Raw genomic sequence first — 66,262 nt, 5'->3', positions numbered from 1 at the left:
GATGGTATTTTCTCAGTGGGAGTCCCAGGGAACTGAGTTCTCCCCTACCACCCCCAAAGCCAGCTGCCTGCTCCCGCCTCTGCTATTAGTAACCCGGAGACACGCACCTGCGTGGGGGCTCTCCTCCAGACCCTGTTCCCTTCCTGCACCTCCCACTCCTGCTCTGAAATGGCGCTGAGCGGGTTATTTATCGGAGCCAGTGCTGCTCCAGAAGGTCAGGACGGTGGTGTAAATAACCTCTTCTCGCCATTTCCCCGTCCCTCTAGAGCCTGCTCCCCCCACCCCTCCTCCACCTTTATTCTCACAAATGAAAGTGGCTGGGCTGGCGCAGAGCCTGGCCCTGCATTTTAATGGGGCAGTGAGCTCACAAGATGGATTTAGCTGGGGGTTTTATGGTTGCCTCGGCGACAGGAGAATGCTTTGGTTTTCTTTCCCCCTTCCTCTGCAGGATTTTAAGGAGGGGGAAGTGTGGGGAGCCCTCCTCTACACTGCTGTTTGAAGGGTCTCCTTCTCAGTCACCTCTACTGCTCATGAGATGGGCCTGCAATTTCAGAATTCAGCAAGAGAGAACATATTTAGGACCTCAGATAGGAAAGAAAGAGAGAAAGAAGGTAATGAGTGGGAAGAGTCTCCAGCATCAGACATGAAACCTGGAGTAGTCCAGTCTTGCCTGCTCTTCTGTGAGAACCTGGCAATTAAGCTGAGCAACTGTGGAGCACTTGTGGTCAGGATCCCCCTCAGCAGATAGAAAAAAGGAAAAATGCTTGGGTATACCATCCCTGCCATCCTGCATTGAAAATTGGGATATAGGGGGCTAGATGAGCGCTAGGTATGTGTCTTTGCCTGTCTGCAATGGGGAAAAGTGGTGTCAAACATTACCATCCTGATCTTCCTACTCATTACTCAGCATTGACCCTGGGCAGGAGGCATGTCAGTGTGAGAATTGAGAGGTGCTGATCATTGACGGTGTGGAGAATGGAGTTTTATCCAGTTATTAAATTTGAAATTCTCAGATCTTGTTTCCCCAGCCTGGCCTAGTTTGAATATTTCCTCCCTTCTGTTTCCCACTAGGAATGGAACTCTGGTGCCCTGAATTATCCAGTCCTCTGACCAAAAATTTTCTTTCAAGACTATGAGCTGCCCAGCTGGTGTGGCTCAGTGGATTGAGCATCCTCCCATGGACTGAGAGGTCCTGGTTCGATTCCTGGCCAGGGCACATGCCGGGGTTGCAGGCTCCATCCCCAATAGGGGGTGTGTAGGAAGTGGCCAATCCATGTTTCTATCTCTCCCTCTCCCTTCTCTCTCTGAAAAAAAAAAAAAAATTCAAGACTATGAGCAAACCATCCCCAGCACTGACTAAGCAGAGACTGGGGAGCAGGGTCTGATTATCTCCCTCCTTTGGTCTTTTTCTGATTGCAGGCCTCTCTCTGTTTATGAATCCTTCCCTCTTCCCCAGGGGACCCTGGGAAGCCCCTCCTGCCCTAGCTCCCTTCCTTCTCTTTGGCTGGGAAAGTGACTGCAGCCTGAACAGTGCCAGACACCTGCCTGCCAGATGTGGCAATTCCCCATTCTTCTCTTCCCCCTCCCCAAATGTCTATCCTTTCCCCCACCCCACTGAGCTCAGGCAGAGAGAGCCCCCCCACAGAGTGATTTAGTACTCCTGGCCCCTCTTCCTCAAGTGCCCCCTCCAGTTCCTCTCCCAACCCCTGGTGCCGATGCCCCTCCCCCCTTTTTTCCACCACGTCCTGCAGAGGCCTTTCTGGTACTGCCTCCTCCCACTCCCACCCTGGGGAACCCACTTGTGTAAGCCCCAGCTCCTGGGCTGGAGAATGAATGGGTGGGGCAGAGGTGATTGGCCTCTGTTTCACCCATGGAATAGTACATCAGCAGGGCTGAGGACAGTGGCAGCCAGAGCTGATGTCATTCTCACTGGTGGGGAGGGGAGGTGATCAGGGAGGAGGAGGTGAGTGGGGAGGGAACCAGCACTCCAAGACTGCAGAAGAGAAAGAGGTCTGAGAACTCTTCCCAGGTAGGCAAGGGAGCTCAGAATTGTGTCTGCCTTGTGGACATCATATCTATTTCTCTGGCTGGTTTCCAGATCTTGTCTCTGGGTCTGTGTCTCAATATGACTCAGTAGATGCCTCTCAGCTCCTCCCCTTCAGAATGACCTAAAACACATACTTAAAGGGAACTCTTAGTCCTTACCCTTCTCTCTTTAGTATCTTTTCTTTATCAATCTCTCTTCCCTCCCATTTCAACCCTCCTCCCTTAGTTGAGCTCTGTTGGTCACCTGGCCTCCCCCACCCACTTTCTTTTCTTTCTTTTTTTTTTTTTTTTATCCTCACCCGAGGATATTTTTCCATTTTTTGTACAGATAGAGTGGGAGGGAGAGAGAGAGAGAAACATCGATGTGAAGGGACACATCGAGTGGCTGCCACCCACACGACCAACCAGGGCCGGGGACAAACTGCAACCGAGGTACGCGCCCTTAGCGGGAACCGAACCCGGGTCTCTCTGTACCGCAGGCCAACGCTGTAACCGCTGAGCCAAACTGGCCAGGGCCCACCCACTTTCATCTCATATCATAACACTATGATCCCAGACTGCCCACCAAGGCAGGGACTCATGCAGAGCCTCTTTTCTCTTTCCCATCCCTCCTTGAAATCTGAATGTCTCCCTGGGCCAGACAGAGGTCTTTGGGGTGGCAGTGAGGTAGGGGAATGGCTGGGCCTAAGAGGGCAGAGGGAGGACTGATGGAAAGTTCAATGAAGTAGAAGGGAAGAGTGGGACAGGAAGATCATCGAAAGACAAGCACAGTGAAAAAGAGTGACAGAGACAAAGGCAGAGGCTAAGAGTGAGCAGAAAGCCAGCATAACAAGCTGAGAGAGTGAGAGAAACAAACCCACACAAGGAGAGCAGCAATACTGGGTGCAGAATAAAAGAGTAGAGAAATAAAGACAGGACACAGCTAGAGAAGGCAGCTGGGGAGGGGCTGGGCAAGGGGCAGTGTGGTTCTCCTGGGCTCCCTCCTTCTGATGTTCCATAAATCTGTGTGTTTCTGCCTGTCTATGTGCATGTGCACACTGCATGTGTGCAGGGGTTGGTGATGGGCACGGATGATTCCCACAATATCCTTATTCCCCAGTTTCTTTCAGGAGGCTCCTTCCTTGAGGCACCCCACACCAAACCCTCATTTCCCAGTACTCCTGATGCACCAGGGGCCATTTCCAATGTATTTCCACATCTCAGGAATCCTGGCTTTCTCACTTGGAATGCAGACCTGCTGGAATGTGCAGTCAGGATCTGTAGAATCAAGAGGCCCTCTATCCCCTCACTGTCTACCCCCCATGCCTGCTCACCAGCTGCTCCTGTCCATCTTCTCCTCCTACTCTCCTTGTATCTCTCCCTCCTCCTCAATGACCCCTCCCCCAGCCTCTTACCCCTAGCTGGCTGGGGCCCAGGTTGGAGGGGAGACAAAGACAGGATTTATAACCAGGACTGAGAAGCAGTCAGAGACTAGAGCAAGGGCAATGGCTGACCCCCTCCTGGGATGGGAGGGAGTGCTTGGCCAGATGCTGGGAGGCTGGAAGCCTGGGTTCCAATGGCTCTTGCTAACAACCCCCACCTTTTCCCATCTCAACCTTGCTCTCCTCCTTGTCCCTGGAAACTTAGGAAATGGAGAGAGGATGGCCTCCAGCTGATTTTAGGCTCTGAATGAAAACCTGGGAGGAGACTGATGTCTTAGGGTTATTCTCATATGGACACTGAGGAGGATTTGGAAACCAGGTAGCAATCAGGCACCAACTGTTTCCAGGACTAGAAAAGAGTTCAGGTTTAGCACTGCAACAGATGAGATGGAGAGGAACTTCCTCTAAAATAGAGGAACTTCTCTCAAAATCAGGCCCTGATTGCCATTAGAGAGAGAGACAAAGGTGATTATTGGTCCAGAAAGATGGGAGATAGCGTCTCACCTGGAAGTAAAGGAAGAAATGGAATTCTCCAGAGGTTACTGGCTCCAGCCCTTCTGAGGAGGCCTTCCTGTGATCCCCCAACTCTTCCTGAGAGGTATGAGGAGCAGCTGGACCCTGCCTTTACAGTAAATAGACTATTAGCTTGAAATTGTCTCTACTCAGCAGGCAGGGTATGTGCTCATTGAGGGAACTATATGATCCAGGAGTTTCCGAGAAACCAGACCATATATCTTTAGTGGACAGCTCCTGTAGCTTCCCTAGCTGTCCTTGGAGGTCCACCAGACCTTCCACCATCTCAGTGTATCAGAGGCCTCCACAAACCCAACTCTGAAGCTCTTGTACCCTTTTCAGCTCCTGGTACCCAATATCCTGCTTCTTGTCTTCACCCTACTGTCCTGGGAGAAAGCTGCTAGAGTTACCTCCAAGTGAAAAGAGGGTGGAGGGAAGAGAAAGAGGCAACTGAGAGCTTCCAGCCTACCATCTCACCACAATGCCACTAACCCATTCCCATCCAGGTCTAGTAAGGGAGACCTGTTTGTGATTTCTTTTTAAATGCTTCTACACGCTGAAACCATTCCTTCAGTTCCTGATGGAAAGCCAATTCTGGAAATTTTCAGTGGGAAGGGGTTATGAATTGGAGGGGAAAGATTGAGAGAGTACAAAAGAACTGGGAGGAGGGGTGGCATAGGGTAAGAAAAAATAGGAAAAGGGAAAAGAGAGCATCTCATTTTTTTCCTCACTCCCCCTTGCCCTCCCCCCAATTGAGAAGGCAGATTTACAGCCTGGGTTTGGGGAGGGGGTGGTGAGCATAAGGAAGACAGATCTGCAGTTCTGCCCTCTGAGTGTCTGGGTACTTAGCTTTAACTCCCCCATTAGCATCAATCCCCATCTTGCTGCCCATCTGTCTTCTGACATCAGCTCCTTCTCCTTTCTGTAGCCCAGGCTTTCTGACCCTAAGTGGCTCTTAAAGGGCCAGTCTAGACCCTTCTCTCCCTCCCTTCTCCCACTCCAAGCAGCACAGTCTGGTGTGTGTGCGCGCGCGCTCGCGTGCACGTGCGCGCTCACACACCCACCCACACGTCCTGTGATCATCCTTGCTTGTGTGTGCTGAGGAGTGGGAGAACACTTCCCTAGCTCTCTCTGTTCTCTTTAGACTCCCCTTATATCACGGACCCCATTTTTGTTCACTACCTACCTAAGCCCAGAGCAAGCCTGGGCTGGGGGGTCACAGACACACAGCTCTTGGACCTGAGTGCTGGAGAAGGCATGTGAATCCCTGGACAGATCCTCTTTCCTCCCTCATTTCCTGGAGGCCCAGGGCAACAGCTTTTTAATTCTCAGCCAGCAGTGGGAGTGGACCGGATGGGGACTGAGACTCCTATAAGATGCCCTGAGCCGCACATTCCTAGCCACCTTTCCCAGGGACCCAGACTATGGTGTGGGGGTGGTGGAAGATTTCAAATCTTCCTCTCCCAGTGAGGGAAGTGATTTGCCAAAGAAACCTCCCTCTGAGTTTCCTGGCAATTTTCCTTTTCCTCAGCAACTGAGCTTAGTGCAGCAGAGGGGAAACTGGTTTCTCCCTGTTTCTCTCTTTATTCTGCAGAAATGCTGTAACTGCACTCCAGGGGCTATGTGAACGCCAGGATGCTCGGAAAGTTCCTCTCCCATCTGCCTTCAATCCTGTCTGCTGCAAAGATCTGTAGTCCTCTGAGGGGCTCTCCAGGAGAGTCAATCCCCCTGCTTGATATGTGAAACTCATTCTGTGCCTCCCTCAGTGCTCCCTTCTCTGGCTCAGGATGAGAGGAAAACTGTGTGTGTGTGGGGGGGAGGGGCTACACTAAAAATAGGAGCCCCTAGTTGCACCCCTCCCTTATTTATCACCTTCCAAACCTCACTCTCAAAAAAGAATAAATATTTCTAATTCTTGAAGGCCAGCCCTGAACTCATAAATTTGACTGGGGAGAGGGAGGAGTGAGGTGTAGGGAATGGGGAGCCTACTGTGGCCTTAAGGAAGTAGAACGTCTCTTGCAGAAGGCACCTGACTTGTCCTTTTGCCAGTGCCTATGGGTTTTCATTGAGAGGAGTAAGAGTTGTTTTTCTCAATAGTTCCTCTGGGGGCTAGACCTTCTAACTACCCCCCCCCCCGCCCCCCGCAAATAACAAACCACCTTAGTTCTGTCTTCTTCATCCTTCTCCCTCCCTCTTTTCTTTGCTATTACCTTCCGGTTTTCCTTTCCTGTTCCTCTCTCACCTCTCTATTGAGCCTTTCGGTAAGTTTTTGCTCCTCTAAGCCTCGCCCTTTTCAGAGCCATTGTCTGAAGAGCAAATTTCCCATCTTATTCAATCTGGATAGCGATGTTTGAAAAGAAGTCTCTCTCAGTCCCCGGATCTTCCCGCTTCTGCCCGTTTGCCTCCTTCAATGCGCCCTTTCTTTTCAATCTCCTTCTTTCTTCTCCTCAGATCATCTCCTTTTTCACTCCCTCAGTCTTTTCTCCTCAGCCTTCCTTTTGGGGGTGTTGTTACCCCTTTGGCCTCTTCAGTTTCCCCTTAGCTCTTCAGTTCAGTATCCTCTCTCCGTCCTTCAATCGTCTCCTCTCCCTACTCTACCCCCACTCCCACCTTTCAGATTCCTCTGCCTATATGTACCCCCTTAGGCCCCATCCTGTGCTTCAGTTCCCACCACCACACCCCATTTTTCCTTCCCGCTGGGTGAAAGAGAAGGGAGGAAGGGGCTTGAGGAACAGGTAGAAAGGGAGTAGTGCGGTTCTTTGAGGGGAGGGAGAGAAAGAGGAGAAAAAGCAGGAGTGAGGGAGACGGAAGCGGCGGCGAGGGGAGGGAGGGGCATCCTCACTCCCCAGCTGCTCCCCCCTTCCCCGCAGTCACTGAGCCATAAATCAGGGCCGAGGCAGTTTGGCCAATGGTAGAGTGACTCGTAAATCGGCCTGTCAAGATCAGCCAATGAGAGGCGGCGTTAAATCAAGTCCTGTCAGCGCTTGGCCAATGAAAGGCCCTGGGTTGACCATAAATCTGCCTGTAAGAGACAGCGAAAGAGAGAGAGTGTGCGAGCGAGCTAGAGCGGGGCGGGGGCGGGGGCCAGAGGATGGGGCGCGAGGACAGTGGAGCGGGAGGAGGGAGAGAAGGAGCGTCTGGGTAAAAAGGCGATAACAGAGGTACTAAGAAGTGAAGACAGCCTACCGGACAGACAGACAGATGAAGAGAGACAAAGAGAAGCCTTGAGAGATAGCGTCAGAAAGTCAGCGATAGAGCTCGGGCTCTGCAGGAGCCTGGCAGATAAAGAGACAGAGAGACAGACACTGACTCACACTCAAGAGGGCCCCCAAATGCACATATTCCCCCGAGACGCGTGGGCTCCGCATCTTGAGGGACTTCTGGCGTGGACACGCGCGCGCCATGCACACCCTCAAGAGACAGAAAGCCTGAGAGAGAATCTTTTGCCTCTTTCCCTTCATTCAGCCCTAATCGAAATTAGGGATGGGGATGGATATATGCATGAGCTGTGGAGGGTGAGAGAGGAGGGGGTTGCTTTCTTGCTAAGATCTGTCTTCTGGGTCTCAGACTCCCCTTGAGTCTTGCCCCCCACCCCCAGCGACTGATAATTGGTAAGTCCCTCCTTAGGTCTAACCTCAATCTCTATTGCTGCTCATTTCTACTTGCTAAAACTTTTTAATTGCTTTCATGGAATATGAAAACTGAACACCTTTACAACCCTTCAGAGAATTGTCAACTTTCAGAGACTTGGAAGGTCTGAGCAGGAAGAACTTTTAGGGATCAATTTGGTCACTTGATTCTCGTTTTAGAAAGGCTGCTGTCCTGTTATACTTAGAAACCTGGGCTGGTACTGAGGTCACACTCTCTGCCTTCAAATCATGGTCCTACCACTCACTAGCCCTTTGACTATGGACAAATGGCAACCCAAATTGCATTTCATTTTTTTTTTTCCATTTGTAAACAAGATATTATAATAGATAACTTATGGTAAATTTTGTGGGGATTACACAAAATAATATATTTAAAGGATTTAGGACAGTACTGGGCACTAAGAATGCACCCACCATCATCTTTGTACAGATAATAAAGCCTGAGGCCTAGAATGGTCAAGGTTCCCACCAGGTTTACAGTGCTAATTACCAGAGAACCTTGACTGGAACCCTGATCTCTACACTCCCGAGCACATGTTCTTTTTGGTCCTTTATTGTTCACCCCACCTGTCTGGGCCCCTGCCTCAGTAGCCTGAACTTGATTCAGTTTAGGCAGCTGTAATTTTTGTGGAAGAGGACACTTCAGAAGCACATGTTCCAGATTAGGAGGCAGGATTCCTGGGCCCTGGAAGTATGTCAATGTTAGAGTAATCTGTCCCTTGGAGCATCAGCCTGCAGACCAAAGATTTGTCCACCCCACTATCTGAATCTCCCTGGACTTTACTTTATTCTATCAAACCATGGACTTGGGGACAGGGAGGGAACAGCATGAAGCCAGAACAGTGTCACTGTCAACATGACTCACAGTGCCAGCACTATGCCCACTCTGATCCACCATCCTAACCAAATAGACAATAAAATATCTCATGAATAATAAATGTATAATTCTTTACTTTTCTTCCTATTTGAGGAAAAGGGAGGGGTGCAGATACCTGAGTCTCCACCCCTGCTGGCTGAGAGGGGCGGGGTATCTCTGGACTCCCAGTTCCTCTGACACCTTCTGTCCTCAACACGGAAGCCAGAAAGAAAACACAGAGAACCAGCGTCACCTGGTGGTCACAGGCGTTTTAAGTTCGCATGTGTGCGTGTACAAAGATGACAGGATGTTGGTCAGTCTGGAGAAATGGAATGGTATGATTTCCCCTCAGCCTGGCCCGTGAGCCCTCTTCACTAGAGTCTCTGTTCTGCTTTCATAACCCAAGAGGACAAGAGCAATTCTGGGGGAAGTGAAGGGTCAGGTGAATTAGCTCCAACCAGTGTGACCCTGCTAGGGCAACTAGAACTCCTGTCTATCATTGCCTCAGCTAAGCTCAGTTCCATTTCCACAGAGCGAGAATCCTCTCCCATGACCATCCTCTTTGTTTAAGGCATGGACCAAGGGGCTAACCTCACTGAAGTGGTTATCAAGCCTGAATTATTTTTTTATTTTTTTAGCCATTTTTTTGCAGGTATGGGGGATCCTGGCAGCAGTAGTGAGGGGTAGAAACCATTTCTGGGAAGTTAAAGAAAAAGGCAGGCTAATACTCTTAAACAAACTCATATGTTTTTTTTCCTGGAAACTCTTCAGCTGAAGGCTATGTCCCAGGCCCACTGCTTCCTGCTCCTACCCTTGCTCTGAACTAAGTCCCCGAAAACCCTTCATTATTAAGTTCCAGCTGCAAACCAACACCAACCTATTTTCTACTTCCCCAAAGACCACACCTGAGCATTAAAGGATGAAATTTATTTATTAATAAGTAATAATGCACCTTGGGCAGCCTAGGGCTAAAACATTGAGCAAGACATAGAGAGGCCAGGTTTGGGGGTAAGAGGAAGATTGTCTGTGAAAATGCCCTCAGGTGTTACTTTCATCTACTCCCATACCAGCTGGCCACTCTAGTTCTGGATGAAATAGTCCCAGATTCTGGTGACTGGAACACAGTTCTAAGGAAGCCTACGGAAACTCCGGAGCCTACGGAAACTCTGGGGTCCTCGTTTTAGGAGGGAGCCATAAGCTTGGCGGAACTGACGGTTCATGGCTGCATAGAGCACAGGGTTGATGCAACCATTGAGCCAGGTGAGGTTGGCAGCAAGCATGTGGAGAACCCGGGGAGCCTGGACCATGGCATCCAGGATGTTGAGCAGCAAGAAAGGAAGGTAGCTCAGAGTAAAGCAGAGGAACACAGCAAAACACATCCGCGTCACCTTCCCAAACTCTGATGGAGAGTCCTGAGCTTTTTGGGCTCCTTTAGTTGGTCTGGCCTTGGCAGGTGCTTCTGGGGGGCTTTTCTTTGCCACCTGCTTAGCTACCGTGCTGCTGCTCTGGTCCCCCACTTTTGATGAGTCTCCTTCCAAGGTCTGGGTGGTGGCAGTACTGACCGGCTCAGATGAAATCCCCTCACTGGGTCTTCCTGATGCCATCTTGCTATCCAGCTCCTGGAAATGACCGGGCATGGCTTCATCTGTTCCAGCCACGTGGTTGGAGCAGACACTTGCCTGGTGCAGCTTGTACTGAACCAGTGCCTGTGCTGCTTTTTTCACCTGGAGGTGGATGAGGCAATAGAAGATGCCAACACTGCTGAGCCCAAGCACAAAGTAGATGCCCATGAGGATGGTGGTGTAGGGTCGGCCTCGGATGCGGTCAAAGCTGCAGGTGCAAACTACGGGCACCAAGACATAGACAGACCATAGGGGTGCAAAGCTGGCCACACCCACCACCCAAGTGCCCACCAGAGCCAGCACTATCCCCTTGGTACTGAACACTTGAGGAAAGAACTTAGGGTGGGCAATGAGGAGGTAGCGTCCCAGGGCGATGAGGCAGAGGGTGAGGATGGAAACAGAGTTGGATGTAAAGAGGAGGAACCCAAAAATCCTGCAGAAGGTGGTGCCAGTTCTCCAGTGCAGGTGGAGATAGGTGTCCACAGAGAAGGGCTGGAGGAAGGTGCAGTAGAGCAGATCGGCTACTGTGAGGTTGGCAATGAGCAGGTTGAAGTGGGTACGGAGCTTGGGCTGGATGGCCAAGGCCAGCAGGGTGAGCACATTGCCCACGGTGCCTGTCACAGCCACTATCACCCCCCAGGTAACTGCCACATAACGATAGCCCAGCACAGACTCATGGTAGCAGGAAAAATTGGCATCAGAGGTGTTCCACATGATGGAGGCTGAAGGGAGTGGGTAGAAGAGAAAGAGGAAGTCGGAACTTTGAGTTTAGATCTCTTAAACAACTCTGGGCCCCTGGACAACTGAACTACTCTAGGAGCTCACCAGCATCCTGAGCCATTCCTAGGCCTCCCCAACCCTCTCCTTAGGCTCTCTTAGTCTTTTCCCAGTCTCAAAGATTCTCCCAAATTCTTACCTAAATATATCTTATCCAAACTTCAGTCCTCATTTAATATCTGTCCAGATACTCTCAGTAACCCCAGTGACCTCCAGCATTTTAAATTCCTCCCCTGTCCCTTAAGACTACCCAGGAGTCCCCTCTCTGTATCCAGGATGCTGCTATAGTCCTCTCTGCCCTGCTTTGCTACACACACATGCTGGTCTCAGTATTTTTGTTTTTACGATGTGGGAGATGAAGAGTCAGAGAAAGATAAGTACACCTACCACAAAATTACTCACCTGAGTCTCCCAGGCTTCAATTCTCTCTACAGTGGGAGAAGAAATCAAACTAATTCAAAGGGCAGTACCTTCTAGTGGGCAGTCAGGATCCAAAAGGAGGAACCCTGCTTTCACATCTTTTATTATACTAGACTGAAAGAGTAAGAAACTCCCTAGTTACCCAACCTCAGCTACTTCTTCACCTCCGGTCCTAGTGAAAGTTGGGCTTCTCTGTTGAAATTATCTTGCTACTTACCCCAAAGCCTTCTCATTCTTTCCTTTCTCCTTCCTGATACCCAAGCTGTTTCACTCCTCTCATTGCATAGCAGAACACCCATAAGATCATTGCTGAACAAAAAAAGCAAAAAAAAAAAAAAAAAAAAAAAAAAAAGATTATTGCTGAGAATTGTTGAGGCATGGAGACAGAATGTCAGAATATCTGGGTCTCTTCTCAAGGGGCCAAAGGACAAGACCAAGTTCCAGGAGCAACTCTAGGCACCCCAGGAGCCTTGGCTTTGTTTTGGGGAAGTACTGCCTTTCCTTTCTCTAGGACTCAGAGATGGTTCAAGTCAGAGGGTCCCATGTGATATCCTAGCACATCTGAGAAAAGGAGTCAGATGAAGAAAAGTGGGAAATGAAGCAGTGAGGATTCTGGCTTCACTCCCTACAGGGCTCAGTTCAATCACTCATTCATTTACTCAACACATGTGTATTGAGTGCCTACTATTCACCGAACTCTGAACCCGATGCTGGGGATACAAGAAGTTTTGATGCATGGTCTAGTTGAGGAGAGACAGATATGTAAATATATAAAAGCATAACTGGCATAAGAGTCTGAAGAACAGGGTAGTCCCAGAGACGTGGAAGTAGGGTACAGAGGGACACTCCCCAGAAGAGGGGGGTGGAGGGAGAGATAAATCACAGAACTTACATGCATGTATGCATAACCAATGGGCATGGACAACAAAGCTGGGGACTGGGTGGGGAAGGAGGGGGTTGTCAATGGGGGGAAAAGGAGAAACATCTGTAACAAAAATAAATAAATACATTAAAAAAAAAAAAAGCTTAATTGGTTCTCTGAAGCAGGGGTGGGCAAATTTTGGCCTGTGGGCCAGATCTGGCCTGCCATCTGTTTTGTGTGGGCTGTGAGCCAACAATGTTTTTTCCATTTAAAAAATGATACATTTTGAATGGTTTTATAAGTACCTACATAACATTCTTTTTTTTTTTTTTAAATGATGACAATTATTTTTTATTTTATTTTATTTATTTATTTTATCCTCACCCGAGGACTTTTTTCCCATTTTTTTTTTTTTTTCCAGATAGAATGGGAGGGAGAGAGAGAGAGAGAAACATCGATGTGAAAGGGACACATCGAGTGGTTGCCACCCGCACAACCCAACCAGGGCCGGGGACAAACTGCAACCGAGGTACGTGCCCTTAGCGGGAACTGAACCCGGGTCTCTCTGGACCACAGGCCGACGCTCTAACCGCTGAGCCAAACCGGCCAGGGCTACATAACATTCTTAATTTTGTCTCTTGACCAACACAACCTAAAATATTTACTACTTGACCCTTTAAGAGAAAGTTGGCCCCTGGCTGGTTTGGCTCAGTGGTTAGTGTTGGCCCTCAGACCAAAGAATTGCGGGTTCCGTCTCTGACCAGGGTGGTTTGGGAAGCAACCAATCCATGTGTTTCTTTCACATCGATGTTTCTCTTTCTTTCTCTCTCTCTCCCCCTCCCACTCTATCTGAAGATAAATGGAAAAAGATACTCGGGTGAGGATTAAAGGAAAAAAGAAAAAGTTGACAACTCTTACTCTAAGGTGTATCAGGAGTGTATCAGGAGCTTAGGGAAAAGGAACTAGCTGTTACGGAGGTCAGGAAAGGGTCCACAGAGAGATAACTGTGCTGGATTTTGAATGATGAACAGGAGTTTTGGGGAATATAAGTAGGAAATTCTAGACAAAGGGCACTGGATGCATACAGTCAGAGAGGTTTAGGTAGAGGTGAAAAAAGAGTGTCAGGTAGGGAGCAACAGAGAAGATCCTGGAGACGTGAGCAAGGCTGAGATCAAGGAAGGCCTTGTGTATCATGCTGAGGAGCTGAGGCTTTATCTTGAAGGTGATGCAGAGATTGCCACTAAGATAGCTGTGAGTTGAGTAAGGAGCGGAAGCATGCAGGCCAGAAATGGGAGAGAGCAATAAAGAGGCACCAGTTCAGGCAAGAGATGGACAGGGCCTGAGTTAGGGCCAGGGTCAGCTTCATGGGCCTGCTACCTGTGTCGTTGCACTGGGCCAAGGTCCAGGGCTTGGTTTAATGTTCAGCAGTCACTGTCTTGAGGTTTTTTTATTTTTAAACAAGGGGCCCTGGTTTTTTATTTTGCATTGGACTCCACAAATTATGTAGCCATTCTTGGTTAGGGCAGTGGTTGTGGGAATAGAGAACAGTGATTAGGATCTCTAAGTTGTTAAGAAGACAAATAGGACTTATTTAGTGACTCCTTAGATGAAGGGTTAGAAAGAGGGAAGACCATAATGAATCCCAGTTTTCCAGGTGGCTGGTGGTGCTCTTAATATGATAAGGAATGTGGGGAGCACAACAGGTTTAGGGAAGAGGTAAATCATAAATTCAGTTTTAGACTAGGTTTGAGGTGGTTGTGGAGGATGCTAATATTCCTGACCCTCTAACCCCAATTTCTCCTAGCCACTATCTCTCACCACATGTGCCAGCCCCGGTCTTTCTCCACCTACTCTCCTACAGGTCGAGACTTCTGAATATATAGTCTCTGCCTTTTTTTTTGAGCTAGAAAGGCCAAAAATAAAATAGACAAGCAAACCCAAAAACTCCTTGTTGTGCTCACTTCTGAACCAAAAGTAAATTCCAACCCCCGACTTCATAGTGACAGACTCAGGAGGCCCCTATTTCCCTCTCCTTCCTCTTTAACTTCCTCTTTAACAGCCATCCTCCTCCCTCTTTCTTTCTTCTGTAAGACTGAGAAAGGGGTAAAGAGAGGAAATGAGCAAAAGTGCAACTCAGGAGGATCCCATGGTGATTTTGGGTTCCGGTCTGGCCTATTTTTTTTGTCCTCATCTGAGTATATGCTCTCATTGATTCTGGAGAGAAAGAAAGGGAGAAGGGAAGAAAGAGGAGGAGGAGGAGGAAGAGGAGGAGGAGGAGGAGGAGGAGGAGAGAGAAACATTGATGAGAGAGAAAAACATCAACAGATTGCCTTTCTTTCGTAGCACCCAGACTAGGGATGGAACCTGCAGCCTAGGTATGTGCTCTGACCTGTGATCTTTCCGTGTATTGTATGACACTCTAACTGAGACACACCAGCCAGGGCTAGTCTGGCCTTTTTTTCTTTGATCTTTTTGTCATCCAGCAGGGCTAGAGGGAAGGGTCACAGAGTCACTGGCTCACACTCTTGGGAGTGTGTGGTTGAATTAAATTCTGGAGATAAACAGTAGACCTCTCTCCCTCCCCTCCCCACTATATGAGAGAAAAGAGTGTGCTCTCCTGTCCTACAGACTATTTAGGGGACCACATGTGAAGGTATTCTAGCATATCTGTAAATAGCACAGTCCCAGTTTTTTGGTCTTGGATAGGTGAAGTCTCAATAAATTTTTAAGAGACTCAAACCTGTTCATTTTGCAGATAGGGAAAGAGGTCCAGAGAGAGGGACAAACCCAAGGACACTATTTATATGGGGCCAAGCAGAGCATAGAGCTCAGATGCCCATTTCCTGCTCCCACTTCTTCTGCCTTGCGTGTCTGTGGCGTGGGTTTTCCACCAGAGGCACAAAAGCCTTGATTCTTTCCTTTGTCTGAGACTGGATCTAGACCTGTCGCGATCTAGAATCGTGAGACACACCACAGGAGTCAGACTAGGAAAGACTCCTTTTTCATGTCGTTGGCGCCGCCTGGTGGAGTTGCGGAGAATTCTCAACAGTGGTGGCCGAAATCTGAGACCTGGGCTCGGAATAATTTCCCAAGGCCAAGTTTATACTAGAGCTGGACTGGAGTGGGGGTGTGTTCACTTTGCACAAGCCTCAGATCTTGCCTCCTCCCACCCCGTTTCCCTAACGCCCGTCCTTCTTCTGGTCCCATTTCCTGCGTGCCAGTTTCCCTCACCATACAGATACATATCCCGATGTTACTGCTCCCGAACACAGCGGGCAAAGACTGAGTCTGAGTCTGGGAGACAGAGGGCAACGAATCCAGACTTTATTGTCAGGGAGAGGGGAAAGGGAAACACGTGGGTGGGGGGCCAGGGTTGCTACATTATCAAGCAGAAAGAGTTGAAGGCCAGTGGGGGACTGTCCCCCTCCCGGGTTGGTTAGGAAGGGCTGACAATATGGAAATCCCAGGGTGGGGGGGAGGTCATGCCCCCGCCCGAGTTGTACTATGGTGTCAGGTGGGAAGGGACAGCCATGAGGTCTAGGAGCTGGGATGGGGGAGGCTAGACTTCTAATTCTGCAGAAAGGGGGAGGGATGGGGCGAGGCTTCTATTGCTTTTTGCTCACAGTTTTGCGGAAGGCGAGGCGGGGGTGGGCTTGGACTGGACACCCGTTGCCCCCCTCGGTACCCCTTGGGCGATGGGTGCTGGTGAAAAGAATGGAATCCGAACTGGGGAGGAAGAAGGTGAGGGGAAGGGTCTATACCGGCATCTACTTGGTCCCACCCAAGTGCCAGAGATGCCTCCAAGTGCTGCCCTCTGCGATAGGCCCAGCTAGACCTGGGGCAGGAGCATGGTGCGGGGCGGGCACAGTGAGGTTGCAGGCGGTAAAACCAAAGTGCTATGAGGGATCCCGCCTGTTCCCCTCCCCCTGTAGAGGATGGGGGTGTTCACGGAAGCGCTTCAATTTTGGGGTAGGGGGCCAGAGTCCCAGAGTCCGCTTATTGCCAAGAAAATCCATTTCTGTCCCCCCGGACCCCGACCATGGCTTGTGAACCCCGTTTTGTGCTAGGTTTGGGGGTAAGGGCTGGATGGACATGGCTTTTGGGAGGGGGGTGTCTCTAAGGGGGCTCGGGGTGAGACGGCCCCCCTTTTCTAGGGGAGAGGAAAGGACAGGGGGCGGGGTTCCCTGAGATCTGGGGTGTTCCCCCCCTTCTGAAGCCCCCCTCCCCCACTACCCCTCCCCTTTCCTGGAACCCCGTACCTGGGGTGGGGGGGAGAAGGAGAGAGATCATTCAGGGAGTGCCGGGAGGAGGGGCGGGCTGGGAGCCCGGAGGCCTGGGTCCCGGCTGAAGGTGGGGGCATTGAACGGGAGGGGATTAAGGGTTCAGGTCAGTAGGGGGAGAACAGGATGGGCCCGTGCGCCGTTCGGATGGGCCCAGGGGCAGGGTGGAGCAGGGGGTGGGTGATGGGCGGTCCTTGGAGAAGAGGTGCTGCTGGAGCTGGGCGCAGGGACAGCGGGGAGCCTGCTGCCGCTGCCATTACCGCAGCCACCGCCAGGGGGCTGGGGAGCAGGCCGCCAGCCAGCGACTTGGGCAGCTCCTTGGAGAAAGTCAACGTGCTCTACAGAGGTGGGAGGAGGAGGCGGGAAGAGAGGAAGAAAAGTCATTCTTCGGCCCAGCAAACTCCACCTCTCCCCAGGTGCCCGAGTCCCTTTCTCCTCCCTGCACCGCTTCCCCCGTTGCCGAATTTTCCATCCCCCAGGGCCTTACCGCCAGCTCTGCGGTACCCCTAGGCTTCTTGTGACGGCTCAGTAGTGGGTTGGGCTTCCCAGCCACGCCATCTCGGTGCCGCCGGCTGGAAATGTGCTGCAGGGGTAAGTAGGTAGGGGGCTGTGAGCCCCCAGGAGAGGAGCAAAGGCCAGGAGGCAGGGCCATAAGACCGGTAATCACAGCCCAAGTACCTGGCCCTGCCCCTTCTGTGAAGCTAAGGGATGACCCTGTAGAAGAGCCCTCACTCAAACTCCCTGTTCTCCCTTCCCTCTTAGCTGGTGGAACTCCCCAGAATTCCTGAGAAGGGCCTTGGACCCACCTGTTTCAGTTGGACCTCCGAATTGACCTTGACATTGCAGATCTCACAGTGGAAGGTTCGGTCCTGGGCAGGGGCCTCTGATTCCCCAGGAGTGGTAGGCCCCAGCCTAGGGTAAGCTTTGATGGGACCCAGCCCACTTCGGGCCTCCAGAATTGTCTTGTGCTTAGTACCTGAAACCCAGAAGGGTAAAGAGTGGAGGAAAATTCTCCAGGCCTACTAGGCCTCAAATACTCACATTCCTAATTATAATATGGGAGGCATCAAGTGTGTGGGGTTTCCAAGCCCCTTGGGATCCTCCTACCCAAGCACAGGGTGGGTCAGGGGAGAGTCATAGGTTAAATAAGTAAGGTGGGGAGGAGGACTGAGGAAGTAGGGACTAAGGAATGGTGGAGATAATTAGGGAGGGAGATAAGCTGGTAGGTCTTAGAGGGTATAGGGAGGGGTATTAGAAGCCAGGAGAATTAGGATGTAGGGAATAGAAGTTGGGGTCAGGGCAGGGGAGTCCATACCTTTGTTATGTGCCTCCAGCTGGGACAGGGAGTTCACTGCCACCTTGCACAGAGCACAGTAGAGCAGCCGCTTGGCTTTTTCCTCCTCTTCCTTGCTACCCCCAGGCAGGGAAACTGAGGCTGGAGTCCCTGCTTCACCCTTGGTTGCACCCTGACCAGTCTCTGGAACGCTGGGAGGGGATGGGGAGCCAGGCTGTTTCTCTGGGGATCCTGGGGCTGGACCCAGTCCGTTCTCCATGGAAACTGTTGTTGGGGGAGAGACATAGGGATCACCCCAAGTGGCTTTTGGAGAAGATTCTTTATGTGGAGGAGACCCACCCCCATTTCCTAGAGGGCAAGAGCCCAGGAGTCCCCACCCTGTGACAACATGCATGCTCTCATGCCCTGGGCCAGAGCCAGATGTGGTCCAGCTGTAGCGGGCTGGGTGTGAGCCTGCAATGCCTGGCTCTCTCCATATAGTGAGGGGTAGGGGAGGGGCGGGGGTCCAGCCCCACTGCTGACCTCTTCAGGATGAAGCTGTTAGCCAGCCTTGCCAGGGGATGAGGCATGGAACAAGGATTCACCCCTCAATGGCCTACCAGCCAGCCTGGGCTTCCCACGTGGCCAGCCCCCTTCCCAGAGTCCTGCCCAGTTCCCAGAGAGGCATATGCCAAAGAACTCTAGGAAGGCACAGAGACAGGATGAGCAAGGAGTGGTTGGGAGAGACAGACACAGACATAGCAAAAGGAAAACAGAAACAGCAGAACCGGAGAGGACAGAGACAGGGATGTGGGCTGCTCTATAATTCATGGCTCGATTAAAGATGCACAGGCCCTAGGCCTCAGCACTGAGTTCTGGCCTCTGTACAGGGGAAACTCTAGCGGCTCCCATTCTTACTCCAGCAGCCGATCCAGTTTCCGATCCAGTTTCCGGGTCATGAGGAGGCTGGCCTGGCCATGGGGGTAGGGAGTTGGTGGGAGGGGACCTCCTGACCCCTGCAGGGGTCCATATGCTTATCCATAGTGTGGTATTTCCCTTTATTTCACTTACTCATTTCTGACACTCATCTCCATCTCAATCCAGACAGCACACTCACATCTCAGTCTGGATAGGACTAATGGCTTACAAAAGCAGGGCAGGTATCGTTATCTCCTTAGACTCTAAGGAGCAGTGGTTCTCAACCTTCCTAATGCCACGACCCTTTAATACAGTTCCTCATGTTATATGTGGGCGTATCTGCATGTGTGCGGACCCGCCTGGAGACGGACAGAGGTGGACAGAGGTGGACAGAGGAGCGGCGTCTCGGTTCCTAAGACCATCGGAAATATGTGTTTTCTGATGGTCTTAGGCGACCCCTGTGAAAGGGTGGTTCGACCCCCAAAGGGGTGGTGACCCACAGGTTGAGAACTGCTGCCGTAGAGAGATACAACAGGAAAAAAATGAGGTAATATGCATAAAGCACCTAGAACAGTGCTATTGAAGAAATGTTATCTACCACCACTATCATCCCCCTTTTACTGAGATGTTATCAAATTTACCCAAGATGATTAGGTTAAGAAGCAGCCAGAGGACAGTTAGAACTCAGCTCATCTGCCCACCCTATCTGTGCATCTGAGGGATAGTATGTGTGCATGTAGCTTACTTGCGCTGAGACGGGGGTGGGGGGATGGGGGCTGGTTTCTAAGCTGGTGGTACAGATGCTTGGTTCTCATTTTGCTTAGGATTGGGCAGGAAGGGCAGGCAAGGATAAGGAGGAAATGGGCTGCTGGGTCTCTCTGGGTTGGCCATGACTGACATCTGATGTGGTAGCCCCAGGATAGGGGTGGCTCGTATCTTCCAGTCATGATATTCCTTCTTTCCAGTTTCTTGGCTGGGAATATAGTTGAAGATGGCCACTAGCCATTTGGGAGAAAAGACATCAAAGATCTTAACGTTTCACTCCCCTATTTCCCAGGAAAGAAAACTCTGGCCCAGAAGGGTAAAAAAAAAAATCTACCCAAGATTATCCAAAAAGTGGGTTTCCTGGACTTTCAGTCTTACCTAAGGGGAGGCCCCATTAGGCAGGCCCTCAGTTATCCTGACTCCCTCCCCTGTCCCTCTTCCCAAAGATGAAGGGGCCTCTCCCTGGATTTGATGTTTTCTTTTTTCTTGAGGAAGTTTGCCAGGTGGCCTCACCCTAGCCCCTCTCTGAGTCATTGGCAGTGGAGAGGACAGACAGTGGAACTCTGTTGAGAGGACCTGGGGTTGGGGGGTGGGGTGACAGGATGGAACTTTTGCATCACTATACTTGGCTCCAGGACTCACCTTGGGTGGGGTAGGGGTGAGGTGGGGGCTGAGAAAGAGAGAGATTAAAGCAGAGGAGAGTTCTGGGAAGTGGGCAAAGGACAGAGGAGACAAGATCAGTTGGAGAATGTAGGGGCATCAGACATACCTGGGCCAGGGGCTATACCATCCCCATTTGGGGGGCTGCTGCCTGGGGGAGCTGTGTCTCCAGATTCCCGGATGCCAGTCTCCCTGCCTCGGGTCTTGGCAGCCTCAATGCCTTTGACTCTTCGGGCGTGGCGATTACCCTTGTAGTGTGCCTCAGCCTGGCTCTGTAGGGATGGAGAAAGAAAATGGAAACTGAGATTACCTTTCATCTGACAATTTTCCCCACAGAGCTCTTTCAAGTCCTGGGGTGGTCCCAGCAAGATGCAGTAAATCTCTGCCTACACCAGTGAGATGTAAAGCCCCATGCCAGGAGCCCTACTTATTCCTGGGACTCCAACTGGCTTCTCAAGTTTGAGTCTCTGGGAACCTGGATCCCTACCTAGCCCAGGCTCCACCTACTACCACACCCAGGGCCTGGTTGCTGATTCAGGCTTCCCACTTAGTCTTGAGGTGAGAGAGGAGGACTCCATACCTACAGAATCCTAAATTAGCCCTGGCCGGTTTGGCTCATCGGTTGGAGCATCAGCCTACGGACCAGAGAGTCTTGGGTTCGGTTCCCGCTGGGGGCACGTTCCCCACCCCCCCCAAAAATCCTAAATTGAAGGACCTAGCAATCAAACCAGTTAGCAACCTCTTAGACCCTGGGCCTGTATCCCCTGGTTCTAGGATCCAGTCTTTGCTGTTTCTACCCTCAGTCTGGGAGTCCCAGAAGCTCTGAGGTCTGGGCTCTACACTATGACTACTGCCCCCTGGGTCTCATTTTCCCTGAAGCCTCTGCAGACACCCTGGAGGACCCTGGCCCCAAGCCCAGCTCTGGAGACAGAGAAAGCAGCAGAGACAGCTGTCAAAACAGAACCACTTGGTTTGGAAGGGATGGGGAGGGCAAAAAGAGGGGAGGGATGCCTGCCTCTGGTCTTCCCCCCTCCACCAATGAGTGGAGCCTGGGTTGGGAGAGAAGATGCTTGGGGTTGAGTTGAAGGGGAGGACTAAAGCTGGGTTGGTCCTGGCTACACCCACCCCCATCATGTGTACCCCCTGCTAAGAACACACAATTCTGGAGCTACAAGGTCATCAGACAGGAATAGAGTAGAAATAAAAGGCATGGATAGACAGAAAAAGAATGACAGCGCAGGGGTGGGGGTTGTGTGTGCAGAGCCTGGCAGCATGGTGTGTATTTGTGTGCACTGGGTAGACAAACAGAACATGCTTTATTTTCCCATACTCAGCAGAATGAGGCTCTGCTCTTAGAATCCGGACCTCACAAAGTCCTCTCTAGACCCACACAGAAGTCCCAAGGGAGCCTTGGAGAGAGTAAATCTGGGAGGCCGGACACCTAAGTTCTGAGTTCTTGTTGGCTCCTCCCCATGGAAAAGTCCCAAGGGAGGGAATGGGGAGTCAGACTTTGAATGTTATTTGGAGGGAGAGGGTGGAGAGGAGGAAGCCAGGAGGTTAAAGGGAAGTGGATGGGCCAGGGGAAGAGTTCAGCAGAGGCCAAGGAGGACACAGGCTCTGCAGGGGAGCCAATAACCTAACTCAGTTCTGCGCCCAAGGACCAGTGGGCCAGAGGCTACATTCCCACCCAGACAATGATGGCCACCTGCATTCCAAGAAGTTCTGAGCCAGCTATACACAGGGCTTAGCCTTAGCAGACTGGTCTACTTCATGTTGAAATATAGTCATCTCTTGGACTTCTCAAGTGACTTCTGTCATTTCATGCCCAGCTACAGTACCCCATTCCCTGCTCTTCCCCTGATATCCCCGTAATTCCTACCCCTTACCCGGAGCTCCCAGTCTATGTCCTCCCCCAATATCTCCTGGCTGCCCCTGCTCCACCCATTGGGTGGGTGGGTGGCTGGGTTTCTTACCTGAGAATTGAAGCGGATCTGACAGACATTACAGGAAATGATGGGCCGCTTGGTCTTGAGCAAGGGTCCCCCAAAAGTGTGGGAAAGCACAGCCTTCTGTACAGGGTCCATCTGTGGAGGCAGGCTGGGGTGAGCCAGGAGCCCCAGCACAAGCTCATGTCCATCATCCCCCCAGTGGCAGCAGCTGGTTGAACCAAAATCCCCAGATCCTCCTCCCTACCCCTCAGGATGCCTGCGGGCTCTGAGTCTCAGTCCTCCCTGATTCCTTCCCAGCCCAATCTTCACAGCACTAGAAGGGAACCGACTGGCCCATTACAAGTAGACAAAAAGTAGAAGTGGTTGGCCTAAGGTCATACCATGAGTTAGTTAATGGAGAGCTTGAACCTGGACTCCTGTCTCAGTTCATCATACCCTGAAAATCCAACTCTGTCACCTTGGCCTATCTCCTACAGCTAGGCTGATCCACTAGAGGCACACTGACAGGAAGTCTCAAAGTACTCCAGATCCTAGGGCCTTCAATTAAGGCTTTTTTGGCCTCCACTCCAGGGCAAGACTGTCTACTAAGTCAAGCTTCTGGTCCCAGGAGCCAGATGTTCCTAGCTTCCCAACTCTGGGTCCCAGGTTACCTTAACATATTCCCTAGACCTTTTTAAGGCAATAGCTTCTAAATGGAGTAAAATAACTCAGGAGAGAGTAGAAGGCTCTAGCAAATAATGGGGAATAAGTGGGGGAACCTAAGAAGCTAGGTGGGTATGAGGCAGCCCAGAGATCTTCTGAACTTTCTCTCCCAGATCACAGGGCTTCTGGGGCAGGGCTGTGGGGCTGGGCGGGATTAGAAACAGTCTCTGCCCCAACCCTGGGTCAGCAGATGTCTTTGCAGTCTCCTGCCAAGAGTTCACATGAGGAGGGGAGAGAATGGGAGTTTCTCTTTGAGGCCTTCTGCTATCAGGGGATGAAGCCAGGGGCCTAGAGGCAAAAACAAAACAAAACAAAAACCCTGCCTCCCTGCACAGTCCTCCTCCCTTCTGGCCCCTAGCAGCCAGGGAGAAGGGAGACTGGAATGTAGCTGAAGCTGAGGAAGGTTGGGTGATCTTCCTGGACTTCTCATAAAAATGGAGTCAAATTAGAGCTGAAACCTTATCTTTCAGGTGGAAGGATCAAGTTAAAAACAGTTGCTGGGGACTGGGGGTGGGTGGTGGGGAGAGTGGTCCTCAGTTCCTCAGCTGAGCCCCTCCTTGTGCCTAGGACTTCATGGTCCAAGTAAGACACCAGTGAGAGATAGGAATGTGAAGCAGAGGGGGAAAGGTGAGTCAAGTCTGGAAAGCACAAACATCCTGTCTTCCCTCTGCTCTCCAGAGTAGTCTCACTGGTTGGTGGGGGTAATGTCAGGGAAGGGGCTTTAGCATCCCTGTGAAACGTGCTGCCCCGTTTGGTAGTGGTAGAGGCAGGAACCATGACCACGTTCAGATAACTAGTCCGACTGACAAGTGTCAACCTCTTGGCCTGTCTGCCATTGGCTGGAAGCAGCCCCTCTCAGTGGCTCACTTTCACCTCCTGAAAGCCCAGGATCTAATCAAGGAATAGCCAAGTGGGAAGAATGGGTGTGCCTGTGTGTGTGTGTGTGTGTGTGTGTGTGTCTAGGCAGGCTGTGATCAATCTGTACATGGGTGGAGTGTGAAAGAGTGCCATGTGCTGTGTGTATATAATTTATGTATCAACATTTCTGTGTCGGAGGTTCTGCTGATGCCATGGATGGCCAGGTTGTGTAATCTTCAGCTGTGTGTTTATCTGTGTGAATGTATGACGTGTTTGGCAGAAAGAAAGACAGACAAAGTTGGAGACACACTTTAATCAGAAAAAGGAGACAGATGATTGCTCTCAGCTGCCAGTCTCCAGGCTTTGGTCCTTCCTACCCAGAGACACCCCCAACTCTGCCTCAGGGTTCTTCTCAGTCCCTGGGCTTCCTCACATGCTGGGTGGGGAATGAAAGTCAGCCCAAACAGAAACCCAATCTGGGCCAGGAAACTTAAGTAGATTAAAATAATAGGGAGAGAGGAGTGGGATGGAGAGGGGAGAGAGGAGGCCCCTGATTCTATCTATGCCCCACCCCATCACTCTAGCTTGCTCCCCTGAGTAGCTGAGGACCCTGTGACCTGAGGATAACTTGTGGGCTGACTATCCCATCATCCATCCCCTGAGAATGGTCCCTGCCTTACTTGAGTCCTTCCTCCAGGGTTAGAGCCTTTTCTCTTGCACAACCCACTCCTCAAGTTTAAGTCTGTAAATACCAACTAGGGGGTGGGGTGGGCAGGGAAGAACGCATCAACCCAGTCAGGTGGGTCCTTCCCACCCTCTCCTCCAAGAACTGAGGAGACACCAGGCTGAAGATGAGGGCTCCTGGGCCCAATCCTTGCGCAGGTGGAATGTGAGCCACTGAAGAGCTGCTTCAGGCCAAGGTCAAAAGGCCCTGGTGACCTAGATGAAGGCTCTCTGGGGAAGGGAGAAGGCCAACATCTCCCAGAGCCCATTCCCTCCAGAAGCCCTTCCCTGTGACTTTGGCCTAGGAACTGCCTGGAAAGGTCCACAAAATGGTCCCCCTTCCACCTGCCCTCCAACAGCAGACATGAAGGGGAACTGCTCCCTGAAGCTGGGGAATAATGAATCAGGATGGGCAAGGGGGAGGGAAGGGGGGAAACCAGATCAGGAACACGAGGGGGGGCTATGATTATATTTCCTTCCATTGCCCTTTATCTGATGGTACCTGCTGCCCCTTGTTTGACCACCCTACTTCCCCATCCCCCCAAGTAAAGGCAAAAAGGGAAGGGGGTGGAATCTTAGCGATGGGAAGACCTGAGGGTCAGGACAGATAGAAAAAGGAAAGAGAAGGAGCTAGGGGGTGTCTAAAGAGCAGGTGGAAGCTGGTGGGGGAGGGATGCTGGGAAGGAGAGACTGGGATTGGGTCAGGGTTGGATAAGAGGGATCTGAGGGGCATGGTCATTTCACAGTAGGTGTAGGACCTGACGGGATGTCTGAAGAATTGGGGGACTCCAAGGATCTGAAAAGCTGGGTCTGGGGTATCCAGTATGGTGGCAGCAGTCTGGGGGCGCCAGCTGGGACCCAGAGATTGGTTGGGGCTGCGCCGGTTGTGGGGGATGGGCCGGATAACCCGAGGACCGGGCGAAGGGAGAGGTAGCCAGCCCCGCAGGGGCGGGCGGGGATGGGGTGGGGGTGGGGGGCGCTGCGGCAGCGGAGGGAGCCAGGGAGAGAGGAGGGGACGGGTGGCTTACCCTGCGGGACCCTGGGGGACGCGGCTCCATGGCCCGGGGTGTCGGACCCGGGCGGGGGCCTCGAGCCTGGCCGGCCGGGCAGGCCAGGGAAGCGGCTCTGGTTGCCCGGTGGCTCCGGGCTGTGCGGCCGGGCGGGCCTGGAGAAGGGGAGGCGGTGCTGGTCGGGGACCGCCCCGCCCCGGAGGCGGGGCTGAGGGCGGGCCGAGGGCGGGGCGGGAATAGGGAGTCTAAGAGGGATGAAGAGGGGCTAGGGCGAAAAGAGGAGGGAAAATTCATGTTCAGACACTAGTTTCAGGGAAGACCTAGTCATGGTGTAAGGGGCCACTCGGCCTGGCGATGGGGCATTGACTAGATGACCTCTGCTTTCCTCCACTGGAGACCCTTGCTGAGTCCAGTGTCCCCACCAAGCCTATGGATGACCCTGTTTCTCTAGCTCTGACATTTCTCCTTTCTTTCATCCCTTCCCCCTTAACCATCTCTGCTCTGCTGACAGCTTCTCTTTCGAGTTCCCAGAGGATACTTCCCTTGCTCCCTCTACACATGGGCCCTGTGCCCTTTTACATGCCACTTTCTCTACTAGCGATCGGAAACCGAACCCAGGTAGCCAGGTGACAGACACTGCTCTTTCAGTGACTCCTCTGAACGACTGGAGATGCGGGCAGGCGCCCTGGGCAGAACCCACCTCAGGTTGGGGACTTGGTTCCTAACCTCTTCCTACCTCCTTCCTTCGCCCGCCACCTGCTGGAGAACCAGGTTCCTTAAGAGTTTATGCTTCGTGCACTTGCTGCCCTCTGGCGGTCGAGTGGGGGCAGCATGGGGTGGGGGGAGACAAGGGGCAGGAGGGCACAGCAGCCCACTCCCCTAGACACCTCTTCATTCTCTCTGGACAGGTTCTAGGATTCCCTCTCTCATCTCTGGATCTCTGAATGAAGCAGAGGACTGGGTGTAGATAGAGGCTGTTTTTGGAAGATGTGAGGGATGTCCAAGGGCAGAAGGACACATAATGCAGGGAGGAGTCTAAGGGGGTAGGAACTGCCCAATTAGGAGAGAGATCTGGGGTATTAGTCCAGGGAGAGAAAGAGCCTCTGCCATAAAAAATAATAATACCACCACTACCACCACCACCTAATGTTGATTGAGCCCTTGGAATGTGCCAGCCTCTGTACTGTGAACTCTTAGCATGGATTATCTAATTTCATCTTAACAACCACTATTCTAAGTACTATTGTTATCTTTATTTTATAGATGAGGGAACTGAGGTTAAATAATTTGCTCAAGGTCGTAAACTAGGAAGTGGCTGAACTGGGATTTGAATTTAAACCTGGACAGCCTGACTCCAAAGCCATATTCTTAACTGCTGCACAGTACTGCCAAAGACCTGTCTGCAGCTTTTCTGTAGTCTTCCTTCCCCTGCAGAATTAGACACTATTGATGCAGCCCACCAGTCAACTCTCTTGGCTTCTCTAGAATTCTGCAGGAAATTTGGTTCTATGGTTCTGTCTCCAACCCCTCCAGTGGCTCCTTCACTTCCTTTGCTGTAGCCTCCTCCTGTTCCCACTATGCAATTATGCTTATTTCTCAAGGCTAAATTAAAATAATAGCAATCATATAATAATCATAGCAGCTAACACTAACTGAACATTTACTTTGTGCTGGGCATTATGATTATGTGATACGATTCTCACTCACAACCTTGAAAGCTGGTACTATATTGGTATCTTTTTTTGTTGTTGATGTTAATCCTCACTGGAGGTTATTTTTCCCATTGATTTTTAGAAAGAGTGGAAGGGAGGGAAGGAGAGGGAGAAAGAGAGAGAGAGAAACATCAATGTGAGAGAGCACATCAATTGTTTGGCTCTGCATGGGCCCGACCTGAGCTGGGGATCTAATCTGCAACCCAGGAACGTGCCTTTGACTGACAATTGAACCTGAGACCCTTCGGTGTGTGGGGCCCACAATCTAACCACTGGGCCACACTGGCCAGGGCTCTGCGATGAACCTTGGGGGAGTTAGAAACTCTGGATTATCCATGGGAATCACTAAGTAGCTTTGTGAGATTGGGCAAGTCATTAAACCTCTCTGGGTCATTATTTCCTTATCTATAAAACGGGGAAATGATAGGAGACCTGAGGATAAGCGTAAATCAGGTATTTAGATGGGGAATGGTATTCCCAGCACCTTCTGCTCTGGTTACGTCCAATCGGTTGCCCTTTCTCAAGTGCTCTTTTCTAGACCTTGTTCATGCTATCTGCTTCTGTTTGAAATGTTCTCTAAGGCTCCTTTTAAAATCTTACTACTAATTCTTCAAAGCCCAGATTATATGTCACCTGCTGTAAATTCAATTCCTTTTTCCTCTTCTCTCTTTTTCTCCTGCTTAACTCAGGTTGGTCCAATAGGCACTTTCTTTGACACCTTGTTGAGCTCCCATACAAGCTGAATGCCTCTGACACAGCTCTTCTCACACTATAGGGTAACTGTTAACTTGCTATCTTTCTTACTAAGCTGTGAGTTCCACAAGGGCATGAACTGAGTCTTGTGTCCTTGACACCAGGCACAGTGCCCGGCACATAGTGGGTGCTCAAAATAATTTTTTTTTGTTCATTTGAATCATTGTTAGTCTCTGTTTCACAATATTTATTAATTATTCCTCTGGTTTGCATTGCAGATTACTGCATACATGTCTATATTTCTCCCCTGACTATGAGCTCTTTCAAGATTGGATTATATCATATGCACCCTCATGTCTCCATCATATCTAGCACAGTGCCTTGCTTATAGTAATTACTCAGTTTTCTGAGTAATTAGGATAAAATCACAGCTAAGCCATAGGATTGCTATTAAGATTGAGATAGGAAAAACACTTTGTAAACTTCAAAGTACAATGCAAATGTTGGTTTGGATTCTTTGGAAGAAGTTTGGAGGAAGCAGCTGTGGTATTGAGAGAACTCTATTTGGAGTCACAGGCTATAGGTTCAAATCATACCTTAGGCAATACAGTGTCAACTTAGATAAATTACTACTAAACCCTTCTGAGCCTTAGTTTCTGTCTTTCATATGTTAAACAGGATTAATAATGTCTACCGTTGGGTTGTGGTGAAGATTAAATGAAAGCATGCATAGCCTGGCCATTGTATCTCAGGGGTTGAGCATCGATCCATGCACCAAGAGGTTGCTGGTTCGATTCCTGGTCAGGGTACATGCCCAGGTTGTGGGCCCGATTCTCAGTGGGGGGCATGCAAGAGGTGGACTTTCAATGTTCTCTCTTATCAATGTTTCTTTTTTTTCCAATCCTCACCTGAAGACATTTTTCATTTTTTGTTCAGATAGAGTGGGAAAGAGAGAGAGAGAGAGAAACATTGTCATGAAAGGGACACATCGAGTGGCTGCCTCCCGCATGACCCAACCAGGGCTGGGAACAGACTGCAACCGAGGTATGTGCCCTTAGCGGGAACGAAACCCGGGTCTCTCTGGACCACAGGCCGATGCTCTAACCGCTGAGCCAAACTGACCAGGGCTCTCTCATCAATGTTTCTTTCTTTCTCTCCCTCTCCCTCTCTCTCTAAAATCAATAAAGAAAAAAAAAAGAAAGAAAGAAAGAAAGAAAGAAAGAAAGAAAGAAAGAAAGCATGTATAGAAGCATCTACCATAGTGCCTGGTGTATAGTTGATGCTCAATACATGTTCATAGCTGAATATGGTTTGATGGTGGGATATTTGAATTGAATAAGGTTGACTTCCCTCAAACCTTTAGGTCTAGCTTAGTCTCCAGGCCCCAAATTCTAACTGTTGCACATTTTTGGCTCAATGTTCCACTGGTATACCAGCTTACCATTTCCTAAAGGGAGTTCAGCTGCCTCATGCTGGATCAGCTTCTTCCTCCAACCCTCTGACCCTGTCAAGGTGACTTTTTCCTCCCAATCAGAGTCCTGAACCCTGGAGTCATCCTTTACTCATCCTCTTTCTTCTCCCCAACCCCCAAACACCAGTTGGTCACCATGGTCTGTCAAAATTTCCTTGGAAATATCTTGCCCATCTCCCTCTTCTCTATGCACACTGCCTCTGTCATTAAACACCAGCTAGTCTGGCACCCCAGGCTTGCCTGTAGGCCCACATTGCTGGGACAGCCTCCTAATTGGCCACCTTCCTCCAGCCTCTGCTCCATCCATCCAGCTGTTCCACTCAACTTCCTTAAACACTGCTTTTTATTGACTGATTGATTGATTTGAGAGAGAGAGAAATCGATTTGTTGTTCCACTTATTTATGCATTCATTGGTTGATTCTTGTATGTGCCCTGAGCGGTATTTGAACCCACAACCATGGCATATTGGGACAGCTCTCTAACCAACTGAGCTACCTGGCTAGGGCCTTAAACACTGCTCTTACCAAGTCACTATCCTGTTCAAGACTGAATAATGACTCTCTACTTCATAAAGTACTAAATCTAGACAACTTTAACAGCCCTCTAAGACTCACCCCACTGACCATACCCACCCAGTAGTGGACTTTATGGAACTAAAACTTACAGAGGCATACTTATGCCCCTGCTTATTCCCTCTCTCTGGATATCACTGTCTTTATGGATATCCTATCACCCCTCCCACCTCCCTGTAGTCACTATCTCCAATCTAGGTCTTGATACTTTTCTAGATGGTGGACTAGATGAGATGAATCTTATAAAACACCTAGCACATAGGTGCCATAGCAAGACCTCAGCAAATACTAGCTATTATTGTATTGTTATGAATAATATACCAGATAGTCAATAATACTTATAATTGACTAGAAATAAAGGAGATGGGATTCTAAAAAGAGATAAGGAGCCCTGGCTGATTTAGCTCAGCAGTTAGAGCATTGGCTCTCAGACCAAAGAGTCACGGGTTTGATTCAGGTCAAGGGCATGTGCCTCGGTTGAGGTTCGGTCCCCAGCCCTGGTCAGGTTCTTGCGAGAGGCCACCAATTGATGTGTCTCTTTCACACTGATGTTTCTCTCTCTCTCTCTCCCCCTCCCTCCCACTCTGTCTAAAGATAAATAGAAAAATATCCTCGGGTGAGGATAAATAAATAAATAAATATAAGGAATTAGACGCAAGGGAAAGAGGAAAGAGAGCAAGGGTGGGTCTGCGGGAGAGCTGAGGTCACAGGAGGGTGGGGAGGGCTGGCAGGCTGCTACTCACAGTGCTGTAGTTGCTAAATAGGCCCAGGGTGGGGGCCGGCTCCAGTGGGAAAGGCAGGATTTGCTTGAGGTCCAGTGGGGGCTGCATGATGGGGGTCTGCCGTAGCAAAGGGAGGGGCCCTGCCCGGCTCAGGCTGCCTGAAGGGCAAAGAAAACATGTGAGACAGAAATATTGAAGCCCATCAGTCCCTCTCCCCAGCTGGGGCTGCACACTCAGGAGTATGACCCATGCACACACACTTCCCTTGCTTGCTGGCTCCTGAGCAATGGAGCACTGTGCCCTGTGGGTCTGGGGGAGGGTGCAGAAGAGTCCTTCCCTTCTGGGTGGTTTTCACTTCCCCTTTCTCTAGGCTCCCTCCTCCAAGACCACTAGGCATTAAATAGACCCAGGAAGGGCACAGACCTCTGCAGACTGTCTGCTGGACCAACAGGACTTGGGAACCCTGAGCCCCTGGCTTCTCCCTTCTTTTGGTTTTGCTTTCCCCCAGTGAATCCCCAAAGCTGGGTTTCACCCCTGGAGAACAGTCAGGTGGGAGATTCATCCCATTGCCCAGAGGGGAACATTGGGGCCTAGATTTGGAGGAGGGCTACTGAATCTTTCAGGCTCCCCAAAGAGTTATGATTTTGTCCCAATCATAATTCTTAATTAACTGTCAACACCTCTGGGGGTGGGTAGTAGGTGAGTGGCATTTGCTCTGGGAGGCAGTCTGCCTGGGACCCTTTCTCAGGGCCAGTGTCCCCGGTTTTCCTGTCTTCCCCCATAAGCTCCTCTGTCTAACCCGGAGTGTTCAGCTCCAGCTCCAGCTCCGCAAGAGGAACTACGACCTGGCCTCTGGGAGGGGAATGCCTTGGTCTAACCCAAAGGGGAAATGAAAGTCCAGGCCAGCCACTCCACTACCCCCTCCCCACTCAAACCTTCTTTTCCTCCCTCCAGAGCCATGGGAGGAGCCCCGCCCCGCTCCACAGGGGTGGCCCAAAGGCTCTCAGGACTCCTCTGGGCTTCTGCTGGCCCAGCTCCCTTCTTCAACCTCCCTGTCCACCAGTTGGGAAACTTGGGCTGCCCTTCACTGCTCCAGTGAAGCCCCTGTCAGCAACAGGGTTTCCCAGGAACAAAGGCAAACCCAGGAGGCTGCAAGCTTAGCCCCGTCTTCCCTTGACCTTTTGGGGCACAGGGTCCCCCAGATCCTTTCTTGCTCCCTTCACAGAGATTGCCTCTTTTCATACCTTCAGTTTCTGGTGCCTGCTGCCCCCAGGCAGTGGCCTGCCCCTGGCCCCCCAGGGGCCTGGGCCTGACAGCGTCCCCTTCACTTGGTTCTGCCCCCTGCCCTCTCCCTGCCAGCACCCCCCCCAGTCCAGTCAGTAGAATCAGCCAATCAGAGTCCTGCAAAAGTGGGGCAGAGGGGAGGGCGGGGGAGCAGGGATTAGGGGAATCGGAGGCAGGCAAGAGGGAGGGGGTGGGGAGGGCTCAGGCACAGCTGGGGGCAGGGAGCTGGTCCAGAAAGGTCTGGAGGGGTCTGTCTCTTCCACCAACTGCTAGGATTGGGTAGCCATGGTGCCTGAGGCAGAGAGAGTAGCTTGGACTCCAGGCGTCTAAAGGTTGAAGGAAAGGGCAGGATGCTTGGCTTTGGCCCTTGGGCATCTGGGGGTCTATATACCCTGTGTCCATTTCCTCTTTTTCTGTACAAGCAGGGTCCATTCTCACGGAATTGGGAAGGAGTAGGGGAAGAGGTGCGAGAGAGAGACAGACAAGAGTGAGTGACAGGGAATGGAAAAGACTGACAGAAGCAGGAATAAGTGACTGAGAAAGGGGACATAGAGAGAAAAGGATAGAGAACAATGGCGAGATGGAAGAGAGTGAAATGAGAAAAACAGGGACACTTCTGAAAAGCTGGACACAGAGCTAGAGACTAGGGTAGAAAGACCAAAGAACAGAAAACAGAGAGAGCAAGACAGGGAGAGATAGACAGGGACAGCCAGACTAATGGGGTCATTCAACCATTTCCCCTCCCTGGTCTGTCCCCTCATAGCTTCTCTTCTCTACACCCCACACCCTCCTGCCTGGCACACAAGACCAGGGCAGCCTTAACGAGCCCCCGGGTGGCATCAGGAATGGTGAGAGAAACCTGAGCACTCCCAGAGTCCCAGGCACCCAGCAGCTTCACTTAGCAGCTGGTTTGGGGCAGGCACTTGCCCCTCCCCAGAGCACCAGAGACACAGCAGCTCAGCTCCTTGACCCTTTCCCGGGTTGAGTATTATCGCATTCAGTCTCTGAGGTAGTGACGATTCTATGGGGGTAGCCGATACCCCCATATGTTCCATCTGACATATGAAAAAAAATTGATGATCAGAGAAGTAAAAAACTTGACTGATGTCACACAGCTTATAAGTATCAGAGCTGGGATTTAAACCAAGGTCTGTTGCACTCTGCAAATTCTTCCTCTGCTACATAACCCCAAAGGACTTCAGTCTAACTCGGAAGGAAAGATCTTGTTTCCATCCAGGCTTCCATCTTGTTCAAGGAGAGAAAGGGGAGAGCAAGTTCCATGCACTTCCTGGGATTGGAGGAAAACAGGTAGCAGCCACTCAGTTTCCTACAGCCAGCAACTCGTCTTTTCCACTGACATGAGCCCTGGGAGTAGGGGGATAAGGAAGGAAAGGGGGAGTGGGGGGAAGGGGTGAAATGAGGATAGAGTGAAGGAAGAAAGTGAGGTGGGCAGAGGGGCAGACGGCAGGCAGCTTATAGGATGAATGGGCAGAAGCAGGGCTCTTGGTTTCAGGTAGTCCAAGATTCAGTCCTCTCCTCCACCCTTTTTCTGAGAACAATAATGTTTTCCACTTTTTTTTTTTTGTTCAGGTAGAGCGGGAGGGAGAGAGAGGAACAGAGAGAGAGAGAGAAACATCAATGTGAAAGGGACACATCGAGTGGTCGCCACCCACACAACCAACCAGGGCCGGGGACAAACTGCAACCGAGGTGCATGCCCTTAGTGGGAACCGAACCCGGGTCTCTCCAGACCGCAGGCCGATGCTCTAACTGCTGAGCCAAACCGGCCAGGGCTGTTTTCCATTTTTTAAAATTTATTTTTTATCCTCACCCGAGGACATTTTTTATTTTACATTTATCTTCAGATAGAGCGAGAGGAAGAGAGAGAGAAACATCGATGTGAGAGAGACACATCGAGTGGCTGCCACCCACACAACCCCAACTGGGGCCGGGGACTATTTTCCACTTTTTGAGGAATATAGTTGCCACTATATACCAAGCACTTTACATACATGTCTCCTTGCGGATGGAACCGCTGTTCACTAGTTGGTTGACTATCTATTTCTCAGACTCTTTTGTACTCATTTCTCCTTTGTCAAAGGAGAACAGTACCTGCCTCATGGAGTTGTTGAGAGGACTGAACAAATTCATGTAAAGTGTTGGCATGCCATAAGGGAGCTCAATACATAAATGTTTGCTAAATAAATTAATCCTTATCTTATAGATGATGACAATCAGCTCAGAGAGGAGGAGTTACTTGACTAAGGTCACACAGCTAGTGAGGGGTTTGAATCTGTGTGTCTGGCTCTAGACACAGGGCTTTCAAGTACTATATATTTCTGGGTAGACTAGCGATGGGAGGGGGGAAAGGCAGGAGTGAGAGTAAAGACTAGGGAAGCAGGAAATGAGGTAGGAAATTCAGGGCTTCTGTTATTTGACTAGGTGAGAGCTTCAGGCAGGTTTGGAGGAGTGTGTGGAGAGCAAACTGGAGTGTGTGTGTGACACACGTCAGGCAGGGCAGGGAGGAACTGGGGCCTGGCTGGGACAGGCCACTCCAGAGGGTAGCTCATTAGAGTAATTACCTCCAGCAGATAGAGCCCCACCCAGCTCTGTGGGGAACTGCCAAATACTTTATTAAAGATGGTTCTCAGTGAACTTTAGAGGGGAGAACTCTCAGACCCTTGGATGGATATCCATCCGGGCATTTCTGTGCCCTACCTTGCCCTAGACATTTTGACTGCTCAGGTTTTCCTTCCAGCACCAAGCCACAGCTGACTCCTTCTATCTCACTGAGATCTTTTCTTCCTCTCTTCCCCAGAAATTCTGGCCTGGTCAGAGTCCCAACCCCTTGGTTATGTTAGGTTGGGTCTGTGGCTTTAAGCACTTGTGGTAAAGAATTAAAGTGTCTGCCATGAGCTGGCCCAGTGAGTGGCTGAGTATGGGTAGGAATAGGAACCAGGAAAGGTGTTAGGGTAATGCTGTGGGTTGGTATTGGTCTGGAGAATGGGCCAGGATTAGACAGATTAGACAGAGGTATCAGGAGGGATGGGAGGGGGGAAAGGGTTGCACGTTGTATTAGGGTCCAAGGTGGTAGAAAGCAGAGGAATTAGCCCTGGCCAGTTTGGCTCAGCGGTTAGAGCGTCGGCCTGCGGTCCCGAGAGTCCCCGGTTCGGTTCCCGCTAAGGGCACGTACCTCGGTTGCAGTTTGTCCCCGGCCCTGGTTGGTCGTGCAGGTGGCAACCACTCGGCGTGTCCCTTTCATGTCGATGTTTCTCTCTCTCTCTCTTTCTCTCCCTTCCACTCTATCTGAACAATAAAATGGAAAAATGTCCTCAGGTGAGGGGAAAAAAAAAAAAAAAAAGGCAGAGGAATTAGACTCTGGGCCATGGGAGAAATTGGATTAAGGTCTGAACTGGGATCTCTTCTCTAATTCATCTCTTTTTCACTTCAGGTCTTTTGGTCTCTTCCTCCTCCCCAGAAATGCCTAATATTGGAGATTGAGGGGAGAACCCTGAAACTCTGGGTCTTGCCTTCTTGAGCTAGTCCCATGTAAATGTTCTCTTCTGCCTCAATTTTCCTCATTTTGGCAAGAGGCAGGCTGAGGGCTGGGAAGGCTTTGAAGCTGAAGATGAAAGCAACAAGGGGATGATTATGAACAACTCAAAACATCATCCCTAATAACCCTGGGGTAGATGTGGGCGGAGGCAGGGCCAAAGGGAGAAGGTGGCCAGGAAGGAAAAAGAGAAAGAAAACCTTGGGACATCTTCCCAAACTGACAAGAAAGGGCCTCTTTCAATGGCTTCCCTTTTACCACACTAGGGGCCCAGCTGGAAAGGACAGTAAGAAGGGACCTGAAACAGGGAACCTGAGCCCCAAATCACCACCTTAAACCTGGACCACAGTCTAGATCTTGAGCAGGCAGGCTGGGCCTTTCCTGCCGGGCAGGGCCACCATGCACACAGACTCAGTAGACCTCAGCATTCAGAACCTGAGAACCTTAGTATGGGCCCTGAGGGGGGGGGGGCCCTGAGCCCAAGCTGGCAGTTTCTTCCCTCTCCCCTTCTTTCCTCAAAGAAGGCTAAGATGTATGGGCCTGGGACACCAGGTTTCCCATCCTTCTGTGGGCTGGGCACAGGAGAGAGTTAATTACAGTGTCCTCCAGGGAGATGTGGTGGGGGTCCAGCTGGATCTAGGCATTCTTCCTGTGGGTGGGATCTTGGCTGGGTTTGAGCAGGTCTCTGAGGTCCTCTTTAGGGCCTATGGACCAGGGAAGTATGGCTCACATTGGCCTGTTCTGGACAAACATGTACTGCTTCTGGGCCTCATGCCTAGGGTGGGGCCAGTGCCCAGGGTGGGGCCAGGATACGGGGATTGCACAGGTCTGAGGAATGTGGAGCCTGTGTTCTGGGGACCTGAGTCCAAATTGTGGTGGTGAGGATCACTCTAGGGTAGTCTTCATAGATGGGTGAGAGTTTCTTCCCTGCTAGAGATACTCTTGGAAGGAGGCAGGCAACCATTAGTGACACCTTGGTTTCCTCATTCATTTAATAATGGAGAGCCAGGTGGAGACAGTCAGACATAAAGTAGTGAGAGAGTGACAAGATTCAGAAGGGAGTGAGACAGAGATTGAGGAAGATGTGAAGAAGGGAATAAAGACAGTGGGAAGTCAACAGGGGTCAAAAGAGAGAAGAAAAGCAAAAGAGCCAAGGACACAAACAGCAGGGGGCTGAGGCAGGAGCCAAGCAAACTCTGGGGCACCAGCATGGAGCCAGGTGTCCCCAGTGGACCATGGGCAGGGAGACCACAGGTGTCTGGGCCTGGTTGGCAGGGCTCCCACCATAAACAGGGCCCAGGAACTGACCTAGCCAGGGCAGAGGGCAGAGGTCAGAGGTCAGAGGATAGAGCAGGCCTGCAGACTATTTGGAGGCAGAGGGGCATGGAGCCCAGGTGATGAGGAGTCCAGCACACAGCTTATCTGTCCCTCTCCTCCCCCACTCCGGGGTTCCCTTCCGATGTAGGTCATGAGGATGGGGTGGCTGTGACTGAAGGGCTGTCAGAGCCCCGCGGGAGTTCCCTTCCCCCATCCTTACTGTCTCCGTTGCCCCTTCCTCTCCTGGTTCTTCCCCTACCCCCCCCCCCCCAACCAGGCAGTGATGGGGTGGGGTAGGGGTAGAAGGAAGAAGAAGGAAGCCGGGAAGGAAGGGCCCAGGCAGCCTGAGCAGGGAGAGAGAGGGGCAGGTTCTGGCGTGTTGGGGCAGGATGGCTGCGGAGACAGGATCTGAACCGCAGGGGCCCTGGGATGGACAGTTTCCCACCTCTTCTTCTCCCCAGCCCCCTAATCTCCAGCCTTCAGGTTCCCACCTCCCACCACACACACCTCGAAGCTATCCCCGTCCTCCCCCTACTTCCTCCTTTCCCTCTTATCCTGGGCCCAGAAGGATGTCGGAGTGCCAGAGCTAAGGGTGGGGGGAGATGGGTCAGAACCTTTCCTTCAACTCCACCAGGCCAAGACCTGCCCCCTCCCCCAGCCTCTCGTAGACGGTCATATAATATTCATGAGTCTCATGAATACGCAATATTATCATTATGGGGAGGGGGTCTCACTTAGCTCTGTCTGCTCCTTTAGCACTCCCTAGATTATAGGGAGAAACGGCAACGTGGGGAAGAGGGGAAGAGGGGACCCCAGATGTGGAGCACGATGAAGGGGGAGGGGGAACCGGTCGCTGACGGGCGGCCGCAGTCACCGCGGTGCCGGGAGGTTGGGGGCGGGGGGGGGGGCGGTGACCTACTGAGAGGGACCAAGGAGCCTGGAGCTTGGAGCTGTAGAGCCCACTCACCGAGGATCATGCTGGGGACCCAGACGCCCGGGGTTCCGCGTCGCTCTGTCCCGGGGGCCGTTCTGGCCGGGCTGGGGGTACGAGGGGAGGAGTCAGGGGAGGAGCAGAGGCCGGTCAAGGCGGAGCGGGGGCGGAGCCCGCAGCAGGTGAAGACGGGAGGAGGGGGGACCCGGGCACCCGGGGCTTCGTGAGGGGGCGTTCTGGCGGCTTCTCTCTCCCTCCCGCTTTCTTTTCTATTTGCTGCCCCTGGGTCTCCTGGATTTACGGTGTCACTACAGCCAGGGCTGGGGAACGAGACATCTAGAAGATGGTGTGTGGTGATGGAGGAAGCTGGAAACGAAGATGCCTGGGTTCTTGGGAAGGGCTGAGTCTGAGGGCGGGAAGTGTGGTCATGGACTGATATGGGGTGGAGGATGTCTAAGTACTCTGGGGAGAGATGGGCCCTGGGTTGGGGGGGGTTGCCTTGATCTCCAAAATGATGGGCTGGGCGTTAGTGGGGGTGGTGTACAGAACATGGTTGAGGTCCTAGTTTGTTTCTCTCACTTTAGAGCAGGATACCTGGGGGCTGGGTCTCAGGTGAAATGTGGGGTTGAAGATAGTTGCTAGGCTGATCTATGGCTGGGGTACAAATGCCTAAGTCCTTAGGGAAGGTCTGAGTGAAGAGATTGTAATCAATGGATCCAAAAAGGTGAAAATAGAAGCTTGCAACTGAGGGCAACCAGAACTGAGGCTCAACTTTGTAGGGATGATAAGAATTGTGGTGGGGGTAGGAGTATCTATCCAGGGCCTGAACCCAGAGCACTCCCCACTAAGGTGAACTTGGATTGAAGAGGACCCGTGGGAGGCGTTTGGTGAGGTGGAGGGCAGGAAGGAGGATAGGACAGAATGTATGTCCGGGGGAGGCGCAGTACAGGACACTGGATGTATTCTAAGGACCAACAAAGGGACTTGGCTGAAGGCAGGCAATGGGGATGCCAGCATAAGGGAGTCTGTGAGTCTGTGAGGTGTCTGGGGAGGATGCAGCTGCTGTGGCCTGGACCTGTCTGTACCTGCCCCAAGAGGGAGGGTGGCAGGCCTTCCCATAATGCCAAGCAGCCAGCATCAGACCAACCCGAGAGGGAAAGGAGGTGTGACTAGGAACCAGAACACAGGATTTAGGGAGGGTGGTGGCAGGAAGGAATAAGTCAGCGGAAAGGTGGCAGGACTGGAATCTTGGAATACCAGGAAAAGAAGGGGAATGGGGACTAGCATTCCTGGGTTCAGCAGGGAAGTTGAGACTAGATGGCTAATGAAAATACAGAAAGTTCAAATTCCTGTTTCTGAGCCTCCACAGTCTCTTGCCCTCACTCCTCTGAACTGGTTGGTTTGAAGATCTGTTTCTGCACCTGCCAAGATGCTCCAGCTCAAAGGCAAGAGAATGGTGGGGTTACCAATGCCTTGGTCTTGCTCTGATCCTGAGGCCAGAGATCTTAGGGTACTGTGGCCTTGCTATTCAAGTCTGACCTTGGGGAGAATGTGGGGGTCCCTGAGCCCATCAGAGAAGGTCTCCTTGCTCCAGATCTGATCTACCACCATGCCATCCAACCCTAACATCACAGTCTGCTTCTCCCCAGACCTTGTTATCCACCCCTAACACATACACTCTTCCTTGTCTCTTCCCATTCTTTCTCCTCCTTGGTGGACTCCTAGAACCAAGTGTGGCTGATTGGTGACAGAGACCCCTTTGCCTTCAGCTTGTCCACCTTCTCATACTGCTCTGGGGACTCTTGAGTTAGGGAGGTCTCAGCAGGGGTTGCTTAGCTTACTAAGGGCAAGCAGCTGGTAAAGGGCGGGGTGACCTTGTAGGCAGCTGGGGGGGGGGGTAGTGTGTGTGGGGAATTTATTATTGATGAGCCCTGCACCCCAGGCTACTAATGAGCCCAGGCCGGCTGCTCTAATTGATGTCAAGAAACTTGAGACCCCCAGATCAGCTTCCCGCCTGCCAGCTGCCTCTCCTGAGCCCTTCCCCCTCCCTGCACCCTCAGCTGCTCTGTTCCCTTCCCAGGGCCCCCTTTCCATCTTTACCAACAGACAAGGAAAGGGCCCAGGACTCCTAGCCCCCCCCCCCTTATGTCCTTCTGATCACTCAAGTCTCAAAGGTGGGAGGCACACAGAGCTGGAGGGGCTGGGTGATTGGGAAGGGGAAGCAGACCAGAGCCTGAGAATTACAGTTCAGGGACAGAGAGGCTGGTGCTAGATTACATCTGCAGCGTTTCTGAAGCTGAGGAATTGCTTCCTTATACTGTAAAGGACCTTGTCACTGTGAGACTCAAAGTTACAGGCACGACACAGACACACCCATGACTCCAGCCCAATACTCAAAAGTCCATTCCCCCTCATTTCCTCCTCACAATGGTGTAAGGAGTCTCAGATCTAGCCCATAAAGTTTGGCTGATGCCAATCCCACCCTTCCCTCAAGAAGAGGAGTAGGGATTTCTTTTCTTGAGAATTCCCAGTGCCTTGTTATATGCCACAGCTGCTATCCTTGGAAATACTGGGCGGCTCTTTACCTCATCAGGTCTCTTCTTCCTTGTTAGTCCCTCTTCATTTATGGGTTCTGGGAAGGAGTTTCTTTCAGAGGTACAGAATTATCAAGAAGTCACAGATTGGAGTGTGTAGCAGCCTTGATCTCCAGGAGAGATTATGAGGTGATGCAGGCATTGTCCGGCAGGAGCCTCAGTTAATAAGAATAGTCCTGGCCCTGTCTGGGTAGCTCAGTTGGTTAGAGCATTGTCCTGGCACACCAAGGTTGTGGGTTTGATCTCTGGTCAGGGCACATTCAAGAAGCAACCAATGAATGCATAAATAAGTGGAACAACAAATCAATGTTTCTCTCTCTCCCTTCCTCTCTCTCTCTCTCTCTCTAAAATAATAACAAAAAAGGAGTAGTCCTGATGATGGGGGAAGAGAGTGAGATGGACCTTACACCCTCCCTTCCTCAAATTTCTGTAAACTTGTAGCTTTGCTGCCCTCTGGTGGCTGAATTCTGGTCTAGCATGACATGGACATCTTTGCCTCCAACAATCCCATTAGAATTTTAGCACCCCTCTCATTTCTCTTGCTGCATGTTAGGACAAGCCTTGAAGAGACAGAGGACCCTGAGGAACTCCCTCACTTTCATTTCTCTTCAAAGACCTGAACCGTATGGCATATTGGTTAGGGAGGGCTTTCCCAGGCAGAGAAGGCTAAATTTGACACTGCTCCGGCACTCACCGTGTGAGTTAGGCAAGTTATATAACCTCTCTGGACCTCAAGTTCCTCTTTGTGTAAGTGGGGTTAACTGTACTTACTTCACAGGATTGCTTATAGAAATTAAAGGAGATAATAGATGCTTTATATTTAACATCCTCTCTACCCACCAGCATACCATAAACAATAAAAACAAAAATTGATTTGTTCTGATTTAGTTCTGTGGCTCTTAGTCTCAACGCATTTCATTATTCTGATTTAGGGAAGCCCAGGTGAGTGTTCTGGACCATCTTCTCCCACCTTCAACCTGGACCTACCCTTTTGCATTCTTTCCTAATCCTCAAAGAGAAGGGATTTCTTTTCCTGCTCTCTTGGAGGTATTAAGGACCAGCTCTGGTAAAGCTGAGTGATGGGCAGGAGTCAAGTCTTCCTTTCTCTCTTTCCATAATTTCTCCCACCTAAGAGAAGGGAACCCCAAAACAAGTTCCACAGTCGCGGGGGGTTATAATCCTGGCTCCCAGCGGGTTTGGGATGGGTTTGGAAAGAGTATAAAAGAGATTCCAGCTGATCAGTGGGGGCACCGGGCCGGGTTTATTGCACTGCAACAGAGTTTAAATAAGTCCCGGGTGTCCCGAGCCGAGGTGAGGGGAGGGTTGGGCAGAGAGAGGAAGGGCAGCGTCAGTGCAGCTGGCAGGCAGAACCCAAATCCTGCAGGCCCAGGACAGTGGGCTCCCCTTTCTCTTGGGGACTGGGAGGGCCTGCCTTTGGTCAGGCTGAGGTTCCAGATCTGTTGCCATCATGGCCCCTTCAGAGTCCTGGGCATTCCTGACTTCTACCGAGTCAGAGGTGGATTGGGCCCCCAGGCCCAGGTGTCTGGTGCAGGCTCAAATGTTGTCCTGAATCTGCATGGTTAGGTTACCAATGTCTGAGTCTGGGTCCCAGATCAACCGCAGGCCCCAGGTTCAATTTGGCCCCATTAGAGTTCTGATTCTCCTTGGAGCTGCTTCTGGGCCAGCATCGATACTTGTTTGGGATCTGTCCTGAGCTGATCCTGGGGCACCATCCATGGTTAGTGTTCCTTATTCACCCACCAGGGTGGGGACTGTCCAGAGCTGCCAGGTCTTACTTTCCAGGTTCCAGGTTTTTAGCTGGGGCTTCCTGTGGATCTCTGGCAAAGCGGAGGACAGATCTTTGCAGGCTGGAGCTGGACAGAAAGTCCTGGTGGCAAGTCTGGCCCAGAGAACTGGGATTGGACTCCCCAGTTTGGTTCCAAGTTGTTTTCAGGAAACTCTCCAAAATGCAAAGGCTGCAGGGAGGCTGGAGCCTCTGTCCCTGGATCTAAGTTCCCCCATCCATGAGGAGGGCATGTGTAAACGAGGGTCCTTCACAGTGCATGGGGGGTGGGGATCCTTAGCTCCTCACCTCCCGGCTCTGGCCCTTCAAGTATGTCTCTGGGCTGGGGAGAGGAGCTTCTCCCTGGCCCTCAGCACCTTCAGGAAGCACCCAGCCACCTCCCTGTCAGTAGACTGAGGGTGGGGGGACTTCAGGATTGGAGTCTGGGATTAGGAGTCAGGCGTCAGAGGTGGCTGGAGGCTTGAGCTGAGCTTTTTCCATGGCGGTGCCATATGGGAGGGAGCGTTTGAAGAATCCGAGCTAATGAGGGAGGAAGGAGGGAGAGTTTAGATATTCTAGCACCCATTTTTCCCCAGATCGTATCCCAAGAAGGAATGAAGAGGATTCTCTAGTGCTTCCAATCTCCCCATCTTGCAAAAGTGGCCTAAATTCAGGCTGTTATGTCTAACTCTCCAAGAGGTCCAATTGGCCAGGAGAGCTAAAGCTGGGGGTGCTTTGGCATAAAGAGGTCTTTCATCAGTGCCATAAAAATGCCCCCAGGTAAGCCAGGGATAGCAAATGGATTGGAACTCAAGTTCCAAGTCTGATAGCCTAATATTGGCTGCCTCTGGAGGATTCTGAAACCACTGCTAGGGTATGATCAACTAATGATAGATGCCATGGGTCTTTGGAGGAAGTGACAGCACAAATTCCACATATTTGCCACCTGTGAGTAACGCTGATTTTGCAAGTATAGGCAAACTTATCAGGTTGATTCAAGAGACTCTTTCTAAGATAGGGGCTGTAGAATGATGGGGAGCATCCTATAGGCAGGGTCAGGATGGGATACCTGTGGCCAGGGCACACACAGGTGGGGGCATGTGGCTAGAAAATTGGTCTGGAGGTAGATGCTTGGGATTGTGCTAGGTCAAGGGCAGAACCCGATGAGAGAGAAACCAAGTCACGGGTAGGATGTGGCTGACCTTGTAGAGGATGTAGATGAGCAGACCTAGGAGTAGGAGGCCAATGAGGATGGCTAGAATAATAATCCACAGTGGGACACCGTGGCTGCCTTCTGCCTTGGTCCACTGCACAGCTGTGGCCACCTAGGGAGCAAGTCAGGAGAGGTCACTAAAAAGTCATTTGTTCTTCCCGCCTACACTTGGCTCCCACTTGCCATTGGACCAAGACCCACCTCTCATCTCCCATCTTGGGCTAACAGAATTCTAAACTTCAAAATTTAAATTCTTAAAATGTGCATTATTGTCTCTGACTTTTGGGCCTTCATACTTGCTAGTTTCCTCTCCCCAGAGAATATTCCTTTCCTGAGTGGTTTAGTCAGGTAGTTCAGGTCTCAGTTTAAACATCATTTCTTTCAGGAAGCCTTTCCTGATCCTGCAAGGCTGTGTTCAAGTATTCCTATGATGTGTTCCCATAAATATCCTGGCACTTTTCACGCTCTGCTCTTATTGCCTGCTAGGGGTGAAGATGCTCTGTCCACCTGGCTTATCATTATATCCCTAGCACAGGACATAGTAGATGCTCAATAAATATTTGTTACAATTATAAGGCCAACCCCCATCTATGTCTCAGTCCTAGTGCCAGGCCCAGCACTCTGAGCCATATCTTCCTTTGCCCAGACCTCTGGCCCTGGACCCACCAGAAGTTCCTTTCGGGGAAGCTGCCGAGGCAGGATTCGGTAGGGCATCTTCAGGGCTTCGTACACAGCTTCACACTGCAGGCTAAATGGCTGGTGCTCTTTCTGTGGGTGGAGGAAAGGTGTTCAGGGCAGCCTGTCCCTTTGGGATCTAGAGGACATAGGGATCCCCATGGTCTGGCTCAGATTCTGATCCTTCTCTATTTCGGGCTCATTCTCTCCTGAATCTCTACATTCTTTACATGAGATAATAAATGTGTAATCAAATACTATAACTAAATAATGCATAATTAGATGACTGCATGTTCAAAATAATTTTATTTTTATCCTCACCCGAGGACATTTTTCCATTTTTTATTCAGATAGAGCAGGAGGGAGAGAGAGGAAGAGAGAGAGAAAAACATCGATGTGAAAGGGACACATCGAGTGGCTGTCACCCACACGACCCAACCAGGGCCGGGGACAAACTGCAGCCAAGGTACATGCCCTTAGCAGGAACTGAACTCGGGTCTCTGTGGACCACAGGCTGACACTCTAACCGCTAAGCCAAACTGGCCAGAGCCAAAATAATATTTTTTGAATCATTAATGTGGGTTAAGCGCCCAGGACAATATCTGGCCCATAGTGTGCACTTCATAAATGACTGCTTTCTATTATTCTTACTCCCTCTTGTTTCTCCACTATAGAGTTATCTTCAATCTGTTTTTTTTTAATGGATTTTTAAGAGAGAGGAAGAGAGAGAGATAGAAACATTGATGTAGGAGAGAAACATCCACTGGCTGCCTCCTGCACGCCCTCTACCGAGGATTAAGCCTGCAACTGGGGCATGTGCCATGACCGGATATAGAACCAGGACCTCTCAGTCGCTGGGACAATGCTCAATCTACTGAACCACACCAGTTGGGCTTCCATCTGTTTTTCTATCATTCTCTGCACATTCGTCTTTGAATAGGTTGGGAAAGGGAAGCTGTCACTTTTCTCGGTGTGGCCACTAGGTGGCACCAAGAACACAGCCCTATCTAAACAGGGGCAGGTGGGGAGCTGGAGTGCGTGATTCTCATTTCCCAGAGGATGTGGCTAGAGCAGTGGGCAAAGGGAGGGTGGGTGCAGGCAGGCCCGAAGGTGGGGGGTCAGGGTTGAGGTAATGCTCCCTTACCTGGAGGAAGGTCTTGGCTCTGACTCGGAAATGCAGTTGCAGACTTCGGCTTTCTTGCCTGTGGAGTGGCCCAAGCTCACAGCGCAGCTTGATACACTCCACCTCTGGGCATTTCTGGGAAGAAAGAGGGAGCCTGAACCTGGAATTCTGCCCTTTGAAAACTCAAACAGGTTCTCACCGCTGGGGCCCAGACCTCATTCCCAGGACAACTTACCAGGATCTGAGGCCCTGAGGAGGCAGGGCTCTGGCCTGGAGCTTCCCGTCTTTGCAGCCTGTGGTTCTGGGAAACTTCGGGATCCAACTGGAAGAGGAAGGAGACTTAGCTGCAGTCTAAGTCAGCCTGCACCTGGGTTCCAGAACCGCTTCAATCTGTTCTTTTATCCATTCAACTGACCACATCCGGTGCAAATTACCAAGCTCAGTGTGAAACATGGAAATGAATGAGACTTGGTCCTTGGAGTTTACAAGGAAGAGATGTGTAAATAAATAATTAGGTCCCTGTCCCTGCCTTAGGACTTGTGTATTGGGTGTTTCTTCTTGGAATGCACTTTCCCAAGTCTTCACAAGTGGGTTCAATCTTATCTTTCAGTCCTCCAGAGGTTTTTCCTGGTGACTCAATGTGCAGTCCCCATCCCACCCCAGAATGTTAGCACTGCACTTTTTATCACTTTTCTTTTCTTTTTTTTTAAATCCTTACTCGAGGATATTTTTCTGTTTATCTTCAGATAGAGTGGGAGGGAGGGAGAGAGAGAGAGAGGGAGAGAGGGGAAGAAAGAGAGAAACATTGATATAAGAGAGACACATCGACTGGTTGCCTCCTGCATGACCCCGACCAGGACTAGGGATGAAGAGCAACTAAGATACACGCTCCTGACCAGAATCAAACCCGAGCCTCATTGGTCCGAGGGCCGAAGCTCTAAATGCTGAGCCAAACTGGCCAGGGCATACTTTTATCACTTTTCAATACCTGTCAATCTCTCTTTTTAATTTTTAAAAACTAAAATATTTTATTTTTTTATTCTTTATTGATTTTAGAGAGAGGAAGGGAGAGAGAAAAAGAAATAGAAACATTGATGAGAGAGAACTTTGATTGGCCACCTCCTGCATGACTCCCACTGGGGATTTGGCCAATAATCTGGGATTGTGCCCTGACCGGGAATTGAACCAGTGACCTCTTGGTGCGTGGGTCGATGCTCAGCTACTGAGCCACACCAGCGGACTAATTTTTTTTTTATATATCCTCACCCAAGGATACTTTTCCATTCATCTTCAGATAGAGTGAGAGGGGAAGAGAGAGAAAGAGAGAGAAACATTGATGTGAGAGAGACACATCTACTCCCTCTCACATAAACCTGATCAGGGCCGGGGACTGAACCGCAATTGGGATGCGTGCCCTTAACTGGAATCAAACTCAAGACTCTTTGGTCTGAGGGCCGAGGCTCTAACCGCTGAGCCAAACTGGCCAGGGCTTTCCTTTTAAATTTATTTTAATCCTCACCTGAGGATACTTTTCTGTTTTTTTATTTTTTAAAAAATTTTTTCAGACAGAGTGGGAGGGCGAGGAAGAGAGAGAAACATCGATCTGAGAGAGATCAATTGGTTACCTTTGGTCTATAGGCTGACGCTCTAACTGCTTAGCCAAACTGGCCCGGGCTAATTTTTATTTTCTATTCCCCTCCACTAAAATGTAAGCTCCATGAGAGTGGGGACCTTGTTAGTTTTGTTCACTGTGATATTTCCTGAGTCTATAATAGGGTTTAGTGCAGGCACTCATTTAATTAAACATTGTTAATGAGTAAACAGGTATTGGGGCACAGAGCTGCAGGCTTCCCAGAGGAGATGGTGTACAGCTGGGTTCTCAGAGTATGTCAGGGCAAAAAATAAGGGAAGGATATTTCAGGCAGAATGACTGAAGTGTAATGCATAAAAGAGTCTTTTTCCTTCCTAGGGCCTTGAGGTGTCTTTGGGCCTTCTGACTCCCTTTCAGTGGCCTAAGTCCCAGCTTCAGGCACATCCTCATTGGTTCTTCCAGTCCCCCAGTGACCTTCCCCAAACCTCTCAGCCTTGGTTCCCCCACATGCCATTCTCCAGGCCTCTCACCTCTAGGTGCTCTGAGTTGGGGAAGTGACTGGAGGTGCAGTTGCTGAGTCCTGTAAACCTGGTCATGTAGAGGAGCTGCTGACCTTCCAGAGTCTGGGGACAGCTGAGCTCCAGCACGCCCCGGCTGATGGAGCTGGGGCCCAGGTTGATGAGCTGAGGAGAGCACAATCATCATGCGAAGGAAGGGAACGGGAACGATGCTGCCCCTTGAGACCCTGGGTCACCATGGCCCCCTATATCCTGCTGTAAGTCTCCTGTCTCAGGAGTTAAAGAGGAAATCAGTGGGCAAAATCCTCTCCAACCAATACTCTTGGAGGTGGCTCCATCTTCCCTTCCAAGTCACTCAATTGGCCTGTCCCTCTGGCTGTCTCTCACACTGACCCTGCCCAGGCCTTTACATATCCCCTCCCCCTCCCTCCTCTCTTACTTTCAGTCTCTCATTCTGTTCCCAGCCATCTGTCATTCATACTAGCTCCTCCTTCCTGATCATTCATTGTGGCCCCACCCCTCTACTCCTACTAGCTGCCTGCCCTGGACCTAGTCTTCCCTGCCTCTCTCCCTCCTCACCTCATAAACGTGGTGGACAGCAGGGCCCAGGTCCCCCTCCTTCTGAGGCTGGTTTGGGGGGTGCCAGTCACTCACTGGGAATAGCACTGCTTCAGGCTTGGAGACCCTAAGGAGGAGGGTGGTTTAGAGGACAGTGGAAGGGACCCTACCCGCATACTTTCCTAGAAGTCTGTCTCCACTCCCAGCAAAGCTCCATTTCCCCTGGGCACTGACCCGTTAAGGGAGACCTGGGCTTGAGCCTCCACCGAGAGCCGGAAGGAAACCACTTCACTTTTTGAGTTGTTGAGATTCTTGCTGTGGGATGGAGAGACTAAGATGGTGCTGGAGCCCAGCCAGCAGGGGTTCTGCTGGCACCTGGCTCCCCCCCAACTCGTCTGCAGCCTGGCCCCACCCACATCCTACCTAAGGATCTGGAAGTCAAACTGGATGGTTTTCTTCGTGTCCCGGAGATGAGGAACTGTGAACCGAAGGCCACCCCAGAGCTGCAGGACCGGGATCAAGGACAGGGAAGCTGTTAGATTGGGCATTTGCCTTACCACAATGTTAGCCCTTCTTCCCTGTCCCACAGCAGTGCTCTGAACAAGCTTGTCATTGTCCTCTCAGGTCCTCTCTCCCCTCCCAGACTTACACTGGCTCCCGCCTTCATGGGGTTGCCCAGGTCACACACCAGTAGGCGGCTCTGATTCACGGCAAAGTAGTCACAGCTCAGGCTGGAGAAGTTCTGGAGGTGGGGTGGGTACGCAGGTAAGGTTTTGGTACCCCTCTGGCAGGGCTTCTCCCCAAGGCCCACCTGGGAGTCTGTTCATACCCCTGGGTGTCTGACGAGTCCTGAGTACTCAGCTTCCGGAGGAGCTGTGACCCGAAGCTCAGCCTCATAGGCGCCACCCTCACCCACATTCTGGGCATGGAAAGTTAGGTTCAGAGAGTTCTTGTCGCCCAGGTACACGTGGTTCTGCTCTCTGGAGGGGCACACAAGGTAAAGGACACTGGAATTAATCTCTAAACCAGGACAATGGGCCACAATGGCGATAATGATATAATAATAGACACCATTTACTGAGTTCCAACTCTGTGGCGGGCACTGGGCTAGATGCTTTATTTATTTTTCTTTATTGACTTTAGAGAGAGAGGAAGGGAGAAGGAGAGAGAGACAGAAACATCGACGAGAGAGAACATTGATTGGCCACCTCCTGCATGCCCCCCACTGGGGATTTGGCCAGCAACCTGGGCATGTGCCCTGACTGGGAATCAAACTGGAGATCTCCTGGTGCATGGGTCAATGCTCAACCAGTGAGCCACACTGAGCAGGCTAGGCTAGATGCTTTATGTAAATTATTTCATTTAATCCTTCCAAAAGGCTAGAGAAATAGATGCTATTATTTCCACTATATGGATGAAGAAGCTGAAACTCAGAGAAGTTGAGTAACTTCCCAAGGTCACACAGCTAGCTAGTATGTCCCTATTATACTTCATCAGGTGCCAGGTACTTCCAAGTTTCATGTGTCCTGCCTCAAGACCTTGGCATCTGAAACCCCCCAGCTTGATGTTAGCCTTCACTTACCCAAACACTTCCAGCTGTAGGTCTGGCACACAGATGTTGTCTTCTCCACAGTCCAGTAAGATCTGAGCCTGGGGAGCAGGGAAGCCTTCAGGAAAGGAGTTTATAACCCCTTGGGGCCATATGTGGGCTTCCCCGCTCCAGGGTCTTACCCCCAGGTGCCTAGGCCCCTCTCCTCCTGGCTTCTCCCCACCCTGTCCTCACCTTGTCCTCTATCCGGCTCTTGCTCTGGTAATGTAAGACTGGCCGGAGGCCATGGCTGTCCACAGGCGCTTGGGGGTCCAGGGAGAAGTTGAGGGCAATGTGAATCGGGGAGAGTTTGTCTCGGAATTCTGACTCGTTCTGGGTCAGGAGAGAGGGTTCACAAAATCAGGGGACATTGGGGATTTAATGCCCCTGATCCTCAGCTTCTTATGCCTCCTTTTGTCCACAGGGCCTTCAAGAATTCAGGTGACCATCTTTATTGCTTGAGAGGCCCTGGCAGCCTGGTTCCCAGTTCCTCTGACAGAAGGGTGTCTTCCTCAGCTTCCCCCAATCGCAAGCCTTTCACTGGAGCCTCCTAATTTCTTTCCCTTCAGGAGGAGCTCCCAGTTCTCTATGGCCACCATCCCTAGGCTGGTCCATATCTTGCCCTCGAGACTATACCTTGAGGTAGATCTTCATCTCTCTGCAATCCTCCCGAGCCCCGTTCTGGATGAGCAGGGTCTGGGTCAGAGTTGCCTGTTTGGAGGCCAGGAACAGTGCTCGCCGTATTCCTCCCTTCTGCTTCTGCCAGTCCAACTGGAGCTCCACCGTAAAGCCTGCAGCCGGGGATGTATGTTAAGGAGAATCTGCCTCTCCCTCTTAATCTATTCAGAGAGAGGGGAAGTGCCCATGTCCCTTGCCCCTCCATCCCATCCCAGTGCCTGAGTGATTCAGGGAATCTCCTTTACCGATGGAATCAGGAACATGTTTTCCAGAAGCATTGAGGCAGAAGCTAAGGTTGATGCTGGAGGAAGACCAAGAGGAAAGCTGATGTACCCAACTGGAACAGGCATCCTATGTCCTCCACCTATCTCCTAGACAGACCCGGACTAGGACACTGCCATTTGTTCTTTTCTGCAGACCTGGTCTCCCTGCCCACTCCAAGGCACAGACTGAGGTAACCCAGACTAGTCTCTGCAATCTCCTGGGTCCCAGCTCACCAAGCCACAGGATTCCCCTCCAAGCTGCAGCTGCGTTCCTCTGGGTTGAACATGGCTGGGAAGATGGTGAGGGAGGCACTGGCAGACACGATGGGGCGACCCCTGCCAAGAGTGGATGTGAAGTCAATAGAACTAAGACTCCTGGGCACAGGAAGCTGATGCTCAAGCCCAGGGTCCTTTGTACACTTTTCCAACCTCAGCCCTACTGAGAAATTAGCCAGTACCCACTACTCCCAGGCTGCCCACCCTGGATTTCATACCTGTACACCAAAGCCTTGTCCACACCAAAGGAGCCCACAATCAGATCTGCAAGAAGTCAAGAAACTACCCTTTACAGCAAGCTCCAAATCAGGTTCCTTCCTTTGTAACACCGGTCTAGTCTCATTGCTCAAGGAGGCCAAAATGAGAGGACATCGCCACCTGGTGGCAGTATCCTAGAACTGCACCCAAGGACCTTAGCAAAGTGCAGACAGGGTTTAGGGGCCAGTGATCAGGGAATTCAAAGATGAACAGGGCCTAGGGTACAACTCACCAGGATATCCGTTGCCATCTAGGTCTTGGCCTCCTCGAAGGGCAGAGCCAAAGAAGTCTGGAGTGTGGCCAGCTGCCCACAGGGGTAACAGAACCTGGGAAGGCTTAGAGCCCAATCCCACTGGGCTCCCAGGGAATACAAACACCACTCCCTGCTGGGTTTTGCCACCAAAGGGAGCCCCAATGGCCACATCTGCAAGACACACAGTATACAACAGTTGGCAGGTTTGGAATCCAGGAGTCCAAATCTTTACCACCAAACCCCAGGACCCAGGATCCTATTTTTCCCAGCCACCATTCCCAGTATTCTAGTTTCTTCAAAGCCTCAAGACCTAGACATTGGGATTAAAGTCTACATACTTCCTTGGGAAGACACTGGGGGTCTGGGTATCTTAATTGATCTGGGTATCTTAGCCACCCTCAGACCCCTGACTCCTCCTCAACTCCTTGTACTTACCATTGTAGCCATCTTGGTCCAGGTCCCCCAGGGGGGTCAAGGAACTTCCAAATCGGCCAAACTCATCATGACCAGTAAGAGTAAGGGTGGGTGTGGGCTCCATGCCGGCTGGCTGCTGCAGGTAGATGTAGACCCTGCCAACCTCCTGAGGTCGCCCATCAACTGTCCGCTCTATGAGCAGCGGTGCTCCCACCAGCAAGTCATCCAGCCTGGGGGTAGGGAAAAAATCTAGGCATCCTAACACCCTGCCTTGCCACCTCCTCTCTCCAATTCTAGTGCCAGAAAATTCCAGGCATCCTGGATCCCAGGCTACCACCCAAGTGAGAAGAGCTGAGGTCTTCTGGTCTAAGCTCTCAGCTTTCTCCTTGTTCTTGAGCAAAGGGAATGTAGGCACAAGTGAGGAGAATCCAGGTGGAAAAAGCCTAGAGAAAAACTCTCCTTGTTTTTTTCTGTCCCACCCCTCCTCCTTTCTGGGAAGGGCATCATGGTGTGCCTTTTCCCTACTCACCCGTCCCCATTGACGTCTGTTGCAGCCACTGCATAGCCATAGTAGGAGGCCATCTGGGGAGGACAGAGGGGCAGCTCTGGGTCAGAACTAGAGGTTTAATCAACAGAATCAATAGGGGCTATGTGGGCTGGTCAGAGACTCCAGGGAGCCTGAAAAGTTGGGCTGAGCTTACTGGGTCAGGGCTGGGGTTTGTTTGGCAGAGGGCCAAGCTGGGTTGGGGGTGTCCTCACCTGTTCCCCTGAGAAGTTGTAGAGGGATCGAATGTCTGAGCCATTAAGGATGGTGACCTGGAAACGAGGAGATACACCCATTGGCCTCGGACTCCCAGATTATCCCATGGACAGAAGGCAGATATTTACAGGCTACCCAAGGGCCTTGGAGACACAGACGACTGGTCCCCTAATTCCCTCCTGAGCTCTGCCCCATTTCTATGCCTGTAGCTCAGTCCCACAGCAACATCATTATTTTTTCTCCATATCATTTATCAATTACTGTCAGATTTAATATTTATCTGTCTGTTGTCCATCTCTACCCACTAGAATGGAAGATCAATGTAGGCAGGAGCTTGGTTTTGTTCTTCGCTTTCTCCCCAGAGCCTAAAGTAGTGCTTGGCAAGCAGTAGACACTCAATAATTATTAGCTGAATGACTGAATGCACACTGAGGCCTCAGTCATTCATCCTCCAGCCCTCCCAAACCACAAACACTCATGTCTTTCCTATGTCTCCTCTTAGTGGCTGGCCTTATCAGTCCCCAAGTCTTTTGATTCCTTCTTCTCTTCCCCACTTGCTGCTATTACTATGATGAGAACCCTCTCACAGGACTGCTGGCCACGTCCCTGCCTCAGGCCATCACTTCCTCTTAGCACCCTTCTCCCACAGTGGCAGAATGATTGGCCCCAAGCAGATCTAGGAGGGACACCTCTGGCTTGGAAACTCACAGTGATGCCCTGGTCAGCCAGTGTGGCTCGAGCATCATCCCCTACACCAAAAGGTTGCAGGTTTGATTTCTGGTCAGGGCACATACCTAGGTTGCAGGTTTGATCCCTGGTTTGGGCGCGTGTAGGAGGCAACCAATCGATATTTCTCTCTCACATCAATGTTTCTCTCTCTCTCTTTCTCTCCCTTCTCCTTCTCCAAAAATCAATAAAATTATGTCTTCGGTGAAGATTAAAAAACAAACAAAAAAACCCCACAGTGGTTCTCTGCAGCCATTGTCTTGACTTCTTGACTGGTCCTTTGAGGCCCTGGATAACTGGTGCCAACCTGCCTGCTTTTGCTGAACCTCTCCTCACTCTCTTCATCCTAACCATCCCACGCGTCTGCTAAACAGCCTGAAATTTTTTGCTTTTCTTCCATGCATTTTTTTTTCTTTATTGATTTTAGAGAGAGAGAGAAAGTGAGAGGGAGAGAGAGAAGAGAAACATCGATGAGAGAGAACATCAGTTGGCTGCCTCCTGCATGCCCTCCCCTGGGGATCAGGCCCACAACCTGGGCATGTGCCCTGACCAGGAATCAAACTGGTGACCTCTTGGTGCATGGGTTGACGCTCAACCACTGAGCCACGCCAGCTGGACTCTTCCATGAATTTTTTTATGCTCCGGTCTAGGATACCCTCTCGCCTCATTTCCATTGATCCTTCATAGAACTTTCTGTGATCCAGCCCTGCCCTGGAAAGGAGGTTATTCCTTTCCCTAAACCAGTGGTTCTCAACCTTCCTAATGCCGCGACCCTTTAATACAGTTCCTCATGTTGTAGGTGGGCGTATCTGCATGTGGGCAGACCCGCCTGGAGACGGACAGAGGAGCGGTGTCTCGGTTCCTCAGACCATTGGAAATATATGTTTTCCAATGGTCTTAGGTGACCCCTGTGAAAGTGTCGTTTGACCCTTAAAGGGGTTGTGACCCACAGATTGAGAACCACTGCACCATTTTAACCACTTGTCTGAGATTTATCATAGTGTGAAGAGAATGCTGACTTGGAAATAAGACACACCTGGTTTTAAATCTCTAGCCAGCCACTTATTAACAGTGTGATCTTAAACAATTTGGGTCTCTTAGAGTCTCAGCTTTGTCATGTGTCAAAAGCACATGGTAATCTAAACCCCCATCAGCTTGTTGTGAAGAACAAAAACCACTGAGTGGATAGTGCCAACGCACTGAGGGGCTCATGAATAGTAGCTGTATCTTAGGTTATAACTGCATGTGTCTTATCTTACATACTTGATCAGAAGCACCTTATGAGATGGGATATGATGTCTTATTCATCTTCTTACCTCTTTTTACTGTTAATTGAACAAACTCCTATGGCATTCTTGTTCAGATAGAGTGGGAGGGAGAGAGAGGAAGAGAGAGAGAGAGAGAGAAACATCGACATGAAAGGGACACATCAAATGGCTGCCACCTGCACGACCAACCAGGGCTGGGGACAAACTGCAAACAGAGGTACATGCCCTTAGTGGGAACTGAACCCGGGTCTCTCTGAATCGCAGGCCGACGCTCTAACCGCTGAGCCAAACCGGCCAGGGCTCCTACGGCATTCTTATCTGTATCCTTTTTAAAGCACTTGTCATGGTCTAATAATAACAGCTACCAGTTGTACACTGCCTAACAGTTCACTAAGTACTTTCACATGCATTATCTCATTTCATCCTTACAAGAGCCTTGTGAGGTCAGAACTATTATTATTCCATTATACAGAGAAGAATGAGGCTCAGAGAGGTTAAGCAGGTCCAAGGATTTTACAGAATAAAGTAGGGGATGAATAAATAACAGAAGGATTCATCTAGAGTAAGTGCCAGAACTTGAACCCAGGTCTGACCCCAGAGCCTATGTTCTTTTTTTTTTTTTTTTAATCCTCACCTGAGGACATTTTCACATTTATTTTTTTCAGATAGAGTGGGAGGGAGATAGAATAAGAGAGAGAGAAACATCCACGTGAGAGAGACACATTGAGTGGTTGCCACCCACACAACTCCAACGGGGCTGGGGACAAACTGCAACCGAGGTACATGCCCTTAGCGGGAACCGAACCCGGGTCTCTCTGGTCCGCGGGCCGACACTCTAACCGCTCAGCCAAACCAGCCAGGGCAGAGCTTATGTTCTGATTTACTTTTTGAATCCTCACAAACTGCCATGCATGTTTTTTTTTTGTTTTTTTTTGGTGTGTGATTATCCAGGGGAGGGGAGGGGAGCATCAGGCAGGGTCTTACATAACCATAGGTGAGGTTCCCTTTTGGCACACCAGCAACAAAATCTGCAAAGAGAAGAGAAAGTTGTGGCCTAAGAATGGGGAAAGGGGAGACACAAGAATGGCAAATGTCTCAGTTCTTGTGGCCCCAGGACCTGGGTCTCCATCCATACTCTCCTTTGGCCCTAGCCTGGGGACACACTCACCTTCTGTGTCATCACCACTGAATTCACCCACAGCCACAGAGTAACCTGGGGGAGAGGGTGGGTGGGTATTAGTATTCTTGCTTTGGGGACCCATCTGCTCTGGCCCATCTTCCAATCCCTCCCCAACCCCTACTGGGCCTTCATGGTCAGTCTGCACATGACAGGAATGACAGAGGGCCTGGGGTGCCTGAGTGGGAAGAGAGGAGCAAGGGGGTGTGTGAGGGCAGGAGTGCTTGAGGTGCCCACTTGCTCACTCACCCAGATAGCTGTCATCATAGATGGAACTGGCCTGGCGAGTCTGCAGCTGCCCCTGAACCAGGTTGATCAGGTACTCAGGGTAATAGGATTCTGTAATCTGCTCCTGTGTGGCCGACAGGATCTGGCCTGGGGATGAGGAGGACATGGACGGAGTAGGAGGGGGCAGGGAGGAGAGACAATGGGGGTGTAGGACTGGGTAGGATTTCAGAAGTCTAGTTCAAGGACGGGAAGCTTGTGGTGGGTGGTGGAAGAGGACATGTAAGTCTCAAAAAAAGGGAGAGGAGAATTGGGATGGGCAGCAGAGGAGGGAAGGATGGCGATCACAGGTTGAGCGCGGATATGACAGGCCTTGTGCCAGGGGTCTAGGAGTCAGCACAGGAAGGACTTACCTTGCCAGAAGTAGCTCCCTGGTCCACCCAGGACCACACGCCCAGTCTGGGGAAGGCGGGGGAAGGAGGGGAGTTTACATCTGGTCCTGATGCCTCTGTGTCCACCACCCACAGCCACTTCCCTCCCAGATCACCCTCTCACCTTGGTGAACTCAGCACTGAAGCCCCCTTGGCAGTAACCCTGTCCTGCGGCCCAGCTGAAATCTGTGAGTGGAGAAGGTGTTGGGAAGGAGGCCCACACAGATGGGTTATGCGCGAAAGAAGAGAGACTGGGGAAGGGGGTGGGAGAGGAAGGACCTCCCTGAACTAGATAGTAAGTACAGACTAAGAAGGAGTTGTAGGGACTCGTACAGAGAAGGCAGACAGAGGCATATGCCCACTCTTGCCCTACCTGAGCGGCAAGGTGCATACTCCAGAATTCGGGTGAAGTTGTCTGTGGAGAGGTAGCAGGTGCCCACAGGATCGCTCAGTGGCTCCTTCTCTGTGCGCCAACTATATAGTGGAGCACAAGCCTGGGAAGGCCCGGGACGAGAGAGCTTTAGATTTACATGAACAGAAATCCTCCTCCCTCCCTCTAGGCCTGTGCTCCACTATACCTGACCATTGCCTATCCCCTGACCACTCCCCACCCCAACCTGAGCCTGCTGGCCCCTCACCAGGATGGAGGAGCCGTGGGCTCGAACTGTTGCTCCGAACCACTGTAAGGACTTGTACTCCACAGGTTCCTCTCCCTCTGGGATGGAGAGTGAGGACTCCAGGATCCGAGAGCCTTGGGGAAGTGAGAAAGGGGAGTCATGCAGGAAGTGGGCAACTGAGCCCTAGCACAGCCCCCACTCTCAGCCTGGGGGCACCCAAGCACTTGCAAGTCTGAAACCCCTGACTTTCTGGGAGGGGGAATGAGGAAGGTTCTTTAGACTTTGCTTTGTGTAGGCTGACTCGCCCCTCCTCTATATGCACACATACCTGGGTTTCTAGAGTTGCCTTCCCCTGGTCTAACTGGGCCAAGATGCTTGCAGAGAGGTGGGGGCGGGAGGGTGGTGGGGGAGGAATGGCTATTTCCTGAGCGGGTAATCCTCTGGGGCTCTGTACCTGGGGCTCTGTACCTGGGCCGTGTCTCTAAGCACCTTGTTCTTTTTTTTGTCTTTCTCACATCTCTGGATTGCTGTCCTGTGTGTCTCTCCCTCTCCCTTTTTCTCTCTGTGCATGTCTTTCTCTTTCCAAATCCTAGCTCTACCTTCTATAGGACATCCTTTTTTATTCCTCTGATTCTTACCTGTCTTTCAGGTTTAAAAAAGTATCAGTCTGTTTCATGATCTTATCTCCTACCCCACATTGTCTCCATCTGTTTATGCACTCCTCTTTCGGTCCCCTCACTCTAGTCTTTTTTTTTTTTTTTTTAAACTTATCTTTATTGTTGAATGTATTACAGATGTCTCCCTTTCCCCCCCATTGACCCCTTCCTCCCCATCCCTGCCCTCTCCTGCCTTCCCCACACTATTTTCTGTGTCCATTGGTTGTGCATATATGCATATAAATTCTTTGGTTTATCTCCTCCCAACCCCCAACCCCAGTCTTTATCTTTGCAGCATATCTCAGCAGTTCATATCCTTACTCCACCATTTACTAGCTGTGTGACCTTGAACAAGTTAGCTAACCTCTATTTCTTCACCTATAAAATGGGGAATACCTCATACAGTTGTTGAAAGGATTAAGTGAGTTAACATTTATAAAATGCTGGTAACAGTGCTCGGCACGGAACAAGTGCTCTTGGAGTGTTAGCGGTTGTTACTGTTCATCTCTCGTCTGTTTCCTTCCTCTCTATTTCTGCAACTACTCTGGACCTTGAGCTCCTTGAGGGCAGCAGCTAAATCATGCTTCAATCCCCCACAGCCCCAGCACAGTGCCTGTGGCATGCACTATCACTTAGTCAGTGCTTAGTTTAATGAATCAAATAGTCTGTGTGACTCTCCTTGTCTTTGTCTGTGTTACTGCCCTGGCCTCCCTGAGTTGTGGGTGATTCAGGGGAAATGAGAGCCACATGTTTCTGAATCATGCCCGCCCTCCTTGGGCTGGGCTGGACTGGGAACGTGGTGTGAGTGCCACGGGGAGCCGCTGCTCGGCTGCACAGAGCTGGAGCACCACCAGAGCATCAGAGTACTGGGAGGGCACATGGCCAAGGAGCTGGGCAGACTCTACCCTCTCTGCAGGCACCACCCGGGCCCCACCCCCAAGCAGCAGTCCCACCCCTGGTCCCTCCCTGAACTTCCCAGGCCTACCAAGGGGGTTGGTTACCTTTGCTGTCAAACTCAATAGGGGCACACTGTGCCAGGCTGGTGCCCCAGGGACAGAGGTAGACAGCACCACCCTGAAGCACTCCTGGCTGGCTGGTGTTAGCCTTGGGTGCTCCCACCAGCACGCTGACCCTGTGGTGAGGAAAGGAGAGGCAGTTTAGGGTGGCTCCTAGCTCTTCTCCTGTTTCCCAAGGCAGGAAGGACCCAGGCCTCTGGGCCAGGGGCTGGCTGGGGGTGGGGTAGATGCCCCCTGGGTTGTATTTATATCTCAGAAGATGCCACAGATGCCAGAGGCAAAGGCTGGAGTCAGGCGGTCCCCATGTGCCGCTGTCACTAACACAACCCTGCCCCTCCTCCCACCATTCTCTTTCCTCTCCTACCTTCCCCTGTTATTAAAGAGAGAAGGAGCCAGTCAGTTCTGGGAAGGGAAAGAGGGACCAGAGGTTCTGGCCTCAGCTTCTCCATCTCTCTACAGACCTGCCAAGATTGGATGTTCAGCCCCTGGAACCCAGGGTCCTCTCACCTAGCCTGTGCTCCTGTCCCAAGCCAAAACCTTTCTCTGAGCCAAGACCCAGGCATCCGGCTGCCCTGCTGCCCAGCCCTGGGGCGTGTAGGAGGAAAATGTGAATCTTGGAAATCAGGCAGTAGAAGTGGAGAGAAGAACTAGAGGATGGTGAAAACAGACCATTCCCTTGGGCTTGGGCCTGCCTTTACCTTGGGTTCTAGTGTGGACTTCCCCATTGTGGCTGGGTCTCTGTCTCAGCCCCTGAACCCCTTTCCCACATACCATCTCCGGGAGTCTGAATTCAGATCCTGCTCTACTGGAGTCTTAGTTCTGGAGACAGTTCCTCAATCCCCTCCGAAACTACGAGGAGAGGGTTGCCTTTGCTGGGGGTCCTATGTAATGGCGTGGTCATAGTTAAGATCATGAACAATCTTCCTGTCTTTGGCTCTGTCTCTACTGTTCTTTGGCCTTTGCCTCTGAGGCTTCTGCACAGCAGTCAGCCTCTTGGCTTTGTCCTCTAGGATCTCCCATGAGGACAGCATCTGGCAACCGGGGCAACTGGACCCAGCCGTGGGCCAGTGTCCCCACAAGCCCTGGCCTCTGCTGTCCTCCCATACCTGCCCCTGACACTGCTTCTCCGCCTCTCTGCTCTGTTCCTCTGCTTCTATGGCTGCTTGCTCTCTTGGTTTCTGTTTTCTCTCTCTGTTGATCTCAGATCTTGTGTTTCTCCATCTCTACTGATTCCTGCCCTTTCAGCTTCAGCATTCCCAATACCCACCCCTTCCCCTGATATTAGGCTACTTTCTTCAGCCTTTTTTTTTTTTTTTTTTACCAGGGGCGTCCAAGTGGGGAATTATGGTAGAGGTCACAAAAGCTGGGTCTCTTCTAAGAGGACCAGGTGCGGAAGGGGTAAAAGAGGTGGGGCCCAGGAGAAATAAGGGATGGGGACAACAGAGGAAACTGCTCCAAGGGACTGATGTGGGGAGTGAGCAGTTCAGAGGATGAGAATGGAGGAGGAAGAGGGCAAGGTCTGGAGGAATGGGGTGGGGGGCTGAGAGTGAGAGTTCCTGGAGTGATGGGGGGTGGGGTGCCAGCCTTGGTTACCCTGGGGACAGGAAATGTTTACTGCCTGTGGCTTCCTGTCTGTTTCCAACCTCTCACTTCTCCGTTTGTCTCCCACCCGCTGGGCCCCACCCTTTTCACTCACGCATAACATCCAGTTAGGGGGTGGGATATAGCACAGTAGGTAAGGTTGGTGGTGGGGAGAGGTTGCATGGTCCCCTGGCTGGGTGAGAAAAGAGGGGTACAACCCTCCCTAAGCAGGGACAGCCCCAGAAAAGTTGTAGCACAGGAGGCAGAGAAAAGAGCACTGGACCAGGAGTCAGCACTGGATGAGGGCCAGGCACTAGCTCACGTGGACTTGGGCCGTATGCTTTCCCTTGTTCTCTGGGAGAAGAGGTTGAACAGGTTATCTCAAAGTCTCCAGGAGCCCTGGAAATCTATTTCCAGGAGAACATAGGGCTGCGGCCAACGGACCCAGTTCCCACTCCCAATTTTTACAACACTCCCAGCTCTTTAGGAGGAACTGAGCCTGAGTCCTCCTGGGATGGCCCGAGGAAGAAGCCTGGAATTTGTTTGATAGGATTGAAAGGTGAGAGAGAGACCTTCCAAAGCTTGTAAAGCCCACAAGCTCACGGGTCAGGGGCATATGCGTGTGGCTGTGTGAGGGTTCAGCAGATCTGGCCCGCAGGCAAGGGACATAGAGCCCAATCCAGACATGCGCCCCCTCCCACACACCCATGGCTTACACCCCAGGGTTCAGTGGCTCTTCTATCACAGTTCCTCCAAGTCAGGCTAATAACTAGTGCCCTGGCCTGTGTGCCAAGTGAGGTGCCTGGTGTCAGGGATGGCACACCACATAGCTTATCTTTATTCTCCCACTCTTAGTTCATGCTTCCTAAATCCTGGAGCAGTTGTGTCCTCTTAGGGGTCCAAGAAGGTAACAACAGAGGGTCCTTGGGCTATTTTCAAATTTTCAGAAAACCTAATGGAAATCATGCATTTCCCTGCTAAAGCAGACCAGGCTAATTAAAACCTCAAGTATATTTGTTTTTGGCTGGAATCATATCAACTCACGTAGAAGACCTGACTATCTCCTACTGGTCACAAGCTCTGATGGGCAGCTCTAGATGTCTTCTTGTCCTCACTTCTAGTTGATAAAACATGAGAAAAAAGAATTATTTCTTACTAAATGCAGTTTGGCAGATAAACCCTTCTAAAATATGGAGTCCAAGGGAAGAAATAATTGCCCTAATTTATTTTGAAGCCTCGGAACCCTGACAGTCCAGAGTCGGTTGTTGGAGACACGGGCTGCCACAGCTGGAAGGCACACAGCGAGCACCCACGGGCGTGAAGACTCTCCTCTAGCTGCCCCAGGATGCCACATGGAGTAGGAGAGGCTAGTTTGGTCCTGACACTCCTCCTCCTCATCTTTTAGAGCAGTGGTTCTCAACCTTCCTAATGCCACGACCCTTTAACACAGTTCCTCATGTTGTGGTGACCCCCAACCATAAAATTATTTTCGTTGCTACTTCATAACTGTAATTTTGCTACTGTTATGAACTGCCATTGGAAATACGTGTTTTCCGATGGTCTTAGGTGACCCCTGTGAAAAGGTCGTTTGGCCCCCAAAGGGGTCATGACCCACAGGTTGAGAACCGCTGTTTTAGAGCAACCTGTTTTCCGTTTTATATAGAATGTCCTGGTAAGATATCATTTGAATTTAACAAAAAACTTTTATTAAAAATATCTGCTGAGTCCTATGTTCTTATTTTACAGATGGGAAAACTAAGACCCAGAAAAGTGAAGTAACATGTCCAAGATCACTCAGAATCTTTCTCAACGTAAGAATCAGAAGCCAGGAATTCTGATTCCTACGCTAGTGTTCTGTTCTATCCTGTTGCCAATATATCCCCTCTTTTCCTCTCCACTATCTCCCCAGCCAGGCTTCTGATTAACCAAGATCCTGTTCAATACATGGTTACTGTTTGACTCTGTTGGCCTGACAAGGTCGGAGGCACAGAGAAGCAAGCGACCCAGGGCTCAGTTCCTGCAGGTCCTACAGCAGCCCTGGCCAGGCCAGGGGACGCCTAGTTCTCGGTCCCCCAGTGTATTCTCAAGGGAAATGCCTGGCTAGCTGGGGAGGGAGAGTTGCCTCTACATATGGCAACTAAGACTTGTTTGTGCACCTTTTAAGTTTGTGTCCTAGGTCAAGTCACCTTCCCTCTCCAAGTCTTGGATTCTCTACCATAAAATGATGGGTTGCCCTTGATCCCTAAAACAAATTCTAGTTCTAAACTTCTATGACTCCTGAAATTTCAGTATATATATTAAATAAAATGAAGCAGTAATGCTTACTCTGTCTAATGCAGGGATTTTTGTAATGACCCAATGGAAAAACTGATATGAAAGTGCTAAGGAACGTGAGGGACTATTATTACTATCATTGCTAGAAACAAATATTAAAAGCAAGTAAGAAATGGGGGAAAACTTAGAAAAAGAACTAGGTGGTATCTAGGGAGGAGAGAAGCAAAGACAGAAAACAGCTACCTCATAAAAATCATGCCTGCCATGTATTGATCACCCTCTATGGGGTAGGAGCCTTTTACACATATTGTCTCATTTAGTCCTCAGAGCAGCCTCATAAGTTAGGTGTCCAATTGTCATAACACCGGCTCCAACAGCTTAAGTAACTGGCCCCAGGTCACACAAGGAACAAGTAAGCGGTAGGGCCAGGGTGCACATCCACGTCTGCCTGACTTAAGGCTTGGCCCTTGCCTACCATGCAAACTCTCTTGTGTTCACCCTGTCCTTTGATGCTGTTTTGGTGTCCAGTGTGAGAGGTGATGCAGAGGGACCAAGAACACTGAGGCCTTCCCTCTCCAGTGATGGCTCCAGGTGAGGGTCTATGTTGGTTCCCTGTGGGTAGGAGATTGAAGGCCCAGCTGTGGTGGAAGGGAGGTCACTGGGGAGGTGGAACGTTCAGAGTTCTACTCTAAGAGTGTATTGTAAAAAGCAAAGAGGGGGGCGGAGTGCAAGTTAGACACCTGGGCTCTCTTGGAAGGAGAGTTGAGGAAAAGGGGTGGGGGAGGGACGACAATGCTGGGTCCTATTTTAGAAGAGTGCTTTAAGGACTGCAGGATCAGGCCATGGGCCAGACAGACACCTAGGGAACTGGAAGTGTGTGAAAGTCCAGATGTTTTAGAATGTTTTCTTTTCTTTTCTTTTTGTTAATCCTCACTCGAGGATATTTTCCCATTGATTTTTAGGTAGAGTGGAAGGGAGGGAGGGAAAGAAGGAGAGAGGGAGGGAAAGAAAAAGAGAGAGAGAGAGAGAGAGAGAGAGAGAGAGAGAGAGAGAGAGAAACACTGATGTGAGGGGAGAGAGACACATCGATTGGTTGCTTCCTGCAGGACCACTTGACTGGAATCGAACCCAAACCTATGACGCTTTGGTCCACCGGCCCATGCTCTAACCAATCAGCCAAACTGGCCAGGGCCAGGGCTAGAGTATTTTAAAAGGGAGATGACACTCTTGTTAGGGGTGGTGTGGGGTAAGAGGAAGGTTACCCACATATGGGGGAGGTTCCCATCCTCTCCCCCCTTCCTCTTCTCTACTCCACTAGGGTTGTGGTAAGCAGTTTGAGGGGCCCTTGGGGAGGCCAGGTCTGGCAGAGGTTCCAGGCCAGGGTGATGCAATGGGGTTTGGGCAAGAAGCCAGGGGGGGTTGGGTGGGGGTTGGGTGGGGACCTTGAATAGCCTACAGAACCAACAGCTAGGACCTAATTATCTTTCTTTTTTTCCCATCCCCAAGTCCTCTAGACAATGGAGAAATGTACCCACCCTTCAATTGAATCAGCTAGATTAATCCTTTTCTCCAAAAATTAAAGAAAATGAGTAGAGATCAGTTAACTCTATCAGGTGTAAAAACACCTCACCTCTGACAGAGGTCCTATCAAACCCGAGATAGGAGGGACTGGGGTGGTGGTGGGGAGCAGTGGGAAGCTCAGAGCCCAGAGATGTAGGAGAAAGAGGATTATTGTGGAGTATTAGGAATCTGGCATTTGGAAGTCCCTGGATGCTACCCAGGAACAGCTACCTTTCCCTCTTACTTTCCAACAGCCCCCCACCCCCTTAAATAAAAAACCCAATTCTGATGTTGCCTCAGCTCCAACTTAGGTTTCCCCAGGCCTGAGGGCTCCCCATTTTCCAGGCACCCTGGGTCTGGTCCGATGATTACCCTACTGAGCTGGGAATGAGGATCCTCCTTTGAGCCTTCCCCAGTCTCTGATGTCCTGTGTTCCGACGCTCCTGGGCCCAGCGAGCCCGCGTCTCCCCAGCTTCCGACCCCAGCCCCAGAATTCCCGGCCTCAGTTCAGTTCCAGCCCACAAGCTACAGGAAACCAGCTTTTCTCTTCCTCCCCAGAGCTAGAGGAAGAGGGAAACCGCCCACCCCCCTTCAGGAGCGCACACACACCCCTCCCGACACATCCGAGCACCCGCCCTTGGCTGAGCCCACCCCCAGCCCCGGCACCCCCAGTGCCAGGGTTCCGGGACTCTCCCCAAGTTCCCGGATCCCCTCATCTGAACAGAGATTGGGGGTGGAGGGAGGAGTAGGAGACCAAGGAGAAAGGGAAAGGAGCCGCCGTCCCCCACCCGGGTCTTTCCCAGTCTGAGTTGAGGGGGGAGGGGAGGATGAGGCTGGCCCCCATTTAACCTCTGGGCCCCCTAGGTCTACTCCTCTCTTACTATACACAATTCATTCTGCTTCGACCAGCTCTCTCTCCGCACAATGGCCCTCGGGGACCTGAGGTCCCCCAGTGCTCCAAAAACCCCTTCCCGGCCTCCGCGCCTCATCTTCGCCCTCATCCGCTGCGGTCCTGGCAGCTCACAGATCCCAGCCGGAGACCCCCTGCTCTCCATTCACGCGCCCTCCTCCCCTTGGCCCCGAGACCCCTGCACAGACTTCTCCAGGTTCCAGCTTCATGTCCTCTCCCCACCCCACACATGTCTCCCCACTGATCTCTCTCAAACTCCAGGCCCCCCTCCTCGCCGGTCACTGTCCCCTCCCTAGTCCTGCGCAGGCCCCCAAACTCTAGCGTGGGCCCCCAACTCTAGCCCTAGTCCTTCCAAACTCCGCCTCTCAAACTCAAGCCTTGGTCCCCTCCAGACTTCAGCCGCGCCCCCACTTTCCAGGCGTCCCCCCACCCCCTCCATCCCGCCGCCAACTCGCCTCACTCACCCGTCTGTTCCCGGCCGGTAAAACTCTACCGAGAAGCCGAAGAAGGAGCCCGGGGGCCCAAAGAGCATTGCTGGGGCCTCCGAGTCTAAGTTGAAGCCCCCGACCCTGGGTGTCGGCAGTAGCAGCAGCAGCAGCAGCAAAGGCAGCAGCAGCAGGGGTCGGTGCCGGGGCCCCCAGAGTGGCTGCACGGCGTGGAGAGGGGACCCTGGCGTCCGGCTCCCCATAGCGCCCGCTCTCCCCTGTCCTGGGGCCACCGACCCGGAGCCGCTTCCTAAACCTCCCAGAGGCGAATGACTCAACGCGGGGAGGAGTTTGCCAAACTCCCGGCTGAGCCCTCCCCCCGCCTGCCGGGGGGGTGGGCGGGGGGGCATTCCTGGGTCCTTGGAACACTGAGCCTGCGCCCCCCACCCCGAAGGGGCGTGGGGGGGGCCGCACCTCTCCACTCCCCTCTCCCAGCCCCAGCTGGAGGCCGGTAGTTTGTACTGGGTCAGACTGGGCGGGTTTGGGCTCTTCCCCCTCCTCTCTCTGCTTCCCCCTCCTCCCTCCCCCCTCCTTTCCAGATGTACAACGTAAACGCTCGGAAAAGGAGTCGGAAAAAGGGAGCAGAGAATTTCCTAATGAGGAAAGGAATCACCTCTGGAGGGCGGAGGGAGCCTGTGTAAGTGTGTGGGGTCTCCCTCACTTCTTCAGGGAGGAGATTTTTGGGTCAAAAGAGACGGGCGACACCTCTGGCATCTGGCCAACTGGGATTCCCCCTTGCCTTCCGGGGCCACCGGGTGCCTGGATTCCTGCCAGCTGGATTTGGGACTCGGGAATTGAGGTACAGAGCGCTCCAGATCTGATAGAGGACCTCCACAGGATCCTCCGAGTTCGGCTGCCCCTCACCCCAAGTTGTTAGAATTGAAAACCCAGGAGTTTGGGGTCACTCACCAGGAGGATTCTACTCCAGGTCACCTCCTTCTTGGTTGTAGGGTATGGAAACTTCTGTTGGGTCCTTCCTAGAATCTGGCAGTTGACCAAGAGCTTGGGAGTGATAGGGAGGGTGGTGCTTTGGCCCCTCAGCGTCTTGATAAAACCCATGTGATTCCTATAAACCTGGAGAATTGTAACATGGGGTGGGGTGGTGGTGGCATCTTGCAAAGGGGCCACCCCATTCTCACCAGATCCCCTGGGGATGGAAAGGAAGGAACTCTAGCAAGGGAAAGCAGTGACCCCCTGCCCACCCTTTACTCCAACCCTGGCTCTGTGTAAT

The 66,262-nt window shown here is 51.3% G+C and overlaps 3 protein-coding genes across 4 annotated transcripts; all 3 read right to left on the bottom strand.

Moving 5' to 3' along the window:
- Positions 1–9,400: 9,400 nt before the first annotated feature.
- GPR84 (G protein-coupled receptor 84) lies at positions 9,401–11,401 on the bottom strand. Its single transcript, XM_036251788.1, has 2 exons — positions 11,288–11,401; positions 9,401–10,830 (listed from the first exon to the last, which is right to left on the bottom strand). Exon 2 carries the CDS (start codon positions 10,820–10,822, stop codon positions 9,614–9,616), a length of 1,209 nt encoding a protein of 402 aa, XP_036107681.1. The 5' UTR covers positions 10,823–10,830; positions 11,288–11,401; the 3' UTR covers positions 9,401–9,613.
- A 4,066-nt stretch (positions 11,402–15,467) lies between these two features.
- ZNF385A (zinc finger protein 385A) lies at positions 15,468–37,654 on the bottom strand. 2 transcript variants are annotated; one of them, XM_036251424.1, is made up of 8 exons: positions 37,597–37,654; positions 30,498–30,634; positions 22,037–22,147; positions 20,173–20,335; positions 17,763–18,005; positions 17,254–17,423; positions 16,935–17,030; positions 15,468–16,785 (listed from the first exon to the last, which is right to left on the bottom strand). In XM_036251424.1, exons 1-8 carry the CDS (start codon positions 37,604–37,606, stop codon positions 16,555–16,557), a joined length of 1,161 nt encoding a protein of 386 aa, XP_036107317.1. In that variant the 5' UTR covers positions 37,607–37,654; the 3' UTR covers positions 15,468–16,554. The 2 variants fall into 2 exon arrangements, with proteins under 2 accessions (XP_036107317.1, XP_036107318.1); XM_036251425.1 differs by lacking the exon at positions 37,597–37,654 and adding an exon at positions 31,721–31,809.
- A 3,734-nt stretch (positions 37,655–41,388) lies between these two features.
- On the bottom strand, positions 41,389–65,297 carry ITGA5 (integrin subunit alpha 5). The gene is made up of 30 exons (XM_036251509.1): positions 65,011–65,297; positions 58,207–58,337; positions 56,571–56,683; positions 56,306–56,426; positions 56,057–56,118; positions 55,915–55,960; positions 55,526–55,651; positions 55,268–55,312; positions 55,084–55,127; positions 52,105–52,161; positions 51,875–51,927; positions 51,367–51,575; positions 50,911–51,102; positions 50,639–50,684; positions 50,379–50,480; positions 50,127–50,182; positions 49,840–49,994; positions 49,399–49,536; positions 49,198–49,265; positions 48,445–48,595; positions 48,265–48,357; positions 48,039–48,118; positions 47,850–47,930; positions 47,637–47,742; positions 47,070–47,222; positions 45,184–45,270; positions 44,970–45,083; positions 43,817–43,918; positions 43,140–43,262; positions 41,389–42,477 (listed from the first exon to the last, which is right to left on the bottom strand). The coding sequence occupies exons 1-30, from the start codon at positions 65,232–65,234 to the stop codon at positions 42,394–42,396; spliced, it is 3,162 nt and encodes a 1,053-aa protein (XP_036107402.1). The 5' UTR covers positions 65,235–65,297; the 3' UTR covers positions 41,389–42,393.
- Positions 65,298–66,262: the final 965 nt, after the last annotated feature.

This window comes from Molossus molossus, unplaced genomic scaffold (assembly GCF_014108415.1).
Source record: "Molossus molossus isolate mMolMol1 unplaced genomic scaffold, mMolMol1.p scaffold_m16_p_10, whole genome shotgun sequence".
Classification (NCBI taxonomy): domain Eukaryota; kingdom Metazoa; phylum Chordata; class Mammalia; order Chiroptera; family Molossidae; genus Molossus; species Molossus molossus.
The sequence above is the reverse complement of the archived record's forward strand: the minus strand, read 5'-3'. Positions and strand labels throughout refer to the sequence as shown.

Coding starts and splice junctions, on each gene's coding strand:
- GPR84 (XM_036251788.1), bottom strand. CDS start 10,822: ATGTGGAACACCTCTGATGCCAATTTTTCCTGCTACCATGAGTCTGTG.
- ZNF385A (XM_036251424.1), bottom strand. Junction 20,336..22,036: donor AGATCCGCTTCAATTCTCAG/GTAAGAAACCCA, acceptor CCATCCCTACAG/AGCCAGGCTGAGGCACACTA. Junction 16,786..16,934: donor GGGGTACCGCAGAGCTGGCG/GTAAGGCCCTGG, acceptor CCACCTCTGTAG/AGCACGTTGACTTTCTCCAA.
- ITGA5 (XM_036251509.1), bottom strand. CDS start 65,234: ATGGGGAGCCGGACGCCAGGGTCCCCTCTCCACGCCGTGCAGCCACTC. Junction 48,119..48,264: donor CCATGAAGGCGGGAGCCAGT/GTAAGTCTGGGA, acceptor CCGGTCCTGCAG/CTCTGGGGTGGCCTTCGGTT. Junction 47,931..48,038: donor TTTGACTTCCAGATCCTTAG/GTAGGATGTGGG, acceptor TCCATCCCACAG/CAAGAATCTCAACAACTCAA.